The 72,089-nt window shown below is 39.9% G+C and overlaps 4 protein-coding genes across 7 annotated transcripts in view; 1 reads left to right on the plus strand and 3 right to left on the minus strand.

Moving 5' to 3' along the window:
- The first annotated feature begins 16,743 nt into the window (after nucleotides 1-16,743).
- LOC135253052 (proenkephalin-A-like) lies at nucleotides 16,744-37,755 on the plus strand. Of its 3 annotated transcripts, none has more exons than XM_064331835.1 (3): nucleotides 16,744-16,826; nucleotides 33,481-33,641; nucleotides 36,097-37,755. In XM_064331835.1, exons 2-3 carry the CDS (start codon nucleotides 33,516-33,518, stop codon nucleotides 36,700-36,702), a joined length of 732 nt encoding a protein of 243 aa, XP_064187905.1. In that variant the 5' UTR covers nucleotides 16,744-16,826; nucleotides 33,481-33,515; the 3' UTR covers nucleotides 36,703-37,755. The 3 variants fall into 3 exon arrangements, with proteins under 3 accessions (XP_064187905.1, XP_064187915.1, XP_064187924.1); XM_064331845.1 differs by having other exon boundaries at nucleotides 16,746-16,826; nucleotides 33,484-33,641; XM_064331854.1 differs by lacking the exon at nucleotides 16,744-16,826 and adding an exon at nucleotides 21,468-21,565.
- A 2,050-nt stretch (nucleotides 37,756-39,805) lies between these two features.
- Nucleotides 39,806-54,588, minus strand: LOC135253065 (zinc finger protein 395-like). Its single transcript, XM_064331869.1, has 10 exons — nucleotides 54,262-54,588; nucleotides 47,146-47,252; nucleotides 45,341-45,420; nucleotides 45,085-45,197; nucleotides 44,331-44,539; nucleotides 44,049-44,149; nucleotides 43,441-43,744; nucleotides 43,076-43,156; nucleotides 42,071-42,189; nucleotides 39,806-41,691 (listed from the first exon to the last, which is right to left on the minus strand). The coding sequence occupies exons 2-10, from the start codon at nucleotides 47,227-47,229 to the stop codon at nucleotides 41,580-41,582; spliced, it is 1,203 nt and encodes a 400-aa protein (XP_064187939.1). The 5' UTR covers nucleotides 47,230-47,252; nucleotides 54,262-54,588; the 3' UTR covers nucleotides 39,806-41,579.
- A 4,030-nt stretch (nucleotides 54,589-58,618) lies between these two features.
- LOC135253071 (uncharacterized) lies at nucleotides 58,619-67,641 on the minus strand. Of its 2 annotated transcripts, XM_064331882.1 has the most exons (6): nucleotides 67,290-67,641; nucleotides 65,644-65,794; nucleotides 63,580-63,643; nucleotides 62,986-63,055; nucleotides 62,471-62,575; nucleotides 58,619-62,018 (listed from the first exon to the last, which is right to left on the minus strand). In XM_064331882.1, the coding sequence occupies exons 2-6, from the start codon at nucleotides 65,772-65,774 to the stop codon at nucleotides 61,384-61,386; spliced, it is 1,005 nt and encodes a 334-aa protein (XP_064187952.1). In that variant the 5' UTR covers nucleotides 65,775-65,794; nucleotides 67,290-67,641; the 3' UTR covers nucleotides 58,619-61,383. The 2 variants fall into 2 exon arrangements, with proteins under 2 accessions (XP_064187952.1, XP_064187958.1); XM_064331888.1 differs by lacking the exons at nucleotides 65,644-65,794; nucleotides 67,290-67,641 and adding an exon at nucleotides 64,449-64,847.
- A 2,278-nt stretch (nucleotides 67,642-69,919) lies between these two features.
- The window catches only part of il17a/f2 (interleukin 17a/f2), a 2,843-nt gene continuing 673 nt past the window's right edge, over nucleotides 69,920-72,089 (minus strand). Inside the window, exons 2-3 of the mRNA XM_064331904.1 lie at nucleotides 71,148-71,317; nucleotides 69,920-70,665 (exon numbers count right to left, since the gene is read on the minus strand). Coding sequence (XP_064187974.1) covers nucleotides 70,428-70,665; nucleotides 71,148-71,317 — 408 coding nt within the window. The 3' untranslated portion in view covers nucleotides 69,920-70,427. The remainder of the gene's footprint in view (nucleotides 70,666-71,147; nucleotides 71,318-72,089) is intronic.

Raw genomic sequence — 72,089 nt, forward strand, 5'->3', positions numbered from 1 at the left:
TCCAGAAAATGATGGTTATCATAGAGTAAAATGATATGAAATACATGCATTTCAAAGTGGGGGATGTAACCGTTTCCTGAATAATAACGTTATGAGCAATAACTGCACTTAATTAATACTTGATGCATAAAAGCAGTATTCAGTACATCAATTAACAGACGAATGAAGTGCTATTGAAGAAACTCTGTTGACAAAATCCGACATTAAGCATTTTTCTTTTGATTTTGAGTTTAGAGGCAAGACTGACATCCCAAACTTAGAAAATTGAAAAATAAAGAGGGAGACAAGGGGAGGGAGTGGAATATACGAAGGAATGGTGTAAAGAGGAATGAAGCATTTTCTACCAGTAAAAAAGCAAGTTCAGCAGGTTGAGCTCAACCAAAAAGGAGTCTCTCTCTCAACTCCATGTTTAAAACTCCAGTATTAGAAAAACTAGGCACAAGGAAAGGCTGAATGAATGGTTGTGCTTAATTAAAATCAATTAAGATTATACAATTGTCTGGGTAATATTCAATTCTGATTGGCTGGAAGGTCTGTGTTGTGATTGTGTTCTGTATTGCGGGTTCAGTTTTGCTATTTTGTTTTGTGAAATATTGTTGTGCTTCTAAGCTGTTTTTGTCGTCTGATTTCTTAATTTGTCTTACTCTTGTGTGTGCCTGAGGAATGGCTACATGTATTGCACAAAGGAAGACTTTTTAACACAGAATATGTTTGAAAGTAACACAAAATGTGTTGTCCTTAACTAGGCATGGTGTGTTAAAAAATCTCACGTTTCACGTGTTTTGCTTACTGGCACCCAGGGCAGTATAAAAGGCTTGCAGTCTGTGCTTCTGGGTCAGTCTGATTCTATGTGTATTGGGAACTACACCTTGTAAATAAACACAATCAGTGCAAGATCTGCCTGGCCTGTCTTTGGAGGCAATCACAATAGTCTAGCTAGCTATATCTCTCGCAAGCTAATACGTACACTGGAGTAAATAAAAATACATGTTATGCATTTTTTTACTCATGTGACAGAGGGATAACTGAGTGTACCCTATGTGTATTCACAATAGACTGGCTAACATTGACATTTTTATAGAGATATTTGTGTCCATGAATGTATCACAGCATGCAACTACTGATGCTCCGATACGATCATAGAGAGTATCGTTCAGTGGATACCATGCAGTCCAGTACTTCCAGTCATGCAGATAGACAGCAATTATGTCCAATCAGGGTACCTATCCTTTCCATCTTGTGAAATGTTGATTTGTTTCCGTTCTTGGCGTTGTGGTTTCACATTTGTTAATTTGTTTTGACAAATGTTTTGTTTAACTTTTTGCTATTGTGTTAACTAAGTTTTGAATATGTTTCATGAAACGTTGTTTTCTTATTGTGTTTTGTGACGTGTTTTCGGCTTTGTTATACTGTTTTGTGAAGTGCAGTTGTGTTTTAAAGTTGTGTTTTCTGAGTTTTTGATGTGTTTTAACTCTCTTCACCTGTTAATCTCACACAGAGAATCAGAGAAGGTCACTTCACCTGTGGCTTGTGCACGCAGACAGGAGCATAAACCAGTGGGGGTCACTCATACATGATGAGGGAACTGAGATCCTTGCCAAACCTGCTGTTCAATTATGTGCCACCCTGCAGGGTTGCCATGCACAGCCAGCACTGGCTTGGTCCTGATTCAGACAGAAATGGATCACGAGCCTATCCAAAGGCACAACAAGTGCATCCAGCAATGGAGAGAACGGTATGCATAGAAATAATAATGAGGAACAGCACTTGCAGTCAGACACAAAATGAAATTACATTGGCAAGATGCGCATCAGCAGATTACTTCAATTTGCTCTAAGGAGGGTCATTAAAAACCCAGACAGTCATTTTGAGTTCATGTTGATTATACAGGGGAAATGTTTCTTTAACCCATTAAGACAGCATCCTTAAAAATGACATAAAAGACAATTGGCTTCTTTAGAGTCACAAGGATTTGGAGTGCGGCCACAATGTCTTTCTTTGCATAATCTGAAATTTCAGATACGTTTGAGATCTCCAGGGCTCCATCCATAATGTACATTTTCATGATGGTAACCAATTTTAAACCTTGACCCTGATTTAATCAACCTTTGACCCTAATCAAGCCAATGCAATTATTTTTTTCTTCACCAGCGCAGTTAGGCGAATTCATGTTTGGGATTGTTGCACGGTAGACGCTCTTGTGCTTAATTTTTTTCTCTTTCACAGCCGTCCACGGTCAATCATGTGCCTTTGGGGAGTTCGTTTTAATGAGGCGAGGCCCTAACGAGCATTTAATTAGCGACATTTATTAAATTAATGGCCGGAATTGGATTGGCCCAAACGCAAGCATGCAGTTCCCCCTAGCCTCTGCCCTGGTCTAGAAAGGAGATGTGAGGCGGCGATGAGAAGACCCGCCTCGAGCCACTGTTAAAAAAAGGACAGTGTAAGCGCCGGTATAAAGCTTAGTTGATGTATTTTGATATCGCCATTCAATCTTACAAACATCTTGGTGTTCCAAATGACCTCCAGTCCCCAGGTTATCATATAACAGAAGTTCTACTGTACTTTCCTATACTGTCGTACGTACTTAAGTTAGGCTTGTTACTTATTTTTGTTATTGTATTTGGTAAAATAATATAAAGGGGTACATTATGTGTTCATTTTACAGACCTATTTGGACAGTCACAGTTTGTACCTACATCCATCCATCCATTATCTATACCTGCCTCTCCTGGTCAGGGTTGTGGGGGGTGTTGGAGCCTATCAGCATGCATTGGGTGAGAGGCAGGAATACACCCTGGATAGGTCACCTATCTATCGCAGGGCCCACACACTATTCACTTACCATTCACTCACACACTCATACCTATGGGCAATTTAGAGTCTTCAATTAGCCTACCTGCTAGGCTGTGGGAGGAAACCCACGTGGACACAGGGGTTTCACTGCATCACTGTGACGGCCTTGTACCTACTTGTTAAAAACAGGTTAAAACAATAATGAATGCAATGTCAGATCAGTCCATCAAATATAAATACACAAGTACAGTATGTCCTAATAATGCTGTATTTTTAAATAATACTGTTGATTTCAACTGCAAAAGATGCAATATATAAATCTGTTATTATTAATCTTCCAACTGAGACATTCAGTTCTTCATAAAAGACCAGTGAATAAAAATTCAATTTTGTTCTTTCCTGACACATTGTAATATTGGATAGATAATCAAACCTCTTTCAATCTGACAACACTAATGTCCAGCCACAACAGCTGTCACGAAGCCTACCTCAGCTGTCAGAAAACGTTGCTTCTGTCATCTACACAGCACAAATTGATTGTCCATCTGAGACCCACAGTGTACAGTCAAAATCATTTTCCATTAAAGGTTTCAAATACCAGATCCATAAGGTTTGTTCCACAGAACATTAAACAAATAAAAGATAAATCACAAGTTTTCAAATGTCCTATGTGGTAAATAACACAAAGAGTAACTGCCTGCTGGCCACTGGCATTAGCACACATAAACACAATGAGGCCCATTAAGACCACAGCTATTCCCAGGCGGTGCCCGTGTTTTATGTTTGAGCTCTTCTTTAGTTTTATTTTCAAGTTACTTGGTCTGCACCTGGTCAAACAAGATGTGTGCTTTCTTTTTCACTTGGAGCACTTTGAGGCCATGACAACATTTTTGTTCATGGCCACCAAAACCCTAGGTGTGCCATCGTTATTTGCTGTGGTACACTTTTTTTATTCAGCAAATTTTGCTAAACGTGCTGCTTCAGACAGTTAACCGGGGAAAGACATACTGAAAAAAAGTTTTGAAAACAGAAGACAATGCTGCAGCGGACTTGATGAATGACAGCGCTATTGACAAATCGTGCTATTCTGAGCAACCTGACAGTTGCTATCCCACGGCAACCCACTCGCCATTGTGCCAATCAAAATAGCAAGATGGTTAGTAGGCAGCAGCAATAACCACATTTAGACACGCTTTGTGTTAATACACACCGGCAAATCTGATTAAGGTGTTTACATGTTCCAACAATTCTACAACAATGCAAGTAAATTGACTACTCAGAATATCTTACTGACGTTATGTTTATTTCGATGAACAGTTTAGTCGCAGTACCATAATCAGAGTAAGGCGATTACGTGACGTGACCTGCCTTTGTTGCAGTATCATCTTCATCACATTAAAGACTGGTTATTATCATGCATGTGAACATGGTCACTGTCTGCTTGATCCTGAAGTAAGCACTGGGATTATCCTCTTAAAACAAGGCAATTCATTTTTGTCCCTTGTAGGGGACATGAGTTACTGGTCTTAATTTCAACAAACACATATCCTACTTTTCTGAAATAAATACTACAGGGGATATTCAATACAAATAAAATAAACAATATTTTAGAAAATATTTTCACTGCAACATGTTTTTGTCATTCCAGGCACTTGTGTTTTGTGAAAAAAGGACATGAGGGGAAAAAAGGTTTAAGCATTTCGGTTTGTTAAAATTTCTATCAGTGATAAGCGTGATAAAATCTTAAACACAGTGAGACAGGGGCTTGGCGTAGCACAACGTCTCTTGGTATTGTGTCCCCATTGCTGCACTGGGGCATGTTTTCATTGGCTTGGTGTACAGGAAAGCCTGCCCCACTTCTTACAGCAACCTGGTTTATCAAGGTGTCCCATGCATGTTCTAACCAAGCTTGGCTATAGCCATCAGGCAGGAGAAAGACACAGAGAAACAGAATTTTGAGTCCGCTCACGTTAAATTGTTATATAATCGTGATTAAAATAATGATGTCCTTACTCTTGTCATAAATATAAAAATCTGCAGTTTTGAGCAATGTGTTATGAAGGAAACTTGTCATTTATTCACAAAGCCCCACCCAAATCAAGCATTTCATAAAATCTGAATGTGTTCAATTTATCCAACTTAACCTCCCTTCGATTGCTACTCAGGCCATAGCAGAAATCAATGCCACCTGTTTGAAATTTCAAACTTCAACGCACAGGTCACTACAATTAGACCTAAATGGATCTGTGGTAGAGAAGCATCTTGTCAGGCTTTCCTGCACACTGAACACTGACAACTCTGAAAAATCCCTGTTGAGATGACATTTTCTGACATTTTATTGAACAACAAGCTGATTACAGAGAACATATTGCGCTTTCCATTAAAAGAGCAATAATGCTGTGAAGATCGTGAATCATTGCTATATTGTTTTCATGGTACAGATCCATGACAATCTTATTGCTTTTATCTGAGCATAGAACACTGACAGATACTATTTCTGCTGCACTTTAACCCCTTCATTTGCACCAGCCTAAGGGGATTATTTGCATTCATTCTGTTTTTTTTTCCAGTGAAATGTTAAATCAATCTAGTCACAAGATACACCATTTGAAAGTATTAAAACTCACACTTCTACATCTATAAACGATTTTACGATGCCTATGTTCCTCATTTTGTATCAAACTGGGTGGAAAAACAAGCTTGGAGCCCTTCCCTTTGCGTTTTGGAAACCCACAGACAACATACATCACAATTAAAGCAGTCACAGCAAGAATCCAGTCAACAAAATCCAGTCATTTTTAGTCCCAACAAACACGCTAACTTGGAGAAACCTAAACAGAATGTCCAATGTTTACTTAAAAATCTCTGGAGGAATTATCACTGGTGTCTGTTTTGCCATTGCATAAATGTTGAAAATATTTTGTACACAAAAACTTTATTTCTGGGTTGTATAGATTCTCTGGAATACAATGAGCCCACCTATAAACTTCTCTGGTAGTAATGGCCGAGTGGTCCCTCAATATAGCCAATGGGGCCCACAACAATATAACTTCAGTATAACGTCTGCCCAGTACACCGCCAGCCAGTGGCATGCAGTTATAGTGACAACTGAGAAGAATTTTAGACAATTAAATTACAGTAACAGTTGATAGTAAGGTTGTACCATCTTGGAAAGTGCTATATAAAAATCTACTTCCCAAATGAACACAAGATCTACAGTGGAGGATTTTACATATTATCCAAGACAATAGTACAGTGCAGTGGTTCATTCCTATAGTTGATACACTGTGTTTTGTTTCATTGTGAAATATTGTTTTTATTAATTTGGGGAATGTCCCAGGTTGCAGCCTATGTCCAGTTTTCTAGTGGGGTGGATCCCTAACAGTGTATCGGTTGTGTCTGGCTTGCATAAAAGAACACACATCGTTTCTCCTGTTTAAACAAACCATATTTTTTTAGTTCGCATTCTTTGTTCACATTCATGTTCTTGAGATTTCATGCCTAAAAAAAAAAATATCTTGCAATGCCTAAGGCATTCGGAAGACTTGAAAGAAATAATTCATCTGGCTCAATATTTCTGAGGTGGACAGTGAAAATGGCTTTGACTCCACAGCAGAGGGCATGTTCAATGAAGGACTTGATCCCATTTTATATTTATGAGCATCAATACATTCAATGAAAGAAAGAAAAAAAAGATTCGGTACTCTTATAAACAAGGAGTAGGCATAATGAATAATAATAAAAATATTGAGAATATTGACAGTTGAGAATATTTTGACATGTTTATGGGGGTGGGGTATTTGATGTAAACTTCAATCAATGGACCTCAATAAATGGATTAGTATACTAGATCGCTAATGCATTTATTTTCTACAGTCTACCAGACTTGCTGCTGCCAGAGGTTGCAAGGCAAGAGCAAGGAATAAGAAAGTCACTACTTCTTCTATGACTATATGATGTAAAGTGTATGGAATTTTACACCTCTAATAACCTATAATCTCATTTGGTTACCAGATGTCCTTTTGGAGTCTCCAAATGTATTTTTTGGTAACCTGCCTAGACATAGCTCAGAAAAAATAATGCAGAACGCTCATTTTTGGTGGTATTGTCATCAGACGCAGCCTCAAGCAACTGTATCCCCTCAAAAAAATAATACTCTTTTATTTGAGAAAAAAAACTTCCACTTGCACTGTGTTTGAGCTTCTATTACTTTGTTTCCTGTAATATTTACAGTCATTATGTCTCCTGGAAAATAAACTCCCCAGGGTTACCTTTCAGGAGAGACTAGGATTATGCCTGTTGTCAAAAGGAATCAAGAATAGCAAACATTTTATTTTGGCTATGTCATTTTCAGGCTTGTCAAAAAAGGGGGCGATACATAAGGGCTTAAAACTCTAAAATATGTTTCATCGGTACAATAAGTCTTAACTACAAAAGTACTCACAGCTGCCACATATAAAACCATGAGTGACAGGCAAGTACAGTGTCAACACAGAAGATTTAGTCAATGGCTAACTACAGTGCAGTGTCTACTTGCCAAGAGTGTCCTTATTTCAAGGAAAACCATAGTAATCTAGCTCTTGGATAACATATGTGCATCGTGGGAATCTAATATCTTGGCCTCCAAAAATGTTTTTTTGTTCTCCAACATTTTTATTTCACATCAAGATGAAATCTGTCATGGGAATCCTTCATATCTTTCTCTGCTAAACAGATAACACAAGGGGAAATGAAATTGAAGAGAAGCCGTGCGGGTAGCGTGGAGAATTAATTAAATTTTTTTTGCATAGTACTGATGAGTCGTGACTTGGCCTTGGTGGCCCCCCTGCAACCCCCTGCCGATTTCCTTTCTACGCACTCTGATGAGGTTGTGTAAGCCAACTTCCCTACGTAGTAAGGCGGCCATTTAAAAAACACTCTCTTGACCCTGCTGGCAGATCCTGTGCTGTGAGATGCTTCTAGGGAGGGGTTGGAGAAACGGTATTGTGCCAAAATGCAATTCACTGACCCAGCATGGATCCTTTTACCAGAGCCTACTTTCCCAGCATGCTCTAGCACAGAAAGCGGCTTGAGTGTGGATCACCACATGTGATGCATCTAATGAGGTGTTCATTAGGTGTCACTAGGATTCCTTTATCTCTTACACATAAGCACACACACACACACACGCAAACACTCACACACACCCACCTACACACACACACACACACGCAAACACTCACACACACCCACCTACACACACACACACACACCAAACACACACACACCACACACACACACACACCAAACACCACTACACACACACACAACACTACACACACACACACACACACACACACACACACACACACCAACACCATACACCACACACACACACACACACACACACACACACAAACACTCATACACACCCACCTACACACACACACACACACACACACACGCAAACACTCATACACACCCACCTACACACAAGCACACACACAAACACTCACACACACCCACCTACACACTCACACATACCCACCTACACACACACACACACACACACACACACACAGTATGAAATGCTAGTCAAACGCCCCCAAGAATGATTTGTGAAATTTTCTAGAATTTTCCAACCTATGACTTTAACCTATAAAAGCTTCTTATGCTGTACACCATTGCACAGTGTGTATAAGCTCTCATAAGCACTTAGACTCACCTACATCTGGATAGACTATTATTGCTGTTGCCATAAGTGATATTATGATTACATTTGGAATGGATATGTCCTTGTCATGATAGCTATCATATTGATGGAAATAATGCTGACAGTAATTTGTTTGCATACATATTTATTAATGGTTATGCTGTGGTCATGAATGCTCTATTTAATTCAATGGACGTTTTATGCAGCCCACATTGATGTACAATATACTTCCCCATAAATACAGTAGTAAACCTCAGTTATAGACTGACAAATCAGAGGCAGACCAGAATTCTGAAACCAGCAGTAGGATACACAATTATTTTTTTTGTACAGCAAGCTCTTAATTATCACAGATGCAAAAAGGTGAGCTTTAAATGGCAGTGAGTCACATTTTTCACTGACAAAAATGTTATATACTATTAATAATAAGACAAAGGGGAATGAGCATTATTTCTGAAGAATACAATGTGAGAAAATCAACAGTGATATACCCTCCCAAAACCCGGCCATTCATTTTTGTCCCCTGTAGGGGACATGGGTCCCTGGTCTTAACCTCCAGAACCATATTCCACTATACCATAATCCTACAAATCCTACACTACAAGGGACATTCAATAAAAATGTAAAAAAAGATAACCTTTTGTCAATAAAAATATATACCTAACAATATTCTGACTACCACTGATTTTAATAATTAATAATTTAAACGGCACTATAGCTTCAAAATGAGAAAAGCCTATGTATAAGGCTCCTGTAAAGAAAGTTGTGATTACAATCGAAAAAAATATTCAAATTCATAACCTTTTTGAATTTCCCATTTTTATTACAGTTTCTGATTTTAACCCCAAAAGTCTAAACAATTCCGAAACTGCATCCCAGCTTCTTCAACCCGCACACCCCACAGCTGCTACACCCCTATAATTTCACTGGCCAAAATGAAATGCACTTAAGCACAAATCACACGGTACAAAGCCATTCCCCCATCCTCTATTCTTTACGCATCCTCTTGGTCAGAGTCATCTCCTGTCCTTTTCAGTGCAAATGTTAAATCAATGATGTGAACAAAATGATTAACTATCCACTTCTGCATCTTTAAGGCTGATTGCCTCTCGTCCAGTCCACCAGCCCCACAGTTTTGCCCAAAGCAAGCCCTCTATCTGTGTGAGTAATTTCTACTGCGTCTTACCAGAACCGAAAGCCTTGTAGATAAAAATATACGGGAAGCACTGTGGGTTATCTGCAGGTCACTTGTGGTGTGTACATACATTATTGAGTCAAAGAGGTCCTTTGAAAGATGACTTTCTTTATACAGTGTGTATATATCACATATGTTTGTTTTTTTCTGCCAAAATGTCCTACCGTAAAGGTTTTTTCTTTCGCGTCACAATGTCAACAGGCAAAAGTAGGCTTTTTTGTTTAAAGGAAGTAATATTACACTTGCCTTTTGTGGTGTTTTATGAGACTGTTGAATATATTGTGGTGGATCTCTGACCTTTCCTCCATACAGTCTCTTTCAAAATCCTTTGGATCCTTCAGTCTATACTTCAATTCAAACCACACATTTTCAATCAGTCGAAGTCTAGCAATTAGGATAGCTATTAGAAATCAGTAAATTTGTGCTCAGTTAACCCCTTCCTGGCTGATTTTTAGCCATGGCATCATAATCTTCCATTTACAGCCACGTTATTCGGGGGGATACTAAGATTTGGGGAAATGCATCTGTCTTGCTGCCGGGGCTTTAGGTAAAAAACAACCCCATAAAATCAAAGATCCACTACCATGTTATACCACGTTTCACTGTAGGTATGATATCCTTTTCAACCTAGCACGTTTCTTCTTTGGTTAAACCCCCTGTTAGTCTGCATAGCCAAAACACCTCAATTTTCTTCTCATCTGACCATAAAACCCAGTTCCAATAAAAGTTCCAGTGCTGTTGTCAATGTACAGTGTTTGGACATCTATGGTCAGATGAGACCAAAATTGTACACTTTCATTTTTCTTGTGAAGGCATTTTATGGAAAATAGCATAAACACAGGTTTTCCCATAGGTCTGGCCTTCTTCTTATCTAATATACATATGGCTAGAAACACATGTTTAAGATAATAGCAGAACTGGTCAGTAAACATTTACTTGCATCTAGTTAAATAGTCATTAATTATTTATTAATTAGGACTTAATGCATGAACCCTAAAATGAAATATTTCATTCTGAAATGCAGGAAATAGCATACTCATATTTACATATTTCTTATCTAGTTAGTTATTTCTGCTGTTCTTCATTCTCTCTTATTATTTCAATTAAAGCAGATAAACAAGCAGCAATGCATATTTTGCTGTTCAAACAGATATGAGTCTAAGAAAAAAATGTGTGAGCACTGCATCATAAATCAATTACAGACCAGTCACGGACGATCATGCACAAATAACACAACCAAAATATCACTTGGTAGAAGCCACAAATCATCTTCTTAGGATGAAATAAAAAAGGAATAGTCTTGAAATAGTCTTGAAAATAACATTTTGGTGAAAAGGGGGAGGGGCTATGACTATACAATGTGAGTTTGGTGATTGTTAGACTTTGCATATTTACTATGGGCGGAGAGTCTGCTTTTGACAACCTCCATATTGCATCTACCAAAATTTGAGTTTCCCCTCATATCCTCCCCTAGCTGTCAGTATTAGTCATACAAGTTTGTAAATACTGACAGTGTGTTGCTGTGGCAGGGATACTGAGTCTCCATTTGGAGAGGTGGCTGTGCTGACCACTTGACTAAAGATGAAATTATTAGTGCATCTTGATTTTCGCAATTATTATGGCCTACCAAAATCAATAGAACAATCTACAATTCATGGTTTATGAGCCCCTACCACAATCCACACTATTATCATTTTAATTTTAATTGGAGAAGAAAAGCTGGCATTGTTCATAACATAGTCTATAGGTTGACCTACACATTCAGGTGAAGGGGAGTTGGAAAATGGCACAGTGATGGCATTGCTTGTGTTTAAAGTGTCGCAGAGATAACACAGTTTGATTTGCTTGGAGTAACATCCATCCAGAATGTGAAAAGAAAACAAGTGAGGGACTCTTTATAGTAAGAAAATGTTTGTTATTTATTATTATTTATATATTCTGAGTTTTATAATCAGTAAATACTGAAGAGGATGGAGAGTCTGTGTTTGCAACTTTATTAATTTTGTTAGTGAAGTTGGGTACACATAGCTAGATAGCATGTGATTCAGTTCCCGATTGAAAAAAATGCTGGTGAATTACCAAGCTAGCGAAGTTGCAACTATAAACAGTAACAGCAACAACAGTACCAATTGGAAAGAATCTTGATGGGAGAACAGAATTCAATACAAAAGTTCCCCAACCTCTGGCATCTAGCTGCCTAACATAACTAGCTACCAGCTACTGTAACTAAAAGTTAAGTAACTTACAGGTCCAACAGAAAACAGGCCAACTCTGTGTCGCTTTTCATCCCCTTGGCGAACTTCAGCTGACGCCACTGAGGAAAAGCAATTTCCGAGATTGACTCAAGTTATTGAACGAACCCTGTCAGCTTGTCTTTTTGCTTCGCTGTATCTAGGCTTTTTAGCATCCATCATTGCAGCAGCTAACCAGCAACAAGCACTTTTGGAATTTGATCCCAAACCACCAACCAAGAAACCAAGTCAGTGGGGAGGATCTGTAGCCCTTCTACAGTTCCTCCCCACTGACTTGGTTTCTTTTTCTCCTAGATCAGGGTTGCCCAGGGTTGGTCACTCCTGTTCCTGGAGATCTACCATCCTGTAGGTTTTCATTCCAACTCTAACAATTCACACCTCATTCAACAGCAAGTGATCTAATTGAGTGGCAAACTAGTAGAATCAGGTATACCAAATTAGGGTTGAAATGAAAACCTGCAAGACAATAGATCTCCAGACACAGGGTTGGGCAGCCCTGTCCTAGATCAAACTCTCTGCATGTCTGTAGGCTCAGCTCCCAGTGAGCCTTGTCATAGTACCTCAACAACAGTAAACACCCTCAGGAAAAAAGGCCAAAACCAACCAAAAACTGCGAACTGTAGAAACACAGCTGGCTACATTAAAAAACTAGCCCCACGCAAGGCAACTCTCCACATCCAGCAGATTGACTGACAGTACCTCCTCCTTTTTTATTCTCTCTTGCTCGGCCCAAGTGACCAATTCTAAATGCACTCTGTTCCAGACCCAGCCCATTCTGCTGCCAATCCATTTCCCCACACATTCTGCTGCTCTTCCCTCCTAACATAACAAAGGTGCAGACATGGGTTGGAATCTGTGCAAGGTGTCCTTCCAGACTGCCTGTCTGAACAAGTCATGGCCATCATTGCTGTGCATTCTTGATTTTTCTGAGCTTGCTCAAATCTGTGACATTGAATCTGCGAGGCACGATCCATATTGCTTGACCTCTTTATGGTTTGCACAAATAATATTGTTCAGTAATTCAATTAATGCAGAGAATGGTAAGGGAATGTGACATGGAAAATTTCTCAAATAACATAGGCTAGAAACCAGTGAGTAAGGTTGACGGAGCTTGCATGGGTTATGTTAGAATGTCATAATACGTAGATCACAGAAATATTATTTTGTTCTTTAAGGTTGTCTGAAATGTCAACGGTTTATTTATAGACAGATAGTTTAAAAAAATGAAGGAGTATATAAATGATTTCCTCTTGTGTCGACATGCTTTGCACACATACTGTACAGTTTTATAATTTTTCTAAACCTTTCTGTGAGTTGACATGGCTGTTCACCTAATGATCTGCATATAACGTGTACAGTGTAGACTACCTTGCCTGTTCAGTAATTTGAGAGAGAAAAGCCAGTGTGAGAATTCTGGGCTTATTTTTGGGGCCATTTGACTCTCGTCTGATTGAAAAAATGTGAGGAAAGTCAGGATGAGATTGTTGTCAGGAGAAAGCTTGGACAGGGACCATGACTGATCACAGCTTTCCAGTTCTGCTTGCCGCCCCCCACTCACAACAAGTATATTAATCAGGATCATTTAAGTGTCCCTGGCCACTTGTATTTTAAAACATCTTAAAACCAACATAATAGCCTTTTTTACATGTATTTTTAACTGGACAGAAACATACAATTCAGAATGACGGTTTTATGGAAGGGATAACAGGAAATGGCACGGAAATGAATACATTTATGAGAGAGAGGTTATTCCATTTTCAAGGCAGCAATAAAGATTGACAGGCATGATATAAGGGTTGTTTCATGCTTGGAGGAGGGCCTTAGGCAGTGCGAGCATTGGTCAAAATGTCAAGTGGAAAACAGACAAGAAAACAGACAAGAGACGCACAAAAAAAGATATGCATAAACAGATTGTAGGCACAGATGGTTTGTTTACTCCTCATTTAATGGTTGAGGAACAGAACCAAGGTAAACCAAACTTGAAAACTTTACGATAGATTTCCAGAAATACTAAAAGAATGAAGGTTTGAAAAGAAGGTAAAGAGTCCCCCTTCACAATATGCAGTTCTGCTCCTCTACAAAAAACAACAGTTTTATTAAAGGCTCAAAGGAGGCAGCAAGCAACACCTGTGCTGATTGTCAGTCAGCCTCAGCTGTGTGTGCCTTTCTGTAAGGCTGTTGTTGTATACGCCCCTGGATGTCTCCCAAGCTTCGGGGAAAACAGTATGCTGACTGCATAACTCCCACCCCTCTGTGACACAGCTGGCAATATCCATGTTTAATCATGGGGTTTTCTTGTTACATTGGTTATATTTTCTTGGTAATATATTTAAATGACCAGTAACCAAGAGAGCATGTAGATTCACCAAACAGTTACACAGTAGATTCATTAGCACCCATTTGATATGTACTACAATTAATCCACAGTTTTGAACAATGTGTCTGTACAAATGAAATGTAGAAATGAAAAAGACAGAATGTAAGAATTCTGTAAGAACTAAATTAAAGCACATTTCCAAGGGTGGAATACTCAAAGATCCATGGTTCATTATTCTAGGGATGACAGGAAACACACTTAGCTTCCCACAGAGCAGCTTAGCCTTGACCAAAAAGAAAAAGGTTTTGTCACAAATGCATTTTTAATTGGATCAATGGCTCACCAAAAATGAGTCAGCAAGCTGTGCAATGACTTAAAAAAATTCCTTCTAGAAATACTCAATTAAATGAAGTATTTAACCCACCATTATTATTCTTACCTCCCCAACTTTGTAATATATTAAAGCAGTACTGTAAACTATAGCTGAACTGAAGTTTTTTCTTATAAGGAGCCTTTTTATAGCGCTTAACTGAAACATTTCATTCTTTACAAACTCAAAATTTCGTTATGAAGTCAATCTGAATTTATCTAACCCTGTGGCAAAAGCCATGATTTCTCTTTATTTTATTCTTTCTCTCTTGATAAAGGGTACCTGCGTTTGCTGCTGGACTTGAACTTCTCATTCTGTGTCTGTCAATCATTATTACTGCTGGGTATTTGAAACTGAAAGAAGCATATATATTTTTGAAGTATGTCATTATATACAGTATTTATTATCTCTTTACCCATGCCCCCATCTACAAATGTTTAAATGTGAATAGACATTGATCTAAATTGTACATCCTTGTGTTATTTGAATGACAGAAATAAATCCTTTGATCATGGCTTTTGTGTTGCTTAAAGTTGAGAGGCACTTGCGGAGCCACGCTCTTCTTCAATCATGGTGGAATTCTGCCCAGGTTTTCCTCTAACACACCTAGGTCTAAAAAATAGCTTTCTGAATATTTGCAATTTTAAAAAAATGTTATTTGGTTGCTTGTCCTTTTCCCTACAAAATGGACCACCATTGTGAAGCAATTTAAAATGTTATCAAATCAAAATGATTATTTACAACTTCTACTTCTACTAAGATTGATTTCTCGTTTTCATTCGTCCGTAAGTTAACCTTTTGCAGAATTTAGAACAATCACACAAACCCATGTCTCTCGCCTGCTCGTAACTATGGACTCCATCTCCCATAATTACTTTGTCCTAGTGAATTTCCCTTCCACCACAGGTTCCTCCTCTTTTCCCGCACTTCACTCTCTCCCCTTGGGGACAAGGTCTACATTTTTGGGAAAGTCATCTTGTAAGATGTACCAACATTATCTTCAGCAGCTAGATTTGAGCAGTGACCATAGTCAAATTGTATGCGAAGAGCCTGTTTAACAGGAAATTTAACTCTGTGATGGAGCAATCACAAGGCAAATAGGATTTTCAGTGTGTCTCAATCTGAAAATCTCAATCGATCTGTTTTCAGTCAATTCAGTACTGAACCTGGGGTCTTCAGTACTTATGCTTGGATGTCACATATTGTGGATGTAATATCTAAGATATGATATCTATATATATTATATACACGGTAATCTACTTTGTCCACCAATAACTTTATTTTAATTTTGAGAATGGAGTAACAGTTATTTTTGGAAGGGAGCTTCACCATCTTAGAAGAAATTTGGTTATCAATTTTCAGAACCTTTCTGAACATGCTGTACATACTGAGGAGGTTTTCAGACAAACTGAACACTGCAGACATTAACTGTACAAAATGAGACTCCTTCTAATCATGGTATAGCCCAACATTTTCTTAGCCCTTTTGCTGTTTTTGCATTTTAGCTCCCATTTTTGAAAGAGCAATGAATTATTTTCTCCTTGTTTTTTTTCAACTGCACGCTTCCTGACTCATCATTGTGGAACTTTTTTTCAAATAAACTTGAGCAAATATTCATTTGTCTATGGATGCCATCTTCTTAGAACTTCTGTTAACAGAAGATAATCTCTTTTTAAATTGATTACTCGTAAATTGTATTGAGTGCGCAGACTGCACCAAAAAAAAAAAAAAGTCTTGCTTTCGGAATTTTCGGGAAACCTGGCGCGTCAGTGCATAAAGATTGCGAGAATGGACGGGATGGAAAAGAGGTGGGGGAGGCAGGGGAGGTCCTTCGGAATGCAGTACATGACATGCCCAGACTGAAATGTATATTTTTAGCTCCCCCTTGTTTGTTCCCAAAAAGCGTAATCGTGACGTAGGTGATGGTTCGTACGTTAGTACCGACTCCGTGATGTGCTTCTGTCCAACTTCATGCGTAATAGACTCTTCCCTGACTGTGGTTACTGTCTCTGTGCGAGAGATGAGTTGTAAAAGGGGGTGGAGGATAGGGGGAGGGAGGCTGGGCTAAGGGGAGGGGTGTGTCACTATAAAAAGCCAGCCTGACAGCATGTACTTAGTTGTAACAAACAGAGGCTGAAGACAGGAATCTACTGCCAGGCAACCTTTCCAAAACACCAGGACACTTATCCCAACCGCAAAGACAGGTAAGCCTGGATTGTTTGATGAAGCTGAGGAGAGCACGTGTGCTTCCTGGCCTTTTTAACTTTCCTTTTGCTCAGGATTATGAAATTGGAACTGAATTGTGCCGGACTCGCATTGTACTGGGATTGGCTAAACAGTTAATTGGTTTTCATGCAGAGTCCCTGCTTATACTTCTAAATTGTCAGTGACCTCTTTTGTTTATAGCCATGTTATCTATGTAATGCTTTAGCTATCCTTATACAATTAAAGGGAAAAAAACAAGTATATTTTTAGTATTTTTCCTTGATGCTTTCAAGAAAAGCTTCCATCAGATGAATGTTGTATTTCCAAAAATGATCAGCACAAGGTGTTGGCATATTCCCAAGCATGCACTGTAAAATGTTCTGTGTTAAACCAACTCTTACAGCATAAATATGGTTCCAACAGGACTCTGTTAAAGTTGAATTAACACTGGACATTTTACTGTGTATGCTTGTGAATATGCCAGCATATCTCTGAAACACACCTCTGAGGCTGCAAACACTGCTCTGAGCTAACTTATGGATCCTCACACTACATGCTTACTGCGTGCTGGATTATCACCACACACAGTACCGAATCCACATCCTCTGGATGTTATCTCTTCCCTGCTTCCTCTGTTTCTATCAGAAGCCTGCTTTCTGTTCAAGTGCTTTTAGTAGCTGAAGGGTGCTGTTAAAAATCCCAATTGAACCAAAGCTTCATATATGGCTGCTTGTACAAACTTTCATATGTATACAGACCATAATAATACTCTACTGTTGTCTCTAAGAGTCGGTCTGGGGTCAGTGAGTTCAGTCCTAGCTTAAATATTAAGATTTTTTGCTCTGAATGGTGAGCTTCTCTGTGTGCTACTTAGAAGCGATGTAGAGGGCTAGGTTTGTGTAAGATTGAATTTTCTTTATAGCAGTGACAAATTTAATACTCAGAGACAGAGTTGTGTCTTGGTTATTTACTGCTAGTGCCGCCACACATTTTATGTGTGTTTACAAAAATGGATTCTTAAATCACTTCCCCTACCTTATGCTTTAAGCCCAATTCAATCAATATGGGTATGGATCCACAGTGAATAATTTGCTATATTAATGTCATATCAATAGAATATTGTCAATTAATCTTTCTTCTGTAGAGAAATAGACATCTCCCATGATCCACATAATTGACTTTGTCTCTTCCTTGCCTCCTTTGCTATAACTATAATTAAAATTGAAAATGAGTAATTTCAGGATCGTTAGAAGAAACTGTCCTCATCGATTTTGGCTTTAGATGGAAGAAGAGCCGACCTATTTAGTATTATTTTTTATTCTTTTATTTTTCGCAGCGGTAATGGTGATCCTGTTTATCATCACATAAAATGACATTTCCTGATAAGGATACTGACAGGTATACTGCTTTAGTGTCTGGCGCGGGGTGATGGAATCTCAAAATCCTGATGTCTTAAACACTCACTCTATCATTGATGCCCCCATATCAACATGGTGAGGAGCCTGTGATCTGTCCGTATTCAAAGAGTGAGAAATAGCTTATTTTCTGGATTTGTGGCTTTGTGTAAGTACATTCATAAATGACAAAATCAATAACTGAGGATTTAATTTCAGAGAAAGTCTGGCACTTAATTCCAGTGAGAGACTAATACCTAGGCCTTTCCCCCATGACCTCCTGTTACAAGAGATTCCGATGATAAGTTGCCATACAGTATTTCCCTGACATTATTTCCTAGGGCATTTTTATGTATTGTGTAAGCTTTTCCAATTTGGGTTTAGGATCTTTTTTTATTTTTATTTTAAGAGCCGATTGATGACTACCACATGTATGCTGATGGATTTGTCTATTTGAGTGAAGTATATGTTCATATACAGTAATATGAACCCACCAGATTGTTTGACATCATGGTTTGACCTGCAAAAGCAATTATAAATTACATGAGACACATGGATTACATCCAAATGTCTGCCATCAAATGTCCAGATTATTGAATGTCTTTATACTGATTGCCACTGCGGATATTTATAATTATGTTAGTCTTGATAATAAAATATAATGGCCTTATTAAAATTACAATCTTTAGGGTGGGGTGTCAGTGGGGTGGACCCCAGCTTATTTTACGATTGAATTCAGACTGAATTCAGTTAATTTATTTTGTGGACCCTGGCATAATGTTCAAAAGTGGCAAGATGAAAAGGAAAGGTCCGTCTAGAGAACACACACGCTCCCTAATGTCCAATGCATTTTACAGACCTGCTAAAATTAGTTAAATGGGAGAGCCATGATGAGCAGTAGCAGCTGTTGTTAATTCAGTAATAACTGGGTTTAAATCCCATTGTTTGTACAAACAGGATTCTGTGTCAGAATATTTAAATGCATTATGTCAGCCTAAGTCACAATGTAGTTTACAGTGTATTCTTGCTGAAATTCAGATTACAGCATAAACACTAATTAAATGAGCCATTACAAAAGAATGCTTTCATCGCTGTACTTTGCTGTCTGAGGGAAATCTTTATCTACAGGATGTAACGTATACAGCCTTGCACTTCAGAATTCACCACAGAATTAAGTACCTTTGTTTTACATGACTAGTTATTGAAAATTATTCATTTCCAAATGCTGCATCCTGCCTAATAATTAATTCACTGGTTTTTTTTCTTCTTCTTTTTTTTTTAATTTACTTCATTTTGTAACCAGTATTTAATCTTAAATCTGCTATGTGTCTCTGTAGCTGTGAGCACAATAAATGCACTGCTGGTGATTAATATCAATTAATGAGGTAAAGAGGGACAAATCATACTCTTTCATGCAGTAAAATTAATTTTCACACCGACTGAATGGATTAGATTAGAGAATGACAATGCTTCACAAAACCATTTAAAATGTGTAGTCCACTGTTTAACGATGGACACAAAAAATGACCAGGAACATGTTTCATTCTTTGATCCGACTCAGTAAAAAAAGATTTTGTGTCTATTTAACTCTAAAAGAGTTTATATAAGTTCAAGAAGTATTGAATGTACTGCATCAGTTGATTTAACACTGAACATTTTACTGTGAATTAGCCAAATATAATGAACTGAACATTTTGTTTGCCAACAGATTTTTTCTCCTTGCTAACAATGCTTATGGTTTGCCTGCTTTCTTTGTATTGTTAAGGCATGATTCCATGAATAATTTAGAGGATGTCAAGAAATTTGCAGTTGAAACATTAAAGAAATAATGAGAACGATCTGACAGCATGATTGCTATAAATAGAATTCTGATTTTGAACTGATTAGAATGTTGAAAAGCAAAGACACCAATAATTGGTATCATATTCTGTCACTTCTAACCATCAATGACTTATTACCTTGTTATTACATTATAATAACTAATGCAGGATAAAACCACTACTATTAGTCTTGAGCACCAAAGTGAGTCAATGCATACTAATTATTAGGAGTATTAGTACAATTAAAAATACATCATTATATTATATTTATATATAAATTGCATATTGCCCAGACACTATAATTAGATAATTAACGACTGCTGAGTTGTTTTCAAGGGAAATACTTACCAGATAAATATATCAGGAAACAGGCATCCACCTTTTTGCTTTCCAAAGATTTTTCATCGTCTTTTTCCTATACCCGTGGCCTAGAAACTGTGAACTGGAATTGATTGTTTAGAGCTGATATTTCAGGCAGATTTTATAAACGAATTAGTTCATTGGCTCTCTCATTTCATGCCACAAACGTTTTTATCGTCCCTTTTTAAATGACCTATAAACTGGGCTGCTGAATTTTGCTCACTTGGAGAAGCGGAAGAGCTGGGCCTCAGTGATTCTCATGGACTGGCAGTGCAAATCTTCTGAACGGGATTTTCACAGGTGTGTGAATGATTGCTGGGCAGATCCTTGTGGATCTTAACACAGCTTCCCCTGCTTGAGGCACAGAAGATGAACACGGTGTATTAAAGCCAGACGCAACCATTGCAGGAGTGTGAATCTGTTCACCTTTTGCGACATAATGTAAACTTTCCATTCAATTGTATATCATGTCATATATTGGGCTCTGTGACATCCTTTCCCATTTTCTAAGGAAGTTATGATTTTGGGGGGTAACATAATATGTGAAAGGTTTACAACTGAATTTTTCTGTCAATTCTGATTTTCATATTTGATACAGCGTTACAAAAGCATCAGCTTCTAACCCCAAAATACGTCTCTGTTAATACCTTTCCCAATAATAAACAGTTCCTTTCAGAGGGCTGTCATTTTTGATGGCCATCACATGCAGGGGTGGACAGTAACGAAGTACATTTTCTTGAGTACAGTACTTAAGTACATTTTTCGAGTATCTGTACTTTACTTGACTATTTCTTTTTTTGGAAACGTATGACTTTTACTACATTTGAAAGATAAATATTGTACTTTTGACTCCACTACATTTCTATGAAGGTTGTCGTTACTCGTTACTTTGAAGCATAGCTTTGAAGTCAACAGTTGAATATGTTTTTGTTTTCTAAAATGCGATTGGCCACACGCTGTGTTCCTCACAGGAGAAAAACCAACCACAGTAGCCTGCCTACTCCTAATACGCTGTCGGTCAAGTTCAAAGTGCTTGCTTGTTGCACCAGTGGTCGAACAGTTCAATTTTGAACTTGGTGGCGCCGCGGCTGTAATTACGGCGACGGCAGAAGAAAAGGATGATTCTTTTCCACCAGAGCACCCATGGCCGTATCTCAAGTCCAGGTTTGAGATTTGTGAAATTCAAAAAGATTCATATTGTTTTAAATGTTTGCTCTGCTTACCGCGCACGAACTACATCGCTGCATTCAAAAACTCGCCGTCTAACCTGAAAAAGCATGTCGAGGTATGTACTAAACGTTAGCTAACGGTAGCCGGTTTGCTAATTATGAAGTTGTTTGAGCTTGTAGTGGTTGCAGTTTTTATGCTAGGATTGGTCAGATGAAATTTTGTGGAATTTAAATGAAGGGTCGTCCAACTGTTTCACATTTCAGCAATGCTATCTATCAACAGGGGTTAAATTGGGGGTGGACGGCGTCCACCCACCTTTGGTAAATAAATAAATAATTTTGACCGGCAGTTTTACAAATAACTATGACAATCCAGTCCATTTAGGCTCCAGTCCATGTGTCTCCTCTAGCCATTTACTCGCTCAACCAATCGAAAATCCGACGGAAAAAGAAAGAAAAAAAAAAACTCAGAAGGAACAGTCTTTTATATAGACAGTCACAGAAAGAAAAATATCGTTGATTGTCTTGATTGATTGGAGGCGGAGGCGGTAGGTAGTTTCATTAACATGTAATTTCATCTATGCAACATTTTAAAGAGAGGTGAATAAACAGCCCCCACGGCTATTATTAACGGCAACTTTGATTGCTTGAGAAAAATCAGCAGGTTGGTGGTCAGCAGCTAAGATAGGATTTAATATTTCGCACATACATAACGTTTTATTCAGCGGCGCAAAACTTTACTTTAGTCATTGATCTCAACCTATTTTCATTAGTAATTTTCCTTTATAATCAAGCGTGCCAACGATCGGATTAATCAAATGACAAGTAGCTTAACACACAGCGTCTTCATTCCCTGTTAGGGGGATTAAATCATAAATTCAATTTATCCGTTAAAAATCCGTTTGAATCACTAAGTAGTCTACACTTAACAAATAAGTTACACCAGTCTGTTATCTACTATGCTAGCTCTCAGAATAACCAGCAAAAACAAAACCTGCACTTCAATTGTGTTTACAGTCTAGCCTACGCATTGCAGATATTTGCCATGAATACGAGTGCGGAGAAAGAAGTGTATCCGCAAATAATGTTGATAAAAAATGTGCACAAATTTGTACTGCAAATGAAAATAAATGTAGGCTATACGGCCTAGGCTAGGCTACTCGCTAAAACTGCCTATTTGGGGAGAGCTGGCTATATATGATAGTATTGAGTAGCCTATTTTGTGGATTAAATGTATTGATACTCAAGAAAAATCAGGGGAAGATTCCGCTACTGCTTAACGTTTAAATTGATTTTTCTAAATCGCATGTATCATTTAATCACAATGCGAAGAAGCGGTGTCCCTTCCCATTTGATTAGTCAGTTGTTTGCATGCTTGTTAACCAGTGAAAATTAATTAAAACAGTTTGAGGTCAATGATTAGTTTCAAGGAAAGTTTTTTTAAAGGAACATTCTCAGCATTAATGACACTCAATAAACTTATATTATGTAAAACTTGCATCAATAGTATACATACTTTTTAAAACATTGTTTTCCTTAAACTACAATTGTGTGCACAATACATTAAAGATACAACTATTTTGAGCTGAGACATTCATTGGTTTGTACCTTTTTTCACCCACCTCCCACCAGATCTCAGGGTCCACCCACCTCCCATATCCCAATTTAACCCCTGCCTATCATGTGTTGCTATCTAATAACAGTAAACATGCATCTGTAAATGAGCTTCTGTAAATGCATCGTAGAAACAATACAACAGTGCGCTGGCATTAAAAATGAAATGTACTTTTGAATACTTAAGTATTTTTAAAAGCAAGTACTCCAGTACTTTAACTCAAGTAAAAATTTGACTGAACAACTTTCACTTGTAGTGGAGTAATATTTGACCAGGGGTATCTATACTTTGACTCAAGTAATGGAATTGTGTACTTTGTCCACCACTGATCACATGATACATTTTTAATCACACTAGTCACATGACATATGCCTCATTCGCATGTATGCCTGATAGCCAGTATTTGTCAAGTTAACCTTATGTACAGAAGGCAAAAGAAAACAAAGTGTATAGAAATATAATTCTGTATTGTATACTTATACAGAAATGAATTATTATCATTTTCCTCATCATTCACTAGTTGTCATTTATTGATTTGAATTGAAATACTATGCTTTCAAGCATGTGTGATATATGTGATTCTTTTTTCTTTCCTTATTTGAATGTATGTGTACAGACCTGCTGGGAAATTCACTTAGAAACCATGCATTCATTTTATCATCAGGCTAACTCTCAGATGAGACTGGTTCCAAAATCCAGAAGAGTTTGAAAGACTAGGCAGCTGTGACAGTGATGTACCGTCACTGCGGCCCATCTACGCTTACGCTAATTTCTCCCTGTCAGAGTGAGTCTTTTTTTCCCCTAGATAGATTATAATTTTCCCTCTTTTCAAAGTAAATAGCCATGTCACCCTCTAAACAACAAGCCTCAATCTCCATTGAGGCTGACTAAATAAATACATACTGTAAGAGACAGTGATGTTGTACAGTTTGCTGTCTGGAGCAAAACATTCCTTTCCATGGTATTTGTATTGAAGTTGTATTTCAATGTAGGGTTCAATCTATTTTACGATATAAGCATTTCTAAAGCGTTGTTTTAGCTTGCCCAGGGACTAGGTGAAAATTATGCTTTGAGCTAAGTCTGGTAAAATGCTGGTACCAATGTTTTCCTTAGTTTTCTATTTATCATGCCCTAGGTGTCCTATTTTTGCAAACTATATTAGTTAAGCACTTGATTTTTGGCTAGCATTTTCCAACCAGGACCCATCATCTTGTGAGGCTGAAGTGGGTCTTGGTTTTTTTTTTTGTAATGTAATGGGGAAATTAGGCAGGAGCCAATCAGCAGACTAATTTGGGGTGCAGCAATAGGGTCTTGCATTATTTTTACCCAAAACATATGGTAATTATATTATATAGTAATATGCCAATAAAGATCATTCAGTGAGAACATTTTGTTCATTTACAAATGGGCAACATTTCTATTTTACAATTACTTGAGTCCACACAAAGCAAATAGTTGGATGTAGCTTTAAACTGGATCAGTTGTTAAACAGTAACATTTTCAGTGTTAAATGTTCAGTGTTAACTCATACAGTATATATGTGGTCCCTATTGGGCTCATATAATCTTTGTTAAGAGTTTAATTAATAGTGGATATTTTGCAGTGTAGGACAGAGCCTTCAATTTCTTGGTAGGAAAGCCTAAGAATGTAGTATTATGAACTGAATAATTCAAGTAAAATTATGCCTGCAATATTGTAAACATAAGGAGGCATGTTAATTCTATTATTGAGGCATCAATGATAAGTTTATCATCCATAAAATAATAGATGGAAACTATATCCAGCAAAACACAATTAGACCAGTATCATTAGGCTAATATAGCCATGGGATAGCTAACTGACTGGAATGAAACAATACACACCAGTTTCATTTTAACTGTGCATCACACATAGTAAAGAATCGGTATTCTTGCAGCAGCCTTAGACAGTACTGTGTATGCTACAATGGCTTCACATTTGGCTGGCTGTGTGCTATTCCAAACATACATTTATGTCATATGTGAAAATAAATAAAAATAAATTTGTTCAGGCAATATACATTACCGGTGTGAAATTGTAGCCTAATGCCTTTTTGAATTAGCGTGTCTTCTAATGCGCCATGGGTGTCAGGCTGAATCTCATCTCGTTTAAAAATTCTAGTCATTTCTTTCCACCCACAGTATTAGAAATTACTTTTTGTCACCTGATTGCTGAAGTCAGTAGATAATGCAGTTTAAAGTTTATGCATTTCAGAACCAAAATGTTATTGTGGTTTCTCTTTTTATCTACTAAAAGGGAGTATATTTCTGTAAAGTATGGTGGTATTTGGCATTTACACATTTGATAGGCTTCACATTCAGGAACAAATAGCAATAAAAAAAAAAGATCTGCAAAACCTTACAGCTATAAAAAGCATTGTAAAAAATGTAATTTTCAAATATTATCACAGGAATTATCGCAAAAAACATACACATCGATATTGTCTGGGGTAATAAGCATGCCTGAGTGCCAGTCTCCATCTTCCTCAGAGTCTTCCTTCTAATTTGGTATTTGGAATATGATGTGTGGGGTCAATGCCCATCGTTCAGGGCAAATGTGTAGCTGTGTTTGTCTGCTACTCGAGAAATTAACTTGAATCCCGTCCATCTTTTAATCACGCATTGATTATTAACAGGGCCTTCCGGTCTGCCTGGTGAAAATCCGGTGTCAGACTTCTCTTGTCATACGTTTGGAGATAAAAGATTTTATTGAATTTTTGAGTCAAGAGTTTTGAGTACTGGCAGGCTTTCTCTCTTACACATTAAATGAAAGTAATCTGAGCACAGAATCAGACTGCAGTACACATTCGTTAAACTCTACATGTAAGCATGATTTAAAATGAAGTGTGTTTAAATGCAAAATGCTATTAGACATCATGGAACCCATTCTTATAATATGTCTATTCATTGATTTTTCCATTTCTGTTGTCAATATTGCTCGAAGCAAACGTCCTGACAATAAATCCTAAAGTGGCAGCTGTGTAATAAACTCAATAAAGGTCTATACATATGACGACTGATATGGACTGTGGATACTAGGAAAGTTGTTGTTCAGAACTGCTTTGGCAGAGCCAGGGAGTCTCATTGCCCTGCCTTGTCCCTCTGTCTAATGTAGACTGTCAGTTCTTCTCAATAGTCGCCACACATTTCTTTACGTGAACAGTTTAAACCGTAGTGAATAGTTCAGGCAATGGCCCAGATTCAGTTATCATCCATCATTTTGATTCCGGTAAATTTAATTTTTATAGTTTCTTTTTCTTCACAAACGCACTTTTGCGAGTTTAGAAAACACCAAGATGAACTTGTCAAATTGTACTCGTGACAAAAAAATCCAACACAAAAGAAACGTTAATTCAGTAACTGCGTTTGTATATGCTATAGCTCTTCAATCAATTAAATCAATTAAAACAACTGTGTAACATTCAGACTCACATTTCCTTAATTATTTGTGCATAGTTTAAATAATTTATCGTCTTGCCTGCTTCTTTACACACAAATCAAGGTGATATTTTGCCAAATAACATTCAATTCTTCAAAATCCCTTGCCTGTATGTTCACAGACACATGCGATTCTGGTGTACGCCTGACTTCCGATTGAGTGAAATCTCATTATTTTGACGCACGCCATTTAGCTAGAATGTGAACGGTGAAGTTGTCAAAAGGACTGCGACCGCGGGTCCCGATCGACCGACGCGCAAATATATCATGAGTGAGATCGATCGTCCGTACGTTCGCGGCCCCCCCGACTGAAAAACGGATGCCTGTGTGGGCACTGCGATCCAGCGGGGCTCCGCCTGTGCGCGGAGTCTGTGTATGACATATTGATCTTGAAGGAGAGGGTGATGAAATGAGCCGTGCGCAATAAAGACCCAGATGGGCCCCCGTGCCTTTGATGCATTGTTTATTTCCAGCCAGCCACGCAAGGCATCGCCGGGTTTTTCCGTCTCGGGCTAAGAGGCACCCGGAATGATGGCAGAGAGCAGACATGAATGCGGGCAGGTGGGGGAGGGGGGCGAATAATATTTAAGCTTGACAAATCCAAATCCAAAACAATACGGATTTATGCTGTGTGTACCCACTGTGTGCCTGTGTGAGTTATTAGATCAGAGGAGGAAAGAGCTACTGAATAATAGAGGCAGCATGTGGGTGGCAGGAGTAACAGGGAGATGAGAGGGATTACAGTGCTTGTGAACACACACACACACACACACACACAAGCACTCACAGACACACAAACAAAGACCTGTGCATGCACACACACACGCACACAAGCAGACACAGACACACACACACATGCACACACACACACACACACAAACAAACACCTGTGCAGGCACATACACAGACACAGACACACAAACAAACAACTGTGCATGCACACACACACATACACACACACACAAATATGAAGATATAGAAAAGAGGGGGTTTGTGTACTGATACTTCAGTGCTTTTCCTACTCAGATAGCTACTATGCCATTGCCCTTCAAATGCATAACTACGTGGTACATTGGCCACAACTAAAAGTGAAATGGGCCCCTTCTGTCTTTTTTAATAGAAAGAGGAGATACAATCTGCTTGGCTCTCACAGGAAATCCTGCCAGATGTGCACGCTATAATCCCATTTATTTCTAAGTCATTTCTCAAGTTATAAAGTGATTTAAAATGTCTAACCTCTGAAGAAATTCTGTAGTTAAAGAAGAAAAAACGTTTTTAAAGAACATTAAGATAACAGCTAGTATTTAGAATATATTGCACACAATTCATTGACACCAAGGAGCAAAGCAAATACAAAACTCTCCTGTCTTTGCACGCTAGTCCACTTTGGACAACGATGTCACTTAGAAAGGGAATAGAGAAGCCTTAAGAGTTTGTAATAGGTGAAGTTATGGCTGTAAATCACCCACTCATCTGAACCACAATTAGGGGACTTGAAGTCTATTTCTGTTGACTTGAACTTGATTACATTTGAAATGAGTGTAGGCTATATAATCTAGCAGTTGCTCTGGACCAGGGCTTCTGCTGAATCAATAAAGAGTGTGCCCAGCAGTGCTGTCCACACCTGGTCGTCCTGGAGACAACAGCTCCCGTGGGGTTGGGACACGCCTTCCAGAAGCTGATTGATACTTAAAAATAATGACAGATTGTCTGATTGTCTCCTATAAGGCCTCTCACTGCGCTTGTGCCATCTGCACTGACTTTTAGAAAAATCTATGGAACATTTGACAATTCTCAAAGCGCACCATCAAAGTAACTGCTTCTTCTTAAATTACATATCGTAATTCACTGTCATAGTTGTAGTTTCTCCTGTTTTCTTGAATGTGTCACCACTAGACAGAAGCTTGCTCTTGATTCCCAGGTAGAGAAAGTCTTCTCTTCTAAGTCAAATTTAAACGTCATCCAAAGGGGTCAACTGGAAAAGTAGCTTTAGCAGTGGAGCTGTACATTAATTTAAACTTTCCATGGGAAAAGCCAAGCATTTAAAAATGAACCTCTGGGAAAGTGTGCTGCTGGAAATGCAAAAGTTGAACTATGTCAGTAGCACACAAAAAGCAAAAATTGCTCTCCTTTGGCCTCTCTATCACACTGGACCATCCTGGTTGCATTTTGAATGTGGACATGGCTGACATCACACTAGGCCAGAAATCACATGTACTCTATTTCGAACCATAACAAACAGACATATCCCTTATTGGTCCCCTGATGCCAAATAGCTTAGCATCCAATCGCTTGGCATAAGGCCTTAAATATTTTTCTAGACTAGGCTAGGAAAATGTTCATACTGCAAGAAAATACCTTTCAGTAGACTTTTATTTCTGCCACTGTAAAATCCTGACACAAATTTGAAAATGTGTTGTTTTTGAATCTATACATTTGTGTTGCTTCATTGGGCTGTTGTGCTGGGTCCTCTGTGAGATTTTGCCATTGGTCACACTGCCTGGTAATCAACATGCAAGATGTCTAAACTCAGGCAGACATGCTGGCATATGGCTCAGTGATCGCTTGTTGTCTGGCTGCGTGGAGCACTACTCACCAGTGTTAATTTTGCCTCCATTTTCTGATTTAGTCACAGTCACATTGTTTTGAGTAAAAACATTTTAGTTTAACTATCTATATGTGTTTAATTGTCTCCAACATTTAGTCCATTGTATCGGCATAGACTTAGTCAGACAAATTTGTATCTTGGTTACATGTATATGAAAATGTGACCAAACTTTAGTTTAACCTTCGTCTCCCATTAAAAACGATTTGGACTCACATGTATTGAGTTGGCATTATTCGCAATGCACACACATAAATGAACATGAGCAATATGTGACAGAACGGTTCTTTGTGTTAACATTAAGTTAGGGAAATCTACATTGGTTTTGTCTCCAAGGTAACGCACTGGACTAGTCTCTGCAGTTGGTGTCAGTAGTTCAAATTCGATGACATAGATAGGATAACAATGAGCAATATGTGAGACAAGAGGACAAAGGCTGGTAACCAGATTAGAGTAATAGGGAAATCGCATATTTAGTTACAGAGGAAGACTGGAGCTTGTTTCTCGCGTGGGGTTCAGCCAGTCACAGGCATGCATGCATCACAGACAGCGAAACACCAAATCTCTACAGAAAGCTCATTTTGGCAAAATCATTTTATTTATTAATTTTTTTCAAAATTGCAAGCACAGATTTTACAGGACATTTTTGTTTTGTAACATTTTCTTAAGTAAATCAGTTATTGTTGTCCCCTAATTTTTGTCATTGTAATAAAAAAAAACAGGTTGTTTGGGCAACGTTTCATAACTATATTCTACAAAATGAACACTGCTACTCACCCATTCTGCATCACGCCTTGCTGTTCTGTATGATCTGTGCCTTTTGTTATCAAACTTAATATGCTCCCACTGTTTTGCCCTCAGAGGGGTACCACACTGCTCTGGCAAATTATACATTTCCTTTACTAATAATCGAAAAATATTCTGTATGGGGGAAAAAAAACCTCACTATGACTTCCAGTGAGGTGTATGGCTCTGATTGGCTGATTTTACCCTGCCAGTTCTTTCATGGTCTGTGATCTTAGATGTCTTCTTTGCATTTCTCCAAGACAAAGTGATGGACAAATTTGGACAAATTGATTGAATCAAGACCATAGTTTTTTGCATGAGTGATTACAGTGGGAGGGGCCTATCTATTCCTACGGAGTCAATTGAGCAGTCTTTGGTATCACATAATCAACCCTACCCAACCCTAGTCATATGCATATATGTTATGTTATTCCATTCTTGTTGTTACTGTAACTTCTTTGATATGTATCTATGTGTCTTATCATAATAGATTTACCTAATTTGCTGCTCACTCTTCTTCCCTGTTCTCATTATGCCTCACGCACTCTTGCACACTGCAGAAAAGGGGGTGGTGAGCTCCCCTAATTGCCTACTGTTTAATGTAGACTCCGAAATTGTGCCTCAGAAGATGAGCTGTACACAATTAATGTGTAAGGTAACATTACCAAGGGTATGTGTGGACTGTTACCAATGGGGTAGAGTCAAAGAACTGTAAAAATGAAAACATTTAGCAACATGCTATTTCACACTGAGTAATGATTCACAGCTAGCTCTGCCAAACTTACATCTAGTTATTCACACCCTAAGTAAATAAAATTAATAAGCTTATCACAGAACCTTATGGGGCCAGACTTCAAGTCAGGTACCCTTTCAGGCAATAAAAAATCAGGTGGTTTTTAGAAATCTCTCCAAAAAAAAGTTTTGAACTTCAGACCAGGAGTTGTTAGATTAAATATTAATTCCTAAACAACATCCATCAGCTTGCGAAACCAAAACCATGGAACTGAGGTTGCCACTTAACTAGAGAGTTAACAATCAAGATCAGGAAAAAAAGGTTGGAAATTAAAATAGTGTGCAGGGGTAAAAAAAACTCTTAAACTCTTTGTTAATAAATGCAAATGTCAATGTCTGTATAATTTATGCTTTAATATCATAGCCATTGCCCCTATTTACTTACACCTTGAGTATACTCATTCATTCTCCTGTCCCTTAAATGTAATAAATGTTGACCGATGAGCTTGGGGTACTCTGTTTTAATGTAATACAGTTAACTCTCAACAAAGTATTAACTGAAAAGTGAGCATATTAAGCAGAGACCTGCTAGTTTTCCAGCAGAATTATGTTTTATGACACGTTTTAGATTCATGAGCCGAGCTGTACCAATCCCACATCGCTCACATCATCATTTCAAAAATTCTTTTTTTATTAGTCTCCTGCCGTTTCCTAGATGATGAGAGATAACTAAGTAAAACTTTCAGAGGAGACAGGCTACTAAGGAATGACAAGAGACCTGTTGGTTTTAAGGACACGCTTGTGTTTTTTGAGAAGTTTTAGTGTGCTGTGCACCAGAACATTTACATCTATGTGTATTTATTTAATGCACTTTTCCAGAGTGACTTAGAACACGGGGAAAACCGAGGACACCTGAACATCACACCCATATGTGCTTGTTGAACTTCTCATTCCAAAGCCATTGGTATTAATGTGGAGTTGGACCCCCCCCACCCCACTTTGCTGCTGTTCTGGGAAGCCTTTCCACTAGATTTTGGAACATGGCTGCAGGGATTTGCTTCTATTCAGCCACAAGAGCATTAGTGAGGTGCACTGATGTTGGGCATAAGGCCTGGCTCGCAGTCAGCATTCCAATTCATCCCAAAGGTGTTTGATGGGGAAGAGGTCAGGGCTCTGTGTAGCAAATCATTTCTTTATGGACCTTGTTTTGTGCATGAGGCATTGTCATGCTGTAACAGGACAGGACCTTCCCAAAACTGTTGCCACAAAGTTGAAAGCATACAATTCTCTAGAATGTCACTGTATCCTGTAGCATTAAGTTTTCCTTTCGCTGGAACTAAGGGGCCTAGCCAAACCATGAAAAACCAACCCAGACCATTATGCCTGCTCCACCAAACTTTACAGTTGGCAGTATTCGGGCCAGTATTCTTGGCACAATGCATTTCCCCAAACCCAGATTCATCCATAAGACTGCCAGAAAGTGAAGAGTGATTCATCACTCCAGAGAGCGCATTTCCACTGCTCCAGAGTCCAATTACACCACCAATTAGACCACTCCAGTCGACGCTTGGCATTGCCCATGGTGATCTTAGGCTTGTGTACGGCTGCTCGACCATGGAAACCAATTTCATGAAGCTGTTGACAAACAGTTCTTGTGCTGACATTGTTTCCAAAGGTAGTTTGGAGCTCTGTAGTGAGTATAATCAAGGACAAGGTTTTTTACACGCTTCAGCACTTGGTGGTCTTGTTCTGTGACCTTGTGTGGCCTCCTGCTTTGTGGCTGAGCTGTTGTTACTCATATACGTTTACACTTCACAACAACAGCACTTACAGTTGACTGGGGAATCTCTAGCAGTGCAGAAATTTGATGGACTGACTTGTTGGAAAGGTGGCATCCTATGACAGTGACACGTTGAAAGCTCATCTGTACGACCCATTCTACTGCTAATGTTTTGCATGCTTGATTTTATGCACCTGTTAGCAATGGGTGTGGCTGAAAACAGCCAAAACCACTAATTAGAAGGGGTGTCCACATACTTTTGGAAATGTAGTGTATACTGTATATATCCATATATATAAATACAAGCATTGACTGTCGCACAGTTGAAATGAGTGCCAGTGTATAAAACCATACCATAATTTACATATTGGCACTGTTGCATTGCAAGAAGGAAGTTCTGGGTTCGAGTCCTGACTCGTCTGATCCTCTCTGTGTGGACTTTGCATGTTCTCCATGTGTTTTAGTGGATTTCTTATGATAAGTGACGCTAGGTATACTCCTGTCATTGCCCTTAACTTAAAGCACTGGCCTTAGAACTGGAGTTGGACCCCAGGTGCTGCACTGTGGTTGGCCAATGCTCCAAAGTAGCTAGGATGGGTTAAATGCAAAGGCCAAATCACTCCATGGGGTTCAGTAAAGTATATATTATCTTATCTTAAGATGAATGCCCATCGTAAAAGAGTGGAATCATTAAGTACGAACAGTACCTGTAGTAATGGGGAGGTGTCTGCAGAACACTGAATCTTGGATCAGTGACTCTTAGCCACAGATTTTGTGGATCAGTGAAACTTACATTGTGTAAAAATGGTGCTCTCCATTATTATTTTTTGCAGTGCTAAAGCAGAGGCTATATGTGCCAAATTATTTCTAGGCCTCTAGTACTTCTATGATGAAACGCATATTGCCATCAGCTTTGTGTTCTTTTTTCACTGTTCAGCAGGCCCTGCCGACTGATTGTTTGCCCTCTGCGTCATGAAGACCCCCTTGTGGACCCTGCTGCTGCTGCTGTGTCTCTGTGTCCCAGGACGCTGCGACTGCCAGAGGGACTGTCTCGCCTGCAGCCAGAGCCTTCCTAAAGAGCAGGCCTTCAGCATGCTGGTGAGACCCGGCGCCTCTGATCCCGTCCCCACAAGATCACGTGTCCCCGCCGCACGACCCGTGGGTCTTCATCACAGAGTCTCTGATCCTGTCCTCGTGATGACACATATTCCCATCACGTCCCCAGAGAGCTTCCACGCATCCCTATCGCGTGGCGCGCAGGCCCGCGTTACATAATTCACCGCTCCGTTTAGCATAACGCAAAGGTCCCCGCGAAGGAACGTAAATCTCAATTTACCGTCGCTGACGGCTATAGTTCATACAGCGAGCCAGATAATCTTACTCCCACTTAGCCCACAGAAATGTCTTAACGCATACATTTGTATCACACAACACCACAGGCTCCTCTCACGCAACCGAAACCTTCAAAACACAAAAGTCATGGCCACACGCTTGCGTACGCACACACACACACACACACACACACACACGCACACACACATGCACACACACCTGCCCGAGTGCATATAACGACAATGAAAGCCAAAGATATACGGTTTGGTGTTTTTCCGACAGAAAGGCTTCTCAGGCTGGGTGAGTCGGCGAGCGATGGTGGATGTAATTTACTCGCAGTCTATTCAGACACAAGCAGCTGCAGTGATTTGATTATCTTTGCGTAATTACACTGTGGAGCGTTATCAGCTGGCGATGGGAACGGTGGTAATTGGCACAACAGGGAAGGGTTCCCTTCGGATCCAGACCTCCCCAGGGTGTTCAGTCGCTCTAAAACAAGGATGACCAGCGAGGGCAGGCCCACCCGCCCCCCCCCCCCCCCTCCCTCCACCCCTCCACCCCTCCACCCCTCCGTACCAGCTGACTCACAGAGGCCCCTGGGTCCTGCCTTTCATTTGCGGCGCCTAATTGATTCTCAATTGATTTTCCATGAACATTTTTAATTCCCCTTTCTTTTCAGCGGCCTCCTCTTTCACACAGGTCTTTTGTAAGTTTACTATAAGCTTACCTGGTCCAATTGTGGGTGGTAGTAGTTAGAAGATGGAACTCTTCTGGTATACCCCAGGGCAAGACATTTAACCTGGATCACTTCAGCAAAGACAGCTAAATAAATGGGTAAATTAATAAGGTCACGTGGCAAGCAAATGAATGATGGCACATATTGATGGGACGACATATTTATTGTTTTTTAACAAATGGTTTTTTGCAATTATTTTTCACCGCCAAAATGCACTAAAACTACTACTATGTCTCAAAATCCAATCGTTCTCCCAACATGGGAGATTGATCATAACACAATCATAACGCAATTGCCTAAAAAACGCAACAGGTAGCATTAAAATAGATGCATCATTTTTTGTTAGTCATGGAAGTAGTAAGCTCTCTAGTTATGCTCTTTAGTTTTCATCTCTTGTTGTTGTTGAATGAATTGTGGGGATGCGTATCTTACCTGTTGGTTTTCTAGAAAATTCTAACACCAGATTTTGGCAGCACTCTCAAACCGACCTCTCTCATTAATAACCATGATGTACCACATGATTCATTAAAGTAGTACAAATCTCATCTGAGACTGCAACCCTTGGTCTCCCTCTTTGTTGTTCCCCAAAACTCATGGATCCCCTTCTCCCTCTCCCTCTTCAGGACAATATTCTTCCTCTGTCAGGCACTTCTCTATCTCTTGCTGGGCCCATCTTTGCATAAAAAATCATTCCGAAGATGTCCCCATTTACTGTATATATATCGTCATTAAAATGAAAATACCAGGAAAACTGAGATGGGAATCAGCTGTGGTTGGTCTCATTTACATAAAATCAATCAACAGTTTTTTCACCATTATCTCCATAACCATTATTATCTACCGTTTCAGGATCTGCAACAATGTTTCAATGTGGTATTTGCGATGTAGGACATTGCTGTGCACTTGAATTTTGTTAGGTTTTGAACTTAAATGTAAGAGTTTTGAAAAGAGTGGCCTGTAGATATATAGTATATTGGTGGTTGTGTTTGAGTGAGAAAATAATGAAAGAATTGTGAAAGGTTTTCAAAGCAATGAAAAATCTATCAAAGTTTCATCCACACAGAGTGCTGTTGTGCTGTGTGAAGAGTTTTGAAAAAGCGAACTCTGAAAGTACTGAGATAATCAATTGTAAAAACCGCAATACCATCTTAAACTTTGATATGTTCTAGAATTGGGAACACTGTTTTGTGCATAAGCAGGCTCTAATCCAAGAAGGATCAGAGTGCAAATACGTTCTAGAACATTCCTCCAGAACGACAGATGTTGCCTAACATGTACAAATGTAACACCTCAGGAGCGTGGCCTGTCTGTCTGGTGGTGACGGCTGAGGTATCTGGACTTAATGAGAAATTCTTGGCCCTCTTTTTGCCATGTCACTGAGCATAATGACATACAGATGTTGTGTTACACATCATTACTCTGATTAACTAGGCTTGTAAAATGAGGACGTTCCCTTACGGAGCATGTGTGTCTCCATCTCCTCAGGCCTGTCTGGTGGAGTGCGAGGGTGGTACTGCTCCGACCACTACCTGGGAGTTGTGCCGCCAAGTCATTGATCAAGCGCAGTTCCCCTCCCTACCACTAGGGAGCTCCATGCTGAAAAGAGACAAAGAGGAATTGGCTGCCCTGCTGCCCGCTAATCAGGAAAACAGTGGACTCCTGTACTCTGAGGCTCTGCAACACTTCAGCCAGGTGGCGCGGGCGCTGGGATTGGACGAGCTGGACAGGGAGGGCCGGACAGCTCAGCTCAGCACTGCCTACCGCTCCGAGCCGCGCGGGTCTGAGGAAGAAGAAGAGCGACAGGAAGAGGAGGACGGCGCGGGGGAAGGGCAGCGGGATGGGGCAGCCCTCAGTCTGACCAAGCGCTTCGGGGGCTTCCTGAAAGGCAAGCACGGGTACAGGAAGCTAATGGACCCAGGCCGGTACCTGCAGAAGCGCTACGGGGGATTCATAGGCGTCCGCAAATCTGCCCGCAAGTGGAACAATCAGAAACGCTTCAGCGAGTTCCTCAAGCAGTACCTGAGCCTGACCACCCGCGCCAGCGAGTTCGACAGCGTCTCCGCCGACATCAGGGAACAGAACGAGGTGTAGCTCCGCCCCCCCCCCACGCCCGGGATGAAAAATTGATAACTTGCAGCCACTATGACGTGAAATACTGAATGCGGAGTGTGTTTCAACCATTCTTTCTGTAAATAAAGGCCCACATTTCAATGAATGACATGGTTAATTCACGAAATGAAGTTCTGAACTGAAGTGAATGTATATGCTACATTACAAGTTTAACCATACTGAAAATGGTCACATGGCTACCTGTTAAAATTTCTAACAGAAATGTTTACAGTCTTAGATAGCTCATCTTTGTTTGTTACAGAAGCAGCTTACAAATAAATACCAGCTGATATTATTGCTTATTTAATTGTTGAATGTTTCATACGATTGAAACATTTCAATTAGGCAAACTTCTGATTAAAAATAGACTGAATCTGAATCCCGTGGTCTCAATTCATATATTTTAAACACTTCACCAAAAGAGCACTTTATATGTTCAAGTTAGAGTGTATTTGCTAAACCTTGGCAGGGTTGTTACTTCAACTCTGCATCATACCTTGAATGAGGATATTCTCATCCGTTTGATAATGCTACCCCCTTGTGGTCATAAAGAAAATATAAACTTTTTCCAATTTTGAACTTGGCATCAAGGGGGTAACCAAATCCATAAATATTATTAAAATATTGGTAAAGAAAACTGTTTATGATCAAAAAGTTTACAAGTAGAGAAGACAGATTGGACTTGCATGTTGTAAATCTCGCCATGTTTGTTTGTAAATATAAAAAAATCTAATTAAAGGAGGGTACCACGATTTGCAGTTTTCAGACAGTTAAATAACTCAAAAAATGCCAAATGAATATTCTGTAATAAGGTAAACAAGGGACTGTTTCCACGTGACATACTCTGTTAGCCTGCTATCACTGGGAACATTTCTTCACTGCTGAGTAGACTATTTAGTATTTGACCTGTTTGTGTACGTATTCTTTCAAATTTGTTTCCTTATTTATTTTTGTGTGCAACTATTTGAGTACTCTATATAAACATGTACAGAGAAAAATGAACATAAAAACGATAAATAAATTAGTTTAATATTTCTTTTGTGGATTGTCATGCAACAAATGATTCTGTCTCGAAGTGATTCTTTTTCTGACTCATGCATTTGAGGACTCAGGACAGAAGGGCTGCTGAAGGGTGGGTTCAAAACTGGCACAGCAAAAATAAGCAGCAATCCCTTGGATTCATGAATCACTGACTACTCAAGTGAGTGGTCCAAAGGATTACTATTGAAGTAAAACAGTGCACCCCCACATAAGGGGGAAAATGGTACATTTTAAATCTTTAGGGTGCCTATCACTGGATTGGGCCGAAGAGGGCAACAGTGCCGCCGTGTCCTGTATGCATGATATGCAGTGCGGGTGGGCTCTGCCTCATGCAAAATGGCTACATGGCCCCTACTTATGAAATACAATAGCCCCCCATCCCCTGGTCCGAGAACACAATCTTCCCCATCCCCCCTGGTCCGCAATAGCAATCATCTCCCTCCCCCTTAGACTCAGTCCACAATCGCAGTCACAATATCTACATTTCATTCTTTATTTAGGTCCACATTTATAAAATACATCATAACGGCCCAAATATATTTCAGCTGCTGTCTGATGTCCTTCACTTGAGTAGCAGAAAGCATACCAGTAGGGATAAAGCAAACAAAATGCAGGTTAGATATTTGCATCTCAATTGCACTGACAGGAAACATTATGGGTACAAGAAACATCATCTCCTCCATATACCGCGACTGCCTATAATGGAGGAAACTGAGTAATATTTTGTTAGCCACTTTGCTCTCCATTTTGCCAACCCCATTATCCTGTGGACATGGCCAAGGCTTCAAAATATATAAACTACTAAGTTGACACTTATACCCCTTAGGCCTTAGTATTACAGTAGATCACACCTGAATCTTAGTTTTACAGTTGATCACTTCTGGACCTTAGTATTACAGTAGATCATGTCTGGATCCTAGTATTACAGTAGATCATATCTAGATCTTAGTATTATAGTAGATCATATCTGAATCTTAATATTACAGTAGATCATGTCTGGACCTTATTATTATAGTAGACCATATCTGGACCTTAGTATTACAGTATATCACATCCGGACCTTAGCAATGCAGTAGATCTCATTCGGACCTTATCACTACAGTAGATCACATCCAGATCTTAGTAATACAATAGATCATATCCGGACCTTAGCATTACAGTAGATTACATCCGGACCTCAGCATTACAGTAGATCGTATCTTGACCCTAGAATTACAGTAGATCACATCTGGACCCCAGTATTACAGTAGATCATGTCTGGATTCTAGTATTATGGAAGATCATATCTGGATCTTAGCATTACAACTGATCACATCTGGACCTTAGCATTATAGTCAATCACACATGGGCCTTAGTATTACAGTAGATCACACCTGAATCTTTTTACAGTAATCACTTCGGGACCTTAGTTTTGAAGTAGATCATATCTGGACCTTAGTATTACAGTAGATCACGTCTGGACCTTATTGTGATATAATTTCTGCACTTTAGTGTTAAAAAAGTCTGGGCCTTAGAAATAGACCACACCCCAACTCATGATAAATTCGGAATGTAGAAAGGTTATTCTTTGACCAGCTTTAAACTGGAGTTCTCTTACTCCTGGACCATTTCTGAAAGAACATGCCCAAAAAGAAAGCATACTTGATTTTATATGAAACATGAGAACGCGCCTGGAGATATACACAGGCCATAACGAATCATGAACAACAGGACTCATTCATTTCAACCTTATAAAATATATTTAAACATCAAAATGACAAGAAGCATCTGTTTTACAGGCTAACATACAAAAAGGACATTTCACAAAAGTAGCCCCGTTACTTTAATCTTTTCTGTTTTACAAAAAAAACATCCAAATACATATACATACATAGTACGATACATTAACAAAAATGATATTAGATTTCTTTTTTTTTTCTTTTTTTGCTTTATTGGGTTAAATGTTTCTGTGATTATAAATGTGAATAACTACATTTTTTTTGGGTCTGAACAGAAAATGATGTCAGTCACATTATAAGCAAATATATAAAAAAGGCATTTTATAAAAATCTGACGAAGCTTCAAAGAACACTAAATTTTTTAAAAAAACAGAGCATACCTCCTCACCTGCCAGCAAGCTTGTGACTGTTAACATAGACACTGGCAGTGAGGGAAAGGTCACAGGAAGACAGGGTTTAAACAGTGGACAAGTTCCTTACTCTGCAGCTTGCATTTGGAGAAGACCCGAGAACCCCTTGCTACCTCAAGTGCATTTTTTGATTTGGGCTTGGATTTGGTGCAGCAGCTGCATTTGTTGCATTTGATTAATTGGTCTCTCTGCAATGGAGGCAAACGGTAGAGCTCGAACCTTGAGAATGTTCTCTTTTCCCTCTACGTCAATTCAAAGCTGCATGATAGTTCATTCCTGAAAGACCAAGACTGTTCAATCCAGCAGACTCAATTAAGTGACCTTGAGACCCATCTGCATCGCTGCTAGAATCGACTTAGACCATAAAAGAAATTATGAAATATTTCAGCATGAACAGCATACGTTTGTAAACTTTTTTTTTTTTCATAAAACAGGTTGTGAAATGTTTGATAGGATGACAAAATAATTTTTGAACCCTTTTCCTACATCTGTTCTAAATCCGCCATATTGGACATAATTCCCCTCAGCTACATACAATTATTTGTTTGGATACTTACATCAGAAAAGTCACAAGCTTAAAAATAAATTCCCCCACTTTTTTTCAAGTTAAATTAAAGCTCCGTCATTGACAATAAATGGAAAACATTTTACTTCAATAACAATGTTTACATCTTAGAAATACTTGTTTTTTCATGGTAAAAAATACGCTGCCTAAAACATGTAACAAACAATACAAATAAATGAGCCTATAAATTGCTCACAAAGTACAAACATCTTTTTTTTCTCAATACCAATTTAGTAAAAATTCCACATCTCTAGGTATAAATGGCTTACACACAGAAGCTCAGTCAGAGTGAGCACCATTTGAGCTGCAGAAAAAGTGAGATTTCACAAATAACACGATGGGTGGGGCTACTGTACCAATAAAGTGGCTTTGTTGCCCAGGGAAACACTGATTTGTACAAATAAGTGACCCGTTGGTACAGATGGCTCCACCCATTTTGGGGTTCCTGTAGCCTCTCTCTCTGACATGTCAAGAGTGCAGGTAACCGTGACCACCAGATCACCGTGTATGTTCTCGCCATGTAAGTCCATTGTTTTCTTTGTACATTCCTAGGCCTGTCCAGACCCTGCGGACCCCACAGTCTCCAGCTAACTGTCAGCTGCCGAGAATTTGAAAGCCTTGCTACTCGTTTACGGACGGCACAGCCAAAAGACACCCACACAGCCGTCAGAGGTCAGAGTTGGATGTACTGGCGTAGGTTGCTGGGGCAACACTATCCAACGTCATGACTACGACTGAGCCTGCTGTCAGTTGCAACCCCTGCTAGGTGGGGCCAACCACGTAATGCAGGCGATGGGACCTGGGTGTGGCTTGCTGAGTTTAAGTGGAACACGCCTCTTTTCCCCCACAAGGCAGGAAGACTGTAGCATTTCTGTGAGCCAAAGGGAGCAGGCACATATAGACTTGTAGCCAAACTATGCTCCACCCACCCCCCACTGTATGCTCAGTAAAAAACAGTTCTCTAGGAGAACAGACATCAAAACATGAATCACCTTAGTAAAAAAAGGAAAAAAGTTAGAAAAGTTACAAAAAAAACCATGGTGTTCACGTGGTCGTACCAAGATTCAGTCTTTATTAAAGAGGTGGGCTTCTTCTCCTCTGTCTCTCCCTCCCTCCACACATGGTTCAGTCCAAAAATCGCTGGCAGGCTTTCTTCCAGCGGCAGGCTGTGCACCACTGGTCCCGGTGTTCGATGCCGTACACCTTCCGGCACTTCTTTGCCTCGCCTCTGGCCCTCCTGAAGGGGGCAGTAAGGAGCAAGAGTCAGATAATCACTTTCTTCACTTCAGAACTCATGTGTGGTTGGTATGGATATGCGTAATGAATTAACATGTCACACCTCCAAGTTTGACCATGTGATAGATAGTTCCTTTACTTTCTCAAGATGCAGCAGTGTATTTCAGGCTCTTACACCAGTATTCAATCAAATTAAACAGTATTTTTGTTTTCTCCACAAAACATCTCGCCAATTTAATTTCAGAGACTCGTGGTAAAGACAAAAAAACTAACACTTGCGAGAGACAGAGAGAGAGAGAGAGAGATAGAGAGAGAGACAGAGAGAGAGAGAGAGAGACAGAGAGAGAGACGAGAGAGCGAGAGAGCGGTCGAGCGCTGACCTGGAGGCGCAGTGGCTTCGGGGCGGGGATGCGGCAGCAGGGTGGTGCCTGCTGGGGGTGTTCTGCTGCTGGAGCCACTGCTCACCCACACTGATGGAGCGACTACGGAACGGGGCCACCTGGAGGAGGAGGAGAACGGAGAAGAGAAGGAAGGTGAAGGTGAGGATGAGGAGGGGACAGGCAGCATTGAGACATAGGTGTTGAGCAGGTACACAGTCCATCTAGTGTAACACAGTACAGCATACCATAGCACACTTCCCAAAGTCAACTATTATCAATTTTCACAAAATACATTATTTTACACACAAGCCTAAGAGATGTTTATTACAATAATGAATCAGGTGCCTACAGGCTGCCAACTGTTGTAAGCTCTCCTAGTTGTAGCACTCTATCACTGTGTGTGTTAAATAGCCACTGAATCCCAGGCAACAGCAGTCTTTCCAGGGTGAGCTGCACAGCCAGGCCCACAACTGAATTTTTTTTGCAAAAAAACGGTCCTGCAGTTTACGCAGCTGGTCTACAGATGGCGGTGTTGTAAAAACAACAGACGACCTAGCAGCCTCCACGGGGCATTGTTGGGCAGGCTTTCTTGAACAGGGACTTTCCAAACTGGCAGCAAATCTGACTGCAACATGTCATTTAATTATGCAAGTCAGTATTTCCATTGCTAAAACAAGCCTAAATTGTCCCTTGTGCTAGGGAAACAAACTTTGTCAAAGGTATTCCGCATTCCATGTAACCCATGACCAGGTTTACAAAAAAATACTTTTCTTTTTAAACTAACTACCTAACCACATGCTGCCACTGCTAAATGGGTAAACATTTTTTTATTTAAAAGGCTGACAATAGCCAGCAATACAGAGTTAGCAGTCAGCATACATAATTCCACAAAAGTACCACCACTATTTCACCTGGAATTAAAATACATATATATATATAACAAATTATATAGCTGTGTTGATTAAGTTGTTTAAACATGAACTATTAGTGTAAATGAGGGCCCACCTGTGCGGTGTTCAGGACGGCAGCAGGTGGGGTCCATGGGCAGGAGACCGGGGACGCTAACACCTGGACAGGGGGGCACGCCTGTGGACAGGAAAGATCACATGACCCTTTCCGGCAGTAGCACATCACAAGACTTTAATTTCAATTTCATTCTGGCCCCCCCAACACACACACAGATGCAAACTTGTCTGTTTACACTGTGGAAATTCCCTCAGTTAGCCCTGTGTTTGTGTGCTTATGCGTGTTGTAAATGCATGTGTATACCTATACTGTATTTATGTGTTTGTGTACGTATGCGTACCATATGTGCACTAGCGTAAGCTTGAGCACGCGCGCATGTGTGTGTGTTTCTGCTTCTATCGTACCTGGTAGGAGTGTTCAGAGCGGACCTGCCAGAAGCAGCTGGGGGCGGACTGGCTGAGCAGGCTGGGCTGCAGGACCCCAGGGGCAGCTGGCTCGGGTGTGCGAGGCCCAGGGCCCGCTGCGGCCTGCTGGGCGGGGCTGGGCGGGGAGGTGCAGGAGGTCCAGCGGGCGCCGGGGTTGGCGGGAAGAGCAGCTGAAGGCACGGCTGGCAGTGCAGCGGGCGGAGCAGTTGGGTCCATCTCCAGGAGGATCTCAGTGTAGTAGAAATCCTCTTCCCTCCGAGACTGCTCTGGCTCACTGCTGTGTCTGTTGGAATGGGGGAACAGTGTAACATTAACCCTCTGAAGAGTAGGTATTTTGCAATTTTTTCCAAATTATAATTCAGTGTTCTAGAACGTCATCGCTTTCAATTACCAGCAGTGATTATAGAGTATGGAATACTGCCCTAGATGTGCAGAGTATGGAATTCTACCCTAGATGTGCAGAGTATGGAATTCTACCCTAGATGTGCAGAGTATGGAATACTACCCTAGATGTGTAGAGTATAGAATATTGCTCCGGATGTTGAGTATGCACCACTCATTGCAGGTGTAGGGAATGGAATGCTCACCCCAGGTGTAAGGTACGGATGTGTCGCTTGATCCCCACCACAGACGTCAGAATCTTTCCACAATTCGGCCACAGACACCTGTAAGCCACCTTCACTGAGTTCTGAGATGAGAGGGAGACAAAAACGGTTAACCTGTCAGGATCCAGACTGCCAAGTTACTGTTTATTTACAGAATTCATTCTAATTCATCCATTCATTTCTCTATAATATACAGTATGTTCATGTCCTTGTTGTATTTTCCTTAGCCATTTGACAAAAAGGCATCATATTGGGGACCCTTACCTTGCGTTTCCGTGGTGCCGGCTCGTCGAACAGAACCTGCTCCATCTCCATGTCCAGGCCTTCGTCGGGGGGAGGGGCCAGGAGGCTGTCAGTCTCGGCGATGGGCGGGGACGGGACGGGGCTCCCACTGCCACGGTCCCAGCTCCAGTAGCCGCTGCTCCCGCTGTCCGACAGCTCTCCGCCACTGCACTCCATCCTACAAGCGGGCGCTACGAGAACAGGGCACAGTCGGTCTGTTAGCACACTATGAAACCGGGCTAAAAAATATGAATTCAGTGAATTGCAACTCTAGTGCCGTGCCACATTCTAAAATATCATATCTGATGAAGCCAATGGGTGTGAATGGAGTTTGATAGGCCAGCGTTGTTTTTGAACCTTTAAACCAGTCCAACAACTTCTACATTAAAATGGACAAGATAATTGCTTGAAGACTGGCTACAATTAAGTTAAGTTAAGTTTATTTGAATAATAAAGTACTATTCACCAAAGGGAAGACTTTGCATGAGTGTGATGTGATACAATAAATCTCTTTCAATGATTTTGCACTAGCATTGTTTTGTTAATCAAATTAGCAACACTCTTACCAAGTTTAATGGGGAATTCATTTGACTGTTTGGAGGGTAATACATGATATCCAATTCAATTATGGAAGTGTGCTAATGGTTACGATATACTTAATGTCTTTGGCTGGACTATACTTCCGTCATGGTGAAAAGGGACTGGAAGGGTCAACCTTTTCAATGTCAGTTCCCACCTGTTGCGGGGTCCCGTTGAGGGGGGCTCTGGACTATCGGGCTGCAGGACAGGCTGGTCAGGACCATGGCAGCCATCATCTCATCCATGTCCACCGACTCCGGGCTCCTGTAGCTACAACAGAGGGCGACGGCGTTGAGACACAGACGCAGCAGAGTAGCTAAGAACAGCGGCAGCTGGTGAACTGCAAGGGTACGGTGACAAACGGCACTGAAGGTGAGGAACGGAAAAGAAGTGACGGGTTCTTCAGGCCTCACCTCTTGGGCACATCGATGCAGCAGGAGACTGGGCGGGGCTCGGGCGTGATGTGGGGCGGAGCAGTGGACATGGCCAATAGCTGTGGAAGGCAGACAAACACCTTGTTAATCACATGTTTACGCTGCTCCACTGCACTCTTGCAACAGTTCACACGTGCCTAAGGGTAAAGCCACATGTCCTCCGGCGAGTTTGCCTGCCATTGTTCTTACCTTCCACAATCAGCTGCTTGTGGGCATGTTTTCTATTTTTAAAACAGAGTTAGTTAAATGTATATCGATCACATATTTTGGAAATTCCCACACAGCAACAATTAACGAGTTCTCCTTAACAGAACTATGTGGAATGGGGGAAATAAAATTTGAAATCGGAGACGGTTTACGGTCCGTCATTCCGATCACTCCACTGACTTCCCTTGCATCGCCAGCCATCCCAGCATGCCTTGGGGACGCAAAAAAAAATTGGTTCCCTTTGAAATGAATGGAGGCGATTACGAAGCTTCTCATCAAAGGATTTGCGGCTTTACCCTTAGAAGAGGGGTGAGCAAAGAGGGCCGTACCTGTTTCTGGATTTCCTGCCAACTTGCGTTCTTACTTTTCTAATTAGCCCAATCGTTTAGCAATTGATGTTTCAGCATTGATAGGTTCATGAATGAATGATGTCCTGTGTCCTTGTGTCCCAACATGAAATCCTAGTATGGTCTAATATACAGTAAAACCAGTGAGTGTATTTAGCCAATTAGCTCATTTGACTAGTGTAACTGAAGAAAACAAACACTTGCATGCGCACCGGCCCTGCAGGAATGCAATTTCCCGCCCATGCTTTAGAGACAGAGAGAAGCACACTTCAGAATCCACACACACACACACACACACATGCACATGCATGCACATGTACGCACACACACAAACTCACACACACACAAGGTTATACAGTTATACGCGGACACATCTTTAACTCTGTCTCTGCACTTTCAGTAATTAGGACACCAATCAATCGATCAGGCACATTTAACCCCCTTTACAGACTACAAATCAATTAACAGCTCATTAGATGCCTGACACAGATATTTAAGCTGTAACAAAAATGGAAGAATACAGAGCCAGCTTTGGGAGAGTCACCGGTTGGAATTCCCAATTACACTTCAGGCTTTTGACAGAGACGACTGTGTATAATTCCTTGGAGACACTGAAAGTTTTGCAATTCATGCAAGTAGTTTGGTTTATGTGCCTTTCTCAAGGGTACAACGGCAGTAACGCCAGGGAATCAGAACCCCAACCTCGTTATTACGAGGCTGGCTCTCTACCCATTACATTACAGAAATGCACAAAAAAGAGCAATCCCCAGGACTGACCCTAAAGTCACATATCCTCCGACGAGTTCGCCAGGCATCACTTTCCCCTCCCACAATCAGCTGCTTGTGGGTGTGTTTTCTATTTTTAAAATGGCGTTTGTTAAATCGATCGCATATTTTGGAAAGCCCAACAAAGCACCAGTTAACGAGTCCTCCTAACGGAACTATGTGGAATGGGGAAATAAAATTTGAAATCGAAGACAATTTACACGTCAGATCTTTAATCTAATTGGTTATCGCACCGTGTTCCCTGTCTTTCTGGTTGCTCCGCCCACATTCCTAGCATCGCCAGCTATCCCAGCATGCCTAGCGGATGCGAAAACTCGGCTCCCATTGAAATGAATGGAGGCGATTACGATTAAGTTGCTTCTTGTCAAAGGATGTGTGACCTCACCCTAAGACAGGAGAAACCTGCCCCCTACCCACCTCCACCCTCTTTTTACCCTGTCTTACCTCCGTCATGTGGCAGGGGGCAATCACCAGCGCCCCCATAGGCGAACGCTTCCCCAGACGAGTTTTGGGCAGCGGTGTCGTCATTTTCGTTTTCTGTTTCTTACAACCTGGAAGGTAGGGAGCTGGAGTTAACAGAGTATTCTACACACAGTGCTATCTCTGTATTTACATTTAGACACTTGGCCACTTCTTAGCCATTTTTTTTTTTTACTTTACCGAAGCAATTCAGATCACTTATCTTGCTCAAGATTGCAACAGCAAGGCCTGAGAAGCTTAGCTGCACCCACTGAGTCACAAGCCCAGTTCCCTAACCATCATAGTACACTTCTGCTGTTGGCTTACCAAGCTGCCTTACACGCAAAAAGTATTTAACATACTGCACTCAGAGGGTAGTAAAAAGCTGTGTTCAAAGAGTATTTGCTAATGAGAACAATACTGAAACAGTTAAAGCACAAGTGTTCACAGATTATTTAGTTTCAGTGGAGACACTACTGAAACATTTAAAGCACTGCGTTTGCAGATTATTTAGTTTCAGTGGAAACACGCTCACTGTGTAGCCCTCTTAGGAATTGTCACAACTTTAGCCCTCTTAGGAATTGTCACAACTTGTCATAAAACTTTCCGAATGTAATGACATCATCTAAACAACTTTTCTGCTCTCTGATGTCACTTCTCCCAGCTCAGTCAGTCATAAAATGGTGATTTTAGAGGGTGAAAGGTAAAATGTATGAGAGTATCAGTATCAGTTTAGAAACTGATATTGTGCTGGAGTCTGCATTTTCATGGGCAGAATTACAATATGCATGAGCTACCTGGTTCTTTTTCTCATCACCCCAAAACACTTTCCGGTTATAAATATGCACAGATAAGACCTTTCTACATTAGAACATTCAAAGGATGTGTTCATTACCAAAAGCATTTTAACACAAATCTTTCATAATGTCCGGGCATGTACCATTGCTTAAAACAGCAGTTCACCCAAAAATGAAATTTAAAGTATGTTTCCACTTATCTAGAGTACTAGATCCATCCAGATAGTTTCACTGAGATTTTACAAGTTTTCCAAATTCAGTTCGCCTTGATACACCTCTTTTGACCCATATTTTTGTGCCACTCAATGCACTGAAAATTCACATTTGAATAACTCAACAGCCACATCTCAATCCAAATATAAAGCCACAGTTACTCATAGACATCCACAGAGCTTAAATTGGCAGTTCACCCAAAAACTAGATTAAAATACGCTTCCACCTAACCAGAGTACTACCTATTCCTCCAGACAGTTATGCTGTGATTTGATGAGTTTTCTAGATTTCTAGTTTTCTAGATGCAGTTAATCTTGATACAAGGGACCTCTATTGACCCCTATTTTTGTAGCACTCAATGCGCTAATAATCCACAGAGCTTAATTTATGCAGTTTCATCGAGAATTAGCCTACTTCTTCCACCTGTGTACTCAGTACACAGTATTCCAACTGTGTATATCCAAGCAAATTCTTGGGCAGGTGGACTCGTATGAAACATGTACGGTGGTGACGTGATATTTGCGGGAAGCGACTGCTTGTTATACAGTAGTTTCAATATAACAACTTGTTAGAAACTTACTTTATTAAAGCACATAACAGCTTCGAAATTCATGACTCAGATATTGCAGATGTTGCAGAACAACACACCCGTTAATATCTCAACCATGAATATTGTAGCTGTTATGTGCTTTAATAAGGTAAGGTTCAATATTTAAGCAATACAGCACAAGAGGCAGTGCCGTATTTTGAACACATTCATGTCTACAGGCACAACGTGAAGCGAAGCACAGACAACCCCTTTTAGCCATGACTGAATTCAGGACACAGCACGGTCTAGAGTGTCATATTACTATTATAAAACAGTTACAAAGTATAGAAACAACTGATCACACAGTATTATTAATTTTATCATTTTATTTAATAAGTAACGGGTTTGTACATGGAGTATTACTGTTTACGAACAAGCTATTTGAATAACTGGTACCGTTTCAAATTTATAATCACTATTGAAATTTAAATTGAGACTACAAGATGGACATAACGCTATAACACTGTATATGTTTTCTTAGTCAGCACTGCTTGTGATATGTACAGCCTACTTTACTACAAACTTAAGCTAGCAGAACAATTTGAGGTACCTTGTGGTAGAGTATATCCCTTAGTTCTGCCAGAAGAAGAAATCTAAAGCTGGAATACACTGCACGCGCTCAAGTGCAATCATGGCTACTTTGTTTTGCATCTGTATCTTTGTGCTCTGAGTACGTTTATAAGCTCTGTGAAGCACGGAGCTCAAGGCTCAAGGCCTTTCTTGTTTACAAAAGTGTTCTGCTACAGATCTGAGACTACTGACCTCAGATCACTTTTGAATTCCCTGTTCCCTGGCAAAGGAATAGTTTTTCTTCAAACCCATAAAACTTTATTACTTTATTTGTTTGTTTGCGCACTTAAATATTGACAAATATTAAAAATGCAAAGATTCTATCTGGTTCCAATATTTCCCTAGACAGATAGACTCACAAATGATCAATAAAAGTAATTTAATTAACCTCATTCTCCCATTAGTTAACCAAACTTGAAAAACTTATCTTGAACTTTCACATATTTTCAAAGCACTATTTGCAATTGTTTGCACATGTGCATATGTGCAAGAAGCCATTATGATGATGAAGGAAGAGTGCCAATGTAAAGGACTGCCAAACACTTTGGAGAGCATTAGTCAACAATATCTGAACTCATTCATTGGACACTTGATGGTCTATCTCCTTTTATTTGTTCAAGGTTTTATCATTAATTTCATAAGTACCAAACCATTATGTACAATTAATTTTATAAATCAGTCACCAATTTGTTCTTGTTTACTAAGAACTGGAGCCAAAATCATACATTGCATTTTTATGCCTCTTAGTATGCTTCTTTAAGTATAACGGTGAAGCCACACTGTACGCGGCGCCGCCGCGGGGCGACACCGCCTCCATTCATTTTGAATGAGAGGTGGCGGCCAGACCCCCGCAAGGCATGTTGGGACTGCAGGCGGCGTGGCGAGAGGCGGCGAGGCACCAGGGGATATGGCCAAAGTTCAACTTTGACCCCCAGCTGGGCACCACCGCGTCGCAGTAACCAATCAGATTCGATCTAATGATCCGTCAAGTAAATTGTCCCTAATTTTTTCAAATTTTAGTTCCACATTGTATAGTTCCACAATGGAGGACCTAACTTGTAATTGCTGTGTCGGGTTTCCCAACTTTATACAATCTCCTGCAGAGATACCAATAAGAACGCAGCATGGAGAAAAGTCTCTGAAATTGACCGGGTTTAATGTTGTGTTTCATGTTCATTGTCCAGTCTGAATAAAAATCATTTTTGCAGTAACCTAGCTCTGAAAAATGTTAATCAGCTGCCTAGCTAGGCTGTCTAATGTCTAGCTAGCTAGTGAGTAACAACCAACAATAACAACAAAAACATTTTCTTCCTAATGTATCAGTTGCTAGTTATTCGTGATCGTTTCTACCAGCCACCTAGCTAGCTAACCAGATATACCTTTGAAGGCATTAGCTGGCTAATTAGCCAGACAATGTTTTTGTTGTTGGTTGTTACTCACTAGCTAGACATTAGACAGCCTAGCTAGGCAGCTGACTAACATCTTTCAGATCTGGGTTACTGCAAAAATGATTTTTATTCAGACTGGACAATGAACATGAAACACGACATTGAACCCGGTCAACATTTAACAAACACAACTGTCTGTCAAAAATAGGTGACACGCTCACAGTGTGGCTTTAGACTGCATTTTTACACCTTTTAAAACCTTATCAGAAGAACTACAGATGTTCACACAAACACACACACGCACACACAATCATGCTTGCACAAAGAGTACACACACTTGTCACCTGACTTCACATATAGCTGCAACATTAAGAAATAGGAATTAATGATGCAAATTGTGAAAAGAAAAGGCAACAGGATATGACTAGGTTATACAGATGAGAAAGTGTGAAAGCACACACACACTTTCTCTTACAAATGTGTTCTGATATAGATTTGAGACTACTGACCTCAGATCACTTTTGAATTCCCTGTTCCCTGAGAAAGCAATTGTTCTTTTTAATCCCATAAAACTTTATTAGTTTAGTTGTCAATCAGTTTGCTTAAAAAAAATTGATTCTGGCTCTGACGCTTTCCAAGACTAATGGTTTATCTCCTTTGGTTAATCATAGGTTTGGTCATGAATGACATAGGCTAAATGCCAAAGAATTATGTAAAATTCATTTTATAAATCCAGTAATCAATTTGTTCTTAATTAGGAAAAACTGGATGCATAATCATATGTTGCATTTTAATGGCTCATAGTACTTCTCTTTAAGTGTAAAAATACATATTTACACCTTTTAAAACATTTTTTTTTTAATTTAAGAAAATATTCACACACACACACACACACTCCACTTTCCACCTGACATCACATAGTGCTGCAACATTAAGAAATTGCAATTAATGACGCAAATTGTAAAAAGCAATGGTAACAGGATATGACTAATTTTTCTAGATGGGAAATGCACACATATATACACACACACGTGAAGATTGAATGGGGTAAAGGGGGAGAATGAAGGCAACTGTGCAAGTCTGAGTTTTTTAGTCTTCCAGTAAAGGGTGACTCATGCCCATGAATGATCCTGGGTGCACTGATGAATCACAATCAGAAACAAGGATCAGCAGGAAAAAACCAGAATCTAAAAAAGACCAAAATGCAAACTAAAAGCAGAAAATGGGTATTGATTGGGTAAACAGAGAGAAATTTAAGAAATGGTACCACACTGGGTAGAACGAATCAGAAAAGGCTTAGGGACAGATTGAAAAGACAAAAATAAGCGAAGATTTTTTTTAAGTAGCCTAATACTCTTGGAGAGAAGTGAAAAGTCTGGTTTAACAGAGAGTCATTTGGAGTAAATATGGATATGATCAATGCTGGAGCAAAAGAGTTTAAGCAAAGGTTTATCCACCAATGTGATGGGGGATCAGGACACAAAAGCTGCTTTTGCTGAATGCCACATATTTGCCATTTGTTTCCACCAGCTGAGCCCTTTGGGTGCCAACATATGTGGGGGCAAAACAAGTGTCACTTTACAACATGTGCTAATTGTATTTTAAAATTGCACCCCGTTACTTATTTGCTTGGTATTCAGCATTAAAGGAGCTGGACAGGGGAAATGGCCATGCAAGACTGGCATTCCTGACAGTAGGGTGTACTTAACGATTGGACATTTAACGGGGCAGAAATTGTGGAAACTTCTCAGCCTATGATCAAGTTAGCTCCTTGCTTTATGCACAAAATATGTTTACAACAGTTGAATCTGACCATCCAGGGCCTGGCAACAATGGTCACATTCGCTCACATACCCGATATATCTAACAGTTGGTCTTCAGCTAATCAGGTTAGCAGCCTAACTGGGTTTTGGAGATCGCTTCCCCCATAGAGAAACAGCTCTCTCATACTTAATTAGCATTTGAGGGTAGTGATATTTTCTAACTTTCTGACTACTGCCCCACAATATACATTTCATAATGCATATTTTCATAATTCCTAATAACATTTGAGAATGTATAGCCTAATATACATTCATCTATATTACACACAAAAAGGAATGCCATTATGCTTGAATGGCACTACCATTATGATTCTCAAACAGAAATATTGAAGACCTATACACCATGCATTTGTTTCCACGGCTTTTTATGGACTGCACCTGATATAGGAATCCAGCTGTCCAATCACCTCAAATCCGAAAAAGGAGAGCTATACATTTGGCGCTAAAATAAAACAATTGTTGGACGAATAATGCAGTAAACGAAGCATTTTATTCGTTTAATATGCAATGTAAAATGAGCGTAAGCACTGTCTTTTGTTATTGCTCTCTATAAAATGCTCTTAATCTTTGTTGAGCCAATGCCTGCGACCAACAGCCATAAACGGTCTCCAGTCAACTGGGAACCGATTTTTTAAGATGTACCACTGTGTTTTTGCTAAATGGATCGCTAAATGGACAGGCTATTCGATTTTTAGAAAACGTCTATTATCCTGTCAAATCGGTTATTCCATTTGAAAATAAACATGCTTAAAAGGCCACCGACTACCTTTTTTACTTTCAAAGTGTATGCTACGACAGAGGACACAGTGTACTAGCTCACGAGCACCACCAAAACAATCTGTACTTTCAAGCGGCATGCTGCACGAACCGAACGTTTGGGCGCCCCGCCCTCCCGCAAGACACGCGTACTGGGAGCACTGATCTCTGTACACATAAATGAAACACGCTTGCGTACATTAAGTAGCAGATATCTTTTACAGACTGTGCACAAGTCATTATTACCACCATTTTCATATAGGCTACAGAAAACTACAACATAAATAAACAGAAATGCACAAATTATAGCTATGTTGCACCAAATGCCATTGTTCATTTGCTACTTCTGTGTACATATCTGTATTTCTTATATTGGAAAAAAAAGTAAAATATTTTTATTAGTCTCTCAATATATATAGTGTTTACATAATAAGAAGTTGAGTTACAGGGATGGGGAGGGGGGAGTCCTGTCAGCTAGCAACAAAAGGGTCGATTCCCACTCGACAGCAATGCAAAACAAGTCCTGCCTTCGCATACAGTGCGCAGCTCCTACTGCTCGTGTGCAGCAGAAGTATTAGAAAAGGAAACGCTGAAATGTTTTTTAAACTCTGAGCAATTAGCTACATCTGTATAACATTTTAAACGCAGAATTATAATAGTTTTCCAAACCAGAATGATTTGCCTCAGAAGGTACTGTAGTTAGCCAGGTGAGTGTATACAGGTTTCAGTTTAGAATTATTTTTAAATCAACAATATGCAACCTAACAGAGCGAGATGCAATACAGTAGACTACTTTCCACACACACACGCATATATATATATATGTATATATATATATATATATATATATATATATATAGAGAGAGAGAGAGAGAGAGAGAGAGAGCGAGAGAGAGAGCACGAACAGTTATTGACAATTACTCTTGAAAACAATACAAAAGTTTCAATGGATAGTGCACACGTACCTTCACCAGGATTCAACAATTTCACACACCCCCTTCCGAAAAGCTTGCTATGACCGGCTGTAACTTGAAAACGCTCTTTTCTACGCTTGGAATGGGTTGTAATGATGCATCAACGCAAATGCGGGGTGGAGCCTAACGGGATCGGAATTTAACTGCAACTTCTACCGCGCTGTGCCAACCTTCCTGGCAAAAAAGACAAAACATGTCAACCGCTCGCACAGCGCTTAGGCAGTTGTCAGATCAGCGATGGCACATTCCCTCGAAAATGATAGTAATTTCCAACTGTCGAATACAAAATAACAGAAGGAAATGGAGCTAACGCCAGGTTTTCCTTCCTCCCCTTTCAGTGGGTTTTCACTTCTTGTAGTAAACAACTGAACCATGTGGGAAGGATGTCGGCGCTCATTGGCTCTGCCATGTTTTCCAAGACACACGCCCTACAATTCCAACTTGTTTACAAGGAGTTTCAGAGGTAGAGGGGCGTGCAGAGCAGTGGCGAAGTGCTAACTGCACACTGTTAGGGGAACGGAGTGGAGCATTTCCTACGATAATTACCATATATTTCTTTGCTGATTCACGTTATGATGTAAATCAATATGTATAAATTATATATAAATATAAATTAAGATGAATCGATTATATATATAATCGATTAATCTTAATTTATCTATAAACTCGTACTGAATATGTTTTATCTTGTAAATTAAGCAGCCTGTGTTATTTTGTCGCAGCACAGGCTATTATTAGATTGAGTCTCTTTGCTAACCACATCAGATAATTTGCACTCATTCATTCCTCTGACTATGTGAGTTGTGAGACACGCTTCATATTATTATTCTATCTGAAGTGCGTCTTAGTAATGTGACTGTTCTGCATGCTCAACTTCTGATTTCGTCTTCGTGCAGCTTGACGTTTCCTCCAATTTAAAAAAACGAACAATGATTCGCGTGTAGTTTAGACAGGCTACATTTTCACAAAAAAGGGAGGAGACTACGTAGCCTATGAGATTATATAACACAGATGTCAGAGCAGACAGCCCAGTATGCTATAGGCTACGTAGTTAAACTGTTGTTGCAGAAAACCGTGACGTTCACTCTCCTCCCCCACTACCCTGAAACGTTTCAGCAGTGTACGTGCAGCGACACATGGTTATCTGATACAGTACGTGACGGATTCACGGGGCGCGTACCACACGTAGAGAGACTGCAAAGGCGACAAATCAGTTCCGCAATGGCTCACGAATGTAGTCTGTAGCTTTTTACGGCCGCGTAATGTAGGTTACTCTATTTTCCCCTTTTGCTGGAACAGCAGGCGTTGGTCTTGAAAACCGCAGCTATTCTGATGCAATTCCAGTCGTAAAAAAAGCAACAATAACAAAATAAATAAGACTAATTTTTCGCCTACTAGTTGAAAAGCACAATTTAAATTCTGTATTCTGAACCAACCGGTAGAGAATGAAGCTGCTGTGGTACTTATATATATATAAAAAAAGAAATGTGAACACCGTTCTGCTTGAATTTGTTTGAATGGATTTATTTGACATTTCTAAGGGGCGTCAGCAAAACACAACAAAGCTCAATAGATTATTTCCTTTGTAGTCCTTCAGTCCTTCATCAGATGTTCCACAAGGTACTCCTAATGTAGGCTATAGGCATTTAAATGGTGTTTCTCAAAAATATTTTCGTGGATCCTTTCATTTCCACCACGATTAGGCCTACTTCATTTACAAGGTGTTGGCTATTTGAAAGTTCCAGGAATATATAAAATTACAATGGGCGGCAAACCTAGGCTACTCCTGCAGAGCTCCTGTCCTATGGAATAGCCTCCCATTGCATGTTCAGGCTTCAGACACACTTTTGAAGTGTCAAACGTATAGTTAAAGATGTGTGGGAATGGTGGATGAGGATCATAAAGCCGTCGGGTGCACTGAGCTGATGGTGTTCTTCAGGGGCATGCACAGACATTTTGAGGGGCAGGGGCTCAAGCCAAGAAAAAGCCCCCTTCACATTATTTTTCTTCACATTGAGCATTTTTCTTTACTCTTTCTGTATTTTTGTTGGTTGAGGCTCAGTCTTCCTTAACTGTTCCAATTTCCTACTTTTCCACAATAACAAATCATGAAAATGACATGAACAATTGCCAAATATTTAACTCTTCTAATAACAGATGACAATTCAAGCAACCTTAATAAATTCCTACACATGCTATATATAGGTACAGATGGGAGACAAATCAAAAGAAAAACCAACATAAAGTGTCTTAGTAGGGTGTTGGGCCACCACAAGCGACCAGAACATCTTCAATTTGCCTTAGCATAGGTTCTACAAGTCTCTGGAACTATACTGGAGGGATGGAACACCATTCTTCCAAACGATATCCCCTCATTTGGTGTTTTGATGGTGGTGGCTGTCTGACATGTCGGTCCAAAATCTTCCATAGGCATTTAATTGGGTTGTGATCTGGTGCCTGCAAAGGCCATAGCATATTATTCACATCATTTTCATACTCATTCAACCATTCAGTGACCCCTCGTACCTTGTGGCAGTGTCATCTTGGAAGAGGCCACTCCCATCAGGATAGAAATGTTTAATCATAGGATAAAGGTGATAACTCAGAATAACTTTGTATCGATTTGCAGTGACCCTTCCATCTCCGGGGACAAGTGGACCCAAACCATGGCAGGAAAATGTCCCCCACAGCCTAACAGAGCCACTGGAGCCCCTCACTGTAGGGGTCAAGCATTCAAGCCTGTACCTGAATGCTTGACCCCTGTTCTCTTGGTGTACGCCACGCATGCACTTCTGTTTTTTCCTTACATATGGCACAAATGCACAAGCATTACAGTCATAAAATGTGTGCTTTCAACCACAATTCCCATAGATCTTAATGCAGATTTCACTTTAGTCACTACTCCTATTGTAACTGTAGCCAGTTGAGCAGTCGTTGTGACGGAAGCTCCTGCCATCCGTGCTCCAATAATGAACCCTCTTTCAAAGTCACTTAGGTCTTTTCCTCTTGCCATCTTGATCCAAAATCGAGGCCAACTGGGCCTGCTCAGCATTTGTATACATGTCACAGAGCATGATAGGATTTTATTTGCTTGATTGTATCATGCAGTACACCTGCATGGAAGCATCTGCATTTGTTATGTTTCTCCTACTTATTTATTTAGGTTTTTCTTTGAATTTCTCAGCCGTCTGTATACTAACACCAGAACAAACAGATTTGCACAGGTCTTCGTTCAAATGGAAAAGTGCCACAAACAAGTGAAAATCTGTCTGTTTTCAAGCTTTTAATAATGTTTTGATTACATTTTAATAAGCATTTTAATAAAACATTTTGTCAAATAAATTAAAATTAGATTGGCATTGGCAATGGTACTTTTTTATACGTTACCAAGAAAGTATAGAACCAAACCAAACTGGAATTGTGACACCAAACCCATGAACCAAATTGAACCATGGATTTTTTTGCACTCCTATATGTATGTTTCACCCTACGTCTCTAATTATTTTTTCCTTAATTTAGCTTTGTGTTTGTTACGTCCCCAAAAAATCCCCAAAGAAGAATCTCCCCAGCCTCATACTGCAGGGCTTATATTGGGCCACAGGCAGGTGGAGGAAATCAAGCAATTAGGTATTACCTCGACCTGCACTACCCAGGCAAGCAGAGGCTGGGGACGTAACAGTGTTGCTGATTATTTATTAATTTAATTTTTAAGCATGCCTTCAAACAACTGAAACAGATTGTTGTGAACACTTATACTGCTAGTGAATTCCACTGTTCAGCCCATAAACCAAATAATCTATTTTCCATGACCACAGTAAACATTTGCATATATGCAAATAAAAAGCGATAAATTCAGTTCCATGACACAGTTAACTTTATGTTGAATGCACAACCGAGCACTGCCTGCAAGTTTATACATTTCTACCTTTCAGAAGTGCTTTGTTCTGCCGTTTCACTACCTGACTCAGCTATATCGCAGCTAAATTCTTATGAAGTCTGCCAACAAGTTGAGAGAAACACCATTAGAATAGCCATTTTTAGAATCAAAAATGGTTTACAAAAGTTATTGCACAACTTCTGTAAAGCTGGACAAAAAGTTGGAACCTGGACTTTGGCCTGACTGCACAGCCAATTGCTTTATCTGTGATTAGTTTCATACACCCACCTTCATACAGTAACTTATAAACACAGTGGCCTATTCAGTAGCTATGCAAGCTGCCTTTAAAAAAGAAAAACATTTTTTGTTATTTTTTAAAAATACAAATAACACTCATGTTGTTTGCTCAACCTAATGTTTTAATGAAAAACTTGTGCCAGAGCTTGGATTAAAGTCCTTTTTACCAAAACATTAGTGTTAAACAAACATTTTTTATTCTTTCATAGGCATGCAAAATATATTTTCACCATGGAGAAACCAATTCTGGCATGAAAACACAAGAAACCATATGAACACAGCTGGTATCAGACCTAAGTGTTGAGTGTTATACTAATTAATGAATAAGAACATGTTAGTACATATTCATCAGATGTACTAGGTCTGAGTACTAAGACACAAAAAGTTGTTGCAAAAGTGAAATACTATTTTTTTTTGGACTCGGCAGACAATGAAAATTTGCTGTTGTTTCAAGCATGCTGGTTTCTAGGTGTGAGTGACTTGAAGTGAATCATATGTTTGTGGGCTGAGACTGTGTTAAGGGTGGCATTTTTTGTTTCATAAAAATCCAGCATTTATAAGGTGGTTTTAACAGTCAGCACTGTGAGCCAATAATACCAGAGAACTTGACAATTGGATCATTTTGAAAAATAAACGTTTACTGATGAATGTGTCTATACATAAAGTAGATACTAGTAAGGTAACAATGCCATATGTGAATGCTATAGAGAAATAATCACAATACTTTATAGAACTGTTCTAATGTGTAATTAATTGTTTATTTAAGACAATGGATAAAACCTAAATCGGTATCATTAATTAAACAATTTCAAACAGAGTGCTTTGAAAACAAGGAAAGATTTGTAATCAAAAGCCTGGTGTGTCATTCACAAATTAATGTACCATCCCACAGAGATAAATTATTAATTTACATGACTGTAGTTGTGCAGTTACAATCATCAGACAAATTATACACAGGTGTTTCAAGGACGAATCACAGCCTTCGAGAGGGGGTCACAATCCACAACTATATGGAGATATCAATACAAGTTCAGAAGAATTTGAATTCAATGTTTTCTGTACATAGCGACCCAAAATGTGCAAGTGTGTTAGCTTTACTAACAAGACCTAATTCTTTTAACAGTTGCTTGGAATTTGCATCAAAGACGTCAGAGAATACATCTGAGGTCCAAGGTCTGTATGCAAATACTATTTTCAGATATAGTCCTATTTAAACCTAACAGAGACCTAATACAGGAACAAATTGTGACGTACAGTAAGTGATCAGTTTTCAGTGATCTATTGCAGAACCAATTTTCTGCTTCTATACTTCCTGTGTGCCTGTTACCACGAGAGTAACAGCACATATTCTGTATAGCAACCATATGGTCAGCTCATATGTTCCTTATGTTGTCTCTAATGCGTTCGCCAATTATCAGGGACTGCCCGCATCGCCTTCATCCTGGCTATTTCTTACGTCTCTACCACCTTTCAGCAGGCTGACCAGATGAACAGGACTGTCTGCCATTAGAGAGACATAGCTCTTGATATTGCACACTATAAAATGGAGTTCCAGTCCTGCTTGCTGATTGGCCCATTCACAGTACCACAGTAAAAGTTCTGCAGATTACTGACAAAAAATAAATTAATCAGAGAACAATATCCTTCTCTCATATGTTTGTAGATCTGGTTAGTAGCATGCATTTCGAATACGTATTTTAACAAATATAATACAGGCATATAATTGTGAAAAGGAATTTTTAGTGTGAAAGGAAATATCATGATATTCCTGTTATATATTATAAAAATATACATTTCTGTACTATGACATGACAAGCCACAGGTTCTAATGGCTTGTCGTTCCAACCGTGACTCAAGACTGGGAGCGGTTTCAGTTGTTGGCTGTAGGTGGGGCGCTGTGTCGCCGAATGTCTAAAGGTCTGGAATGCTCAAATGAATCTCAGACATTTGACAGATCGTATAGTGTGATGCAATGCGGGCCTGGGACAGTGCCAAACTGCCTGTGCTGGCGACAGAGAGCAAATACCGTGGCGGTAAATAAAGATACACCCTGGTGATGGGAACAATGCTCATTTAAAGGGACTGGGCTGTCCTGATTGGCTGGGGTCATGCATTTGGCACACTTTCGCCTCGAACCAAGATAGGACATTGCTGACAGAGCAAATGGATCATATCCTACCCTATTTTAATGATCCGATAATCCATGTTTAGGTTGGGAAATCAATACTTGTTGCGTCAACACCAGGATATACTGTATGTAACAAACAAAAGCGACAAGAAAAACAGAAAGAACGCAATAGTTGGATAAAACATAGACAATGAAGCTATTTTACAGGAATATAAAGTCCCCCCCACCTTGAAGAAGTAGTTTAGCAATGATGTATGGTCTACATGCAACTGGAAATTGCCTGAGAACAGATTTTTAAAATGTACCGTGTGATGGGTTTTCAAGTGGTATGTTTCATTATGCCTATAAACTATAACTGTCCTTTTGGCATACACGCACATTCATTTATGTGTAAACTGAACTGAGTTTGGGATGCGATTGCTGTCATTTACATTTAACTGGGATGAGATCAGATGTGGGCTGTTCCACAAAATATTGGGGTTCCTTCCAGTTCTTATCAGAACTCTACTTGATGATTTCTCTTTCACCTGCAATCTCTGAATGTATCTATTCCTAAACATGTAGAAAGGCAATGTTTAACACCTTTTTGAAAAGTTTTCAGATAAATGATTGTGTGTGTATGCATATGTTACTACCAGCTATACCATCCTGTAATAAAATAATAATAATATTAATAATAATAATAATAATAATAATAATAATAATAATAATAATAATAATAATAATAATAATAATAATAAATACACATGCAGGTTTGGCTTTTGTATATAACTTCCAGTGCCCTTACATGCTGAGCTGTTGGAATGAATGCCTACATCTCAAAGTTCCTGTCTGGGACAGGTGGTGGAGCAGGCTCCTCCTCTTCCTCCAGAAGTAGGTTGGGCAATGGAACAGGCTCCTCCCCCTCTGGCAGTGTATGTGACGGCTGGGCAGGGTTCTTGCATTTCTTGCTCACCTGGGCATACATAGCTTTCGGTCCCATGCCCATCATCCATTCCTCCACCCCCTCATCCGCAGTGGGAGGAGACAGCAGGTCTGATCCAGCCCTTCGCATGCTGTCGGACAGGTAAGGCACTGAGGCATTGAACTCTTCCACAGTCTGGTAGCCGTTGCTTTCTCTCTCCTCAGAGGTGGCTGGCCGCATGTCTTCTAGGCTCTCATAGGTATGCTGCGCTCTGATCCAATGCTGAGAAACGGAGCCGGTGGAACTTTCCGGAATGCCACCGTTGTCTTCCCGTGTCTCCGACTGCCAGAGGGGCCGAACCCGCTCTATTGGGGCGTCTCTCGGGCGACTTGAAATCTCAGAATGGGCTGATGGGAGCCACATGCTCGCCCCCTCCTGCAGTGGGGTAGCTGCTACTCCAGAGGGTGTTGGAGCTCTGGCAAAAGCGCGGCCCGGAGACTCGGCTGGGTTTGGTTCATGATTGAGTGAGTTGCCCATGTGATCTGCAGGGAAAGGCAGAAGAAGAGAGCAAAACAAAAGAAAAAAACAAGACCAGGTTAAAATCTAGTATATGGCTGGACCTAACACACGTGATCCGGCCGACCAATGATGTGACTTCATAACTCGGCCGACCAATGGTGTAACTTCATCACTCACTCAGTCACTCACTCAGTCAGTCACAGACATTCGCGTTTGTAGGGCTGGCCCCGCTGTTGCGGTCCAGCCAACAAACAAATGATTAACAACAACAATAATATTACTAATAATAAAGCAAGAATAATGGTACTAGCCTTTGAAACTGCATTGTTGATGTTAACTGCACAGTTAATGTCCGGTGTTAATGCAACTCTGACAATGTCCAATAGGGACTACATGTACTCTATAAGAATCGATTTGACAGTAAGCATTTTACTGCATGGAGTTGATATCAGTAGCGAAGGTAATTTTGTCTTGCCTTGGTGGTTCAGTGAATTGGTGTGGCTTCTCCATGGTGTGTACCACACTTGCCCAGATTCCATAGACACCTGAGTGGATTCTCTCTGTGACGTGGGTCTCGGAACTATAGTGAGGAAAAATTTCATTGACGGTAACAGCCAATAACAGCTAATAGCTGTAGCTTACTCAGGTGTGAAAAAGCACTCGTGTTAATTGTACAAGATCATCATGTTTGTACAGTGCTGGTGGCTGCCATTAGAAAATAGTGCATTTCGAAACCACAGCTGTCAGAAATTAATTTGTTTTTTTAATTGAAATGCTTGTGTTACCTGAAGCATCACCAATACCATTTTAAAAACAAACAATGCACGGCAGCATTGCTACGAATCAACATTAGCCTTTGCATCTGCAGACCTGTTTGATACTGATACGAGGGTGACAAAATGGCATAAAATCAGCAGCCATCTACAAAATGTGACAGATTACACTGGGTGTCTGGGGCAAATCTTTTAATGCTACAGATAAAAAGTTTACCTTGTTCATCTTTTGCGACATATTCAAAACAGGGATTCTCTGTGGACATGGCAGTGTCCTCCAGGTTAACCTGTAGGACACAAAACCACATGAAACAGAACCACAAGAACAGGTGGGTGAATATTCCAAGGAGTTACCAGTATAATGCAGTTCCAGAGACGACGGTGCTAATGTGACACTGCTAACAAAGTCTGCGTCAAGGTCCTGAAAACTGATTCTTTTTTTTAAATGGTGCATATCAGCCAAACAGTTCCCGTGGGCTATTTAAAATACTGTGCATGAATAAGCTATACTATGCAGGCATTTAAACAAAGGAGGTGCCTGTTGTTGTCTCATTGCTGTCCAAGAATCAGACAGAATTAGAAAAAAGGATGGAATAGATGGAGGGAAAATAATAGAGAAAGTGAAGCCAAGAGAGGGAAAGAATTATGAAATAGGTATAAACTAAGCGATACCTGTTTGGTGTGTCAGGTCTAGATAATGCACATTATGCAAACATGAATAAAAGCCCTTGTGTTTGGCCAGCCAAACAACAGAGCTGCTCTGAGGATAGTGTTTGGTAGGCTTTGAATATTTATCATTCTCCTTACTCACCACCTGTATCAGAGACGATGGGGATTTCTCTGTTTGAGAGGGCTCTTTCGGTTCAAATGTCTCTCTGCAAAAGAGATTTGTGACATTGTGAATACATTAGCGATACATGGTAACTACTGTACATCACACCTCTAATTTGTTAGGTTATTCAAAAAGCTCTACATAGGGTATGGACCACATCTTGCATAGAACAAGCCATTCTTGACTGTGAACTATGCCCACTACACGCAACTGTCAGGAAACAGAAAACAGAATATCCACAATATTGACATTTCTGGCATTCATTTTACTTATCTCTGTGACTTCATTGGGCTGGAAAAAGCTCATATATTAATGCAAGGCAATAATTCAGTGCCATGGGAGTTTCTGAGGAGTCTGCTACCCTCTTCTGGTTATAAGTGGGACTGATTGACAAATAAGTAGTAAGACCCATCCATCAGACTGAGGTTCTCATATATTCCATGATCCATAACGTACTAATATCATGTTTTAGACGTTTCCATGTGCATGTGTTGGTGTGGGGAAAAAGGCATCAAAGACTCTCTCTCTCTCTCCCTCTCTCTCTCTCTCTCTCTCTCTCTCTCACACACACACACACGCATAAACAAACACACACTCACAACTAAGCAGGTTCCCCAAGGTAAAACCCAAGATGAATATATCTGACAGCTAAGCAGTGAAAGAGACATTAAAAGGCAACAGCAGCTGTTCGGTTTTTTTTGTCAAGATCCCAGGGTAGATAAAGTAGAGATAACAAGTTTAACAGCTCTTAAATTCTAAACACCTCCCATGTGGGCACAAATGTGTACAATCAAACACAGAGAATGATTTACAGAGTCTATCAACATCATGCCATCATGCCAGCCTACCGCCACAGCGAAGCAAGGCCAAACGATTCACGGCATTCAACACTTGCTTGCAGCCTTTTCATTTTAGACCCTGACCAAATTTTTTCTTAAACAACAGGAACAGAATTTGAGGGACTAAAGCAAGTTGTCATCTTTCTGAACCTGTTCTGACCGCACATTGAGACAAGGCCACTCCTGCATCGCAGAGATTCCTGGAGCCGACAAAATCGCCGGGTCTGTTCCTAGAATCCAAAGGGGAGTGGCTGCTATGCCTGACTACCCATGATGCACTGAGCACAAGGTCCAGAAGTTCAGCTCTAGTTTCGGACAAGATATTCTCTCACAGAACTTCACTCAGTATTAAAGGTCTACATTACATTTACATTACATTTATTAAACTATTATTAAACTTATCTAAGGTATACATAACTCAATTTTAAGGCAAATAAAATGGTCGAAGTTGGTATTGTTCCTGTTTGAAAGGGACACATTACTATCAATATCTTAGTATCAAGGACCAAGATTCCCACAATACTCTAGGCAGAACCCCTTTGTATTGTTTGCTTAACCACAAATGACTGAGCCCAGAGCTCCTTCAGTTTGTTTTATACACCCAATCCTAGCCTAAAGACTTCCACGCTTACCACGTTCAATGTTCCCACTGTACTCTGTGGCTGGAACCATGTGATCAACAGTACACAGAGCCAAGTTTGCTAAATGATTAGACACTGAACAGTGGCCATGAGGTTAATATGTTGTTTTAGAGTGTTCACTGTGAAAGTCTCCAGCTGTAATACTGTAATGCCACCCCATCACACTGCTGAAGCAAAGCAGATGAAGGGTTGCATGGGCTTAGTTGAGAGACCTCTTGGGAAAACTAAGTTGCTGGTGGAAGAGGTGTCAGTGGACTGAAGGGCACTTTTCTCTCCAAACAAAATTTAAAATCCAGTGCCCAGGCACCATGAAACTGGCCTTCTACACCTGGCTGCCTAATCACTTCCGACATCTGATTGGTTACAGCCTCTGGATGTCCTACCAGTGATTTGTCAGCACCAGAACGGTCCTGCCCACAAGTTAATATTTTTTAAATGAATTTTTTTTTCAGTTTCATTTTTTTGAGAATATTTGCATGACACTGCCCACAGGCAACTACTGGGACAGCAGACAGGCTTAATCCAGAGGAGGCCACGTGAGGAAGGACAAACCGAGGACTGACCTGTTGCACTGGGAGCAGATGGCGAGGAATTTTATGAGTGCGATGAGACAGAGCAGGGCAGCGAGGATTAACTCCGGGGACAGTGACCTCGCGGCTGTCCAGCCCAATGCCAGCATCGCGACTGGGGCCATGCTGCTACGTAACGTCCTCTCTGGAGGAGAAAAACAAAGATGGCACTGGGAAAAAAGACATCACAACTGTACAGCGTGACAGAAAGGATCACATAGGCAAGTTTGGTGCCAAGGTGCATTCATGAAAAATGTTTTTATTTCCTTGAGCCAATCAGCAAAGGATGAGCAACTAAGTACTAAATTTGATGACTTTATTTCAGATTATGTATTTTGTCCAATTGCTTTTGGTCACCTTAAACCCATAAGCTTTCGGCACATTTAACAGTAAAGCATTATTATGGTTTGTCTTTTTGTATATAATTCCATATGTGCGTGATTCCACAGTTCCTCTTTAAAAAAAAGTTGGGCCAGAGTACCGAGACACACTTTTGTGGAAAAAAAAAAAATTATTTTGATGGTTACATTTTAATTTCCCAGATGGGGAAATTATGCACACTAAAGGAAGAAACAAAACAGAAACAGTGGCATTGTGCCCTTGAGCAAGGCTTAACATTGATTGCTTCAGTAAATATCCAGCTGTATAGATAGATTGGGTGTTAGTAGTGTAAGCTGTGTAAGTTGCTCTGGATAAGATTCAGTTAATGTTCATTAAATGCCTAATATGCATAATGCAATGCAAGTGAAACTTTGGCAGCCCAAGTTTGCATTGTTTTATTTTTCTTATTTGCTTTTGCTTTTAAGGTTAGGCAGATGTGCTTGCTTGACTATTCACACCGGAACACCACAACTGAGGGACATCGGTTCTATTACTTTTGCTCCCCCAAAATGGGGGGAATATTTATAAAAAGAGGAGTAATTCCTACACGGATCACCCAATGTGGATGTAAATACCCTCAAATTAAAGCTGACAGCGTGCACTCTCACACACATACACACACACCTCCTTTGTCAGGCCATTTACAAAGAAGAGAAACTGCTGCAATGTTGATTGTTCTTATATGACAAACAATCTAATCCAACGGAGTGTGCTACACGCCCTTACTGTGTGTGTGACTGAGGAGGGATTGATTCAACAACAATGCCTGAACACGAACTAACACCTAAGCCTGCCTGAAAAACAACTATGTCTTTACAAACTCTTGAATTTCGAGTCATATTACTGGGCAATATTTCAGAAAAAATCACCGTTATGACTTGAGCACCCACATACTAGGTTGATTCAACACAGAGATCTCTATTTACAACACTGGTTACACATTGATAGGCTGGGATAAGTAAAGGGCAAACGTTCACCACAAGAAAGAATAATTAGAACACGTGTTTTTGTTCTCTTAAGAGAAACTTACAAAATAATACCCAGCCTGTGCAATTAGAGGTGCTGCCACATTTCACTATCATCTGCGAGTGTAACCTCAGCAGTTCAGTTGTCTGTTCAGCCAGTGCATGGGGTGGACTGTACCCCCCAGCCGTGTGCAATTAGGAAACAGTAAAGTAGGAAAAGAACACCGAGACGGAGAGTTCAGTCTGCAGCTGTCGTTGGGAGGGTTTAGGACAGTGAAGAACGCCAATACTTACAGTCTTTCGAGGGCTGTTGGTACTGAGCGATGGTCGTGGTGACCACACAGCGCGGTCACGGACAGTACTGGCACAATATCACCTCCACACCCTCCTGCGTCTGCATGCCTCTCTTTCACTTTTTTCTCTCTCTTCCTTCTCTCTCTCTCTTTCTTACTCTCTCCCTCTTTCTCTGACTTACTCCATCTCTCCCTGTCTCTCTCTCTTCCTATAAAATCCTCCTCTCAGTTGCCTCCTAGTTGCCACCTCTCTCATGCCGTTGACTTTCATTCGCTAGTGAGTCACTTTTGATCACACTGTGGAGAAGGAAAAAAGAAAAACTGTCCAGACATACTTCCTCATTCTCTCGCTTGCTCGCTCACCTCTCTCTCTTTGAATGAATGAGTACATATTGTATGTCATATTTTCCTAAGCTCTCTTATTTAATCTTTCTTTTATAACTTGATCTGGGCTGGGAATAGTGTAAGTTAAGACACACACACACACACATACACACACACATACACACACTCTCTTTTTAATGTATTCTAATGAATAATTTGTGCAATTAAATAGTATTTTCTCTATGAATTTGGGAATGCCCAATCAATGCCAATTCAAATTGAAATGCTGCATCATTCACAGGCAGATTACAGGTGCCTGACCGACCAGAGGAAGTGCTAGAGAGAAAGTATTTAGGGAAGACATTTTTGTTTGCTCAAGAATTACTGCCAAGGTTACATCCTGGCAGAACAAGAAAATCAAGTAACTTCAAACCCTCAAGCTTATGGAATATTTAACAGGGCAACATTATTTGGGTTTGACATTTTGTATATGGTTCCATATGTATATGATTACACAATGTATTCCTCTTTACAAAAGCTGGGCTGAAGAGTGCCTAGCAACAGATTTTAGGCGGGAAAAATGTAATCACATTGAATGTTGAATTTCAATTCTTCTGCTTGGGTAAATGATGCAGGTTAAAGAAGGTAACGAAATAGAAACACTGCCAACGCACCCTTGACCAAGATGCTTAACCTCGAAAGCTTCAGCAAATGTCCAGCTGTGTAGATAGATTGTGTGTTAGCAATGTAAGATGTGTAAGTCACTGTGGATGAGATTTTCCATTAAATGCCTAAAATGTAATGTAAGTGAAACTTGGCCAGTCCAAATTTGCGTTGCTTTATTATTGCCTTTGCTTTTGAGGTTAGAAAGAGACTTGCTTCCTTGCTATAAAACTTATTAAAAGTCTGCAACATCTTTCAGTGTGAACATTTTGACATCCCGGTTAATTTCTTTGTTTCAAGATTATGTTTCATAACTGCATTTCCCGAGTCAACCATGGGTGTGAGGCATATAAATACATGCGTTCTATTCATTCAAAGATTTTGATTTTCCTTTGTGAGACAATATTCAAAATAGCTTTGCATACCCATCTGCTTATGTTTGCGTAGTTGACTTAAATCCTTCCATTGACAACAGTGATATGATACAACTGTTGGGAACTGGGCAATTAAACAAGAACAATACACCTTACCCTTAGTCCCTCAGATGGCGTGAAGTGCGCTTTTCAGTGGAATTACAGTATCGGAGCGAGAAAAGGACATTTACTGTGGAGCAGACAATGTAAGAAGAAATGAAATGAAAAGTTCTCATTTTCAGCAAGCACAGCAGTGCCAGAAAATTAATAGTCATTTTGTAACATCAGTCATAAATTTTCTAAATTGTAAATGGTAAAACAGTCACTTTATTTACATTCATTGAACATCAACTAAACAAGCACATTGCATAATACGATAAAACATTACCTTGTGCTTTTTTGTTCTTTGTGTTTTCATTCTATTCCAACACATACTAGATTTTACTGTTTGGTGGTAAATGTGCATTCAATATTGATGTGATTATAATTACATAGCAAATAAAGTTGTTATAATGCTGTGTAACTTAAATCATTTTCTATGCAAGTGCAACTCAAACTATATGTAATGATATCCAGCGATATCATATTTGTAAATGCTTTTGATTATGAGATTTGTTCCTCCTGGTCCTTGACTAGTTTTTCCTCTAAGTCACACTAGAGGGAATCTAGTCCCCCCCGCATCGCCTATTAAAAATTATGTCATGTAGCCAGTGCGTACCCAATTAGCGTAAACTAAGAGTTGTTGTTGTGCTGCCAAATTAACGTTGGGCCATTCAATCAGCCTTCGTCCTACACTTTAACTTGCAAATAATTTCACGCATTACTTTTCCAACTCGCTGACACGTCAGGTGAGTTCAGCAGTCATTCAGATGAATTCAGGAAAGAGCATTAAGCTGGTGACTCACTGAGTAGCTCAGCTGGTAAAGCCACTTCTAAATGAATGAATGCAGGCTGGTCTCTATACAGTACTCCGAGATTTGGATCTTGGCCTCAACAGTGGGACTCAACTGGGTTTGTTCCCCCAGAGACTGATTTCCTTTTACGTTTCATCAATAACATTTGCAGCATTTTTCTATATCTAGTTTTGTCATTGAAGAATGTGTCACTCCTCAAGTGATTAATCGCTTTGCCTTCAAGACTGCTTGAACTGCAGGGTAAGTTGATCTTTATCTGCAGGGCTGTTTTGTGTGTGTGCGTGCGTGCGTGCGTGCGTATCCAGTATCAACTGGTGATTCCAAAAGTTGGTAAGAAAAAATGAGATGGAAAGATATTTTTCAAATTATTATTAAGGCAAGAGTAACAATGGATTTAACTTTGTTAAAAAAAATCTTTCTCAACGTTTTCCTACACATAAGTGCAAGCTTCTCACATTTTTGTCACAAATGAAGTTTAGTAATTGGTGAACTCACAAAACTGTGTTTCTAAAGAAAAATTAATTCTAGCTTTTTATTGTTCATCAAAGTTAATGACAAATGTTGGTTGAATCCCAGGCATTTACTTTTAAAATCTATGCCAGACCATTAATGTTTAGTGAAATCACTTGCTATAAGTTTACATTCAAAACTGTTCAGTTTTTCTTTAAATCTACAATAATTACAGTTTCAATAATGAGGCAAGCTGCTACCATTTGTTATGGGAAATGCAAGCCCTTAAAGTAAAAAAGAAATGACATTGTCAAATTACAAATGCCAGAAAAAAACACAGGTAACTATGATTAATTTCTCATATTGATTGGTTGTTTATTCCATTCTGGCCCGGACGCAGGTGCAGCCCACAGTGACGGAGATGAAGGAGGCCTTGTAGCAGTCAAGCGTCTTGTTGAAGTGCAGCACCAGCTGGTTCTGTGCTATAGGCACAGAGTTCAGCTTAACTTCATGCTGGGCCCAGTCAGGCCTGCTGTTGGGGTCTATGCAGTAGTTGGAGCTGCAGACTGCCTCGGAGATAGTCTTGGGGATCCTCTTCTCCTCAAAGTTTATCCTAGGAAAGGAGGCGCACAGAGTGATATTTTATGCGGGTTGCTGTCAGGGTTTTGTAAAATATACAAATCTACTCTGATAAATGCATCCACCTCTGAATGAATGTTTTTGTCAACTTCTGTACAGCTCAATTGTTTTTTTAATCTACATATCACTTTCATCCAATTGACCATTAACTTTTATAAATATCCACTGATAGATTTGATGCTTGCGATGCAGATATTAAACTAAAATACCCATACAGTGTACTTTGTTGTGTAGCTGGGATAATTTATAAGCTTTCTTTTCCCCCACAACAATACTGTGGCAGAATCTGCCCAGCTCAGGCAACAGGTGTATTGGTGGTTTGATAAAAACAAGAAGCTGACGGTTTGAATTCTGAGACCCTCTTCCTCCGTATCACCCTCATGCAAACATACAGCTAAATCAGCCTCTGAGGGCTAATCTCTGATTCAGCATCAACACCATTACAGTGTGGCTCACCTCCATGTCCAGGGAGACAGGGACCTGGTGTGAATGTTGCTGTTCCCCACCAGAACACCAGGGGTCACTGCCTGGTAATTATGCGTCACCTTCAGCTTGGCGTTGCAGACGCTTTTGGCCTCGCGGTTCGCCTGTGTGGTCATCAAGAGGACGGCCAGGCAGCAGGCCACCTGAGGGTTCAAGGACAGATGCTGTCAATCTCTTCCTAATTGAGTTTATACATATTTTATTGAAAATGGGCATTGTAAAATTAGTATTTCTGAATATATCTCAGAATTACCATATTGACAGTAGGTGGTGCAGCATTTATAGGAGAATTTTTGTTAATTCTTTAATGCAAAACATATTTCACATGAACCTTGAGACGCACTTAAATATGTCTTGGTCTGTAAGTGGCTCCCCACACACAGTTTAGAATTAACGACTCAAAAGCCACAGATTGAATTGGTCAGAAGTGGTCAGACAATCAATAAGATTCAGTTACAGCAGCTGCCCTCAATTGGTCTCCATATACAAGAGTTTCAGCCAGACTGCAATGAGAAAGGCTGACTCATCCAGTGCCAATGCTGTGAAATTAGTTACATTTTCACAATTTTCAGGGTTGTTTCAGAAGAATAATAATACTGGATAAAGAGTAAAGCTACTGTAACACTGAATAAAGATACCACAACCCTGCAAGTTAACTTATATATTTTCCACCACATAAAACGTTAGATTTATAATAACGGAAATATCTGATTGATGCAACTACATAGATTGATAAGGAACAACAGAGATTTTCCTTTCCTCTCCTAACAAGTGGCACAAGATGACATGCTATGTTACTGGACATTGAGATCTTGAAATGTGGGCTCATGATATAGGTTTTGGCCACAAGAGCACATTAAGGCTCTGCAGTTATCACAAGAAATAGTTTTATGACACAAAACTAGTTAACATCAG

Source organism: Anguilla rostrata, chromosome 1 (assembly GCF_018555375.3).
Source record: "Anguilla rostrata isolate EN2019 chromosome 1, ASM1855537v3, whole genome shotgun sequence".
Lineage (NCBI taxonomy): Eukaryota > Metazoa > Chordata > Actinopteri > Anguilliformes > Anguillidae > Anguilla > Anguilla rostrata.

Coding starts and splice junctions, on each gene's coding strand:
- LOC135253052 (XM_064331835.1), top strand. CDS start 33,516: ATGAAGACCCCCTTGTGGACCCTGCTGCTGCTGCTGTGTCTCTGTGTC. Junction 33,642..36,096: donor AGCAGGCCTTCAGCATGCTG/GTGAGACCCGGC, acceptor CCATCTCCTCAG/GCCTGTCTGGTGGAGTGCGA.
- LOC135253065 (XM_064331869.1), bottom strand. CDS start 47,229: ATGACGACACCGCTGCCCAAAACTCGTCTGGGGAAGCGTTCGCCTATG. Junction 43,157..43,440: donor GCTCTGAACACTCCTACCAG/GTACGATAGAAG, acceptor TCCTGTCCACAG/GCGTGCCCCCCTGTCCAGGT. Junction 42,190..43,075: donor CCGTCCTGAACACCGCACAG/GTGGGCCCTCAT, acceptor CTCCTCCTCCAG/GTGGCCCCGTTCCGTAGTCG.
- LOC135253071 (XM_064331882.1), bottom strand. CDS start 65,774: ATGGCCCCAGTCGCGATGCTGGCATTGGGCTGGACAGCCGCGAGGTCA. Junction 63,056..63,579: donor CATCGTCTCTGATACAGGTG/GTGAGTAAGGAG, acceptor TGTGTCCTACAG/GTTAACCTGGAGGACACTGC. Junction 62,019..62,470: donor CAATTCACTGAACCACCAAG/GCAAGACAAAAT, acceptor CTTTCCCTGCAG/ATCACATGGGCAACTCACTC.